The sequence below is a fragment of the Filicampus tigris genome, chromosome 6 (genome assembly GCF_054856515.1).
Source record: "Filicampus tigris isolate MCC_2025a chromosome 6, RoL_Ftig_1.0, whole genome shotgun sequence".
Classification (NCBI taxonomy): domain Eukaryota; kingdom Metazoa; phylum Chordata; class Actinopteri; order Syngnathiformes; family Syngnathidae; genus Filicampus; species Filicampus tigris.
In genome coordinates, this window is record NC_141222.1 from 12677798 (window position 1) to 12749548 (window position 71751).

General features: G+C 40.1%; 4 protein-coding genes across 6 annotated transcripts in view; 3 read left to right on the forward strand and 1 right to left on the reverse strand.

Moving 5' to 3' along the window:
• The first annotated feature begins 10112 nt into the window (after positions 1 to 10112).
• On the forward strand, positions 10113 to 30341 carry rbm20 (RNA binding motif protein 20). Its single transcript, XM_086032796.1, has 14 exons — positions 10113 to 10156; positions 10634 to 11645; positions 12835 to 12899; positions 13237 to 13337; positions 14325 to 14425; positions 20797 to 20943; positions 21609 to 21740; positions 21830 to 21909; positions 22039 to 22714; positions 23716 to 23799; positions 23885 to 24461; positions 25118 to 25183; positions 26621 to 26742; positions 29472 to 30341. The coding sequence occupies exons 1-14, from the start codon at positions 10113 to 10115 to the stop codon at positions 29532 to 29534; spliced, it is 3270 nt and encodes a 1089-aa protein (XP_085888922.1). The 3' UTR covers positions 29535 to 30341.
• A 2000-nt stretch (positions 30342 to 32341) lies between these two features.
• Positions 32342 to 46014, forward strand: pdcd4b (programmed cell death 4b). Of its 2 annotated transcripts, none has more exons than XM_086034005.1 (12): positions 32342 to 32453; positions 32861 to 32956; positions 33935 to 34252; positions 39095 to 39189; positions 40024 to 40137; positions 40219 to 40440; positions 42996 to 43093; positions 44638 to 44752; positions 44860 to 44967; positions 45037 to 45147; positions 45225 to 45364; positions 45449 to 46014. In XM_086034005.1, the coding sequence occupies exons 2-12, from the start codon at positions 32914 to 32916 to the stop codon at positions 45504 to 45506; spliced, it is 1422 nt and encodes a 473-aa protein (XP_085890131.1). In that variant the 5' UTR covers positions 32342 to 32453; positions 32861 to 32913; the 3' UTR covers positions 45507 to 46014. The 2 variants fall into 2 exon arrangements, with proteins under 2 accessions (XP_085890131.1, XP_085890130.1); XM_086034004.1 differs by having other exon boundaries at positions 45225 to 45360.
• On the reverse strand, positions 45915 to 47571 carry bbip1 (BBSome interacting protein 1). Its single transcript, XM_086034007.1, has 3 exons — positions 47432 to 47571; positions 46642 to 46705; positions 45915 to 46408 (listed from the first exon to the last, which is right to left on the reverse strand). The coding sequence occupies exons 2-3, from the start codon at positions 46685 to 46687 to the stop codon at positions 46251 to 46253; spliced, it is 204 nt and encodes a 67-aa protein (XP_085890133.1). The 5' UTR covers positions 46688 to 46705; positions 47432 to 47571; the 3' UTR covers positions 45915 to 46250.
• Positions 47572 to 50166: 2595 nt separating this feature from the next.
• The window catches only part of shoc2 (SHOC2 leucine rich repeat scaffold protein), a 24671-nt gene continuing 3086 nt past the window's right edge, over positions 50167 to 71751 (forward strand). Inside the window, exons 1-9 of one of the 2 annotated variants that reach the window (XM_086034243.1) lie at positions 50222 to 50262; positions 50502 to 50597; positions 64175 to 65223; positions 65327 to 65464; positions 65559 to 65689; positions 66457 to 66645; positions 67945 to 68067; positions 69068 to 69205; positions 69340 to 69457. In XM_086034243.1, coding sequence (XP_085890369.1) covers positions 64521 to 65223; positions 65327 to 65464; positions 65559 to 65689; positions 66457 to 66645; positions 67945 to 68067; positions 69068 to 69205; positions 69340 to 69457 — 1540 coding nt within the window. In that variant the 5' untranslated portion in view covers positions 50222 to 50262; positions 50502 to 50597; positions 64175 to 64520. Of the gene's footprint in view, positions 50263 to 50501; positions 50598 to 64174; positions 65224 to 65326; positions 65465 to 65558; positions 65690 to 66456; positions 66646 to 67944; positions 68068 to 69067; positions 69206 to 69339; positions 69458 to 71751 lie in introns of both variants that reach the window. The other variant, XM_086034242.1, reaches the window with a different exon arrangement.

Below are 71751 nucleotides of genomic sequence, written 5' to 3' on the forward strand. Positions count from 1 at the left end.
GTAATTTTATCTATTAATCCAACGCCACAGTTGACATTTTTACAGATTTAGTATTTGAGTGAAGTGTTCAGTCATTAGAGAGAGAAGTTGGGAAGGTTTTCTTTTTGTCAATGTGAGGACAATAGCAGACCATTGAATTTCTTGTTAATTGACCCTATTTGCCAATGACACACACCTCAAGTAAGAGTTGTCCTGCTACACACATGCGAAGGCTTTGGTTCTTTAGTTTGAGATTGCCTGGACAATGTAACCGTTTGTGAGTACTTGCTGGATCTCTTACTATTTCAGTCTTCAACACGTAGCGAGGGATTGAATGGCATGAATTAAAGTAGGATCATGTTTGTTTGTGTCTGGATCTGCTCAGACACACGCTTGTCATTAAGTCATCAGTTTGAAGATAGAGGGGCAACGGCAATCCCTCCCGCCTGCCTGCAGCGGTCGGCTCTAATGGCTCCTAACTGCACAGTGCAAGATATCTCGGCCTGTTCTTCCAATGGCTTGAATTTCCTAATGAAAATACAACTACTGCAAATTGCCATTTATTACACGCGATGCACATCGGACCCACCTGGGATGGGTGAACATCTGCGGTATAGACAGATGATCTAAGAAACTTTTTAAAGAATATATGTACCCTTCCCACACCCTTCAAATATGTTTGAACTTATTAACACTTCAACTTATCAAAGGGCACCTTCTCAAATAATCCCCAGCGCCCGCTCTCACTTTCTCACTCATGCAGTTCTCCAAATACGATGCGAAGTGCGATTGCTTCGAGCTGTTTGTCACGCCCAGTTGAGGTTTTCTGTAAAACTGACACATCAAATAAAAGAGGATGATTTTTGTCAATTAGCAAAATATTCAACTAGACCATACACTGTAATTTTGTCAAATGAAGGTCCAATATTTTATTTTATTTTATATTAAAAAAAATACATACTATACTGTACCTAATCAAAACAAAATTGAAGATATAGACCATGGTAACTAACAGCTTCTTAGCCTTAATTGGTTGCTATCTTGGGAGCACTGACTTATACCCGTCCCAGAGGACCTGAATGGTCTGGATGCTTAAAGAACGTCTGCAAGGTATAGCGCTCTCATTAGTGCTTAATTTAACTGATGACGTGAGTAATGACCTTGACTGATGTTTGAAAAGACTCCACGGCAGAATTGTAAACGAGCTCCAATTCCACAGGTTGAGACATTTTAAAGCACGTACGGTCTATAGTTGCGCCTCTAAACTGCAGAGCCTTCAATACTGGAGCATTTAGTTGCGTGGCTGAAAAATAAATGCTCTTTAAATTCCTATTCTCTCAGTGATACAAGTTAAAAACTGTGAATTGTTTCATGTCACACATAATCAAGATATTCTTTTTAAAATGGTTTTCGAATGTGCAAATGTACACTCAACCAGTGCCAATATCAACTATCTTACTGTACAGCACCTCGAATGAAATCTGTCATAAAGAGTGGCCGCTCTGCATCAGGGGCAGGATGAGTAAGGTCCCACCAGACTGTGCTATCTTTCTTCTAATATATATTTTATACAGTATGTTACACAAAGTTGGAGATTTAAGTAGAAAAAATAGGGCAAATTTGACATAATTCTGACCAAGAATCTTACCAAATCAGTTGCTCTGCGCGTGCTAGCTTGCTGAGTTCATTCATATACATTTGTGCCATGTTGTAAAAACGCACGCACACAAAAAGGTTCTTTCTTTGCAAAATGTTTCAGTGGTCAAAATTTCCCCTGTCCACCAGGGTACTAAAATAACTTTTTATTTTTTATTTTTTAGAATTTAGCTCCGCCGTTTGTATCGACCTCCCTCACACTATCTCTGTTCGTTTCTGTTCATTACGGCATAGTCACTGCCAGCGGTACAAATCCGATAGTTCCGAGGCGTTAACTAGTCAAATATTCACATTGCTAAGACGAGTTTGCCGGCCAGATGCAAGTATTTCCATACAAACACAACTACTACTAAGTGCGTACATAGCTTCCGCTTGTGCACTTGTGAATGATTGAAAAAATAGAAAAGTTCTTTGACAATCAATTCTTGCCCCCAAATTATCGAAAAGCGGGAATAAAAATATTTCCAAGCGGTTTGAGCCTCGTAGGCCATCCTTAAACGGTTGCATTTGATTTTGAAGGCACTGGAATAGAATGGGAGTAATGTAAGAATGAAAATGAGATGGTGCAGATTTAGAAGGAGGGGGTAAGAGAGGGTGTATGGGATTCATGACTACATCACCTTGCCGACCAGTTTAGCTCTGATGTTGCTGACCGCGGTCAGGGAAGACTCCAACTGGGTGTGTCCTGCACCTGTTGTTATAACCTGCTACACAAGTGTTGTAACTACTCAAATGATGTCTCAATCAAGAAAATGACAAGTTTCACTGGAGAGCACAGCCAGTAAAATGCACTGCGTACAGTCAGGCAGCAGGCTATAAATAACTGTTTCATAGCAGCCAAAAAAAAAAAAAAAAAAATCGTTGGTCAGCCTCACTTGTCACAGCCAACCGTGTTCTCCCCCTCTCCTCACATTACTTCACCTCTCAGTCTCAGCTTGATTGCACACCTCTTAGCTATTTCTATACTCCAACTTGGCAATCATTAACTGCCATGTAATCAAATACCTGATCAGACCTGACTCACATAAAAAATTAAATAAATACATAAAAAACACACACACTGATGAATCACTTTTGATTGAAGTGATGTCATTTTGTCCCAAGACCAATCAGCATGTTTGGAGACTCCCTCACTTTGCTCTCAGCACCCTGTTTGACGCTCAGCAGATTGGTGGCAATTTGGGCTGTTTTTCTTAGCCCTTGTCATCACTTTTGACACACAACTAACAACAGAAAACCTGATAACTCTGAAAAGAGGGTAAGTGTTGATACACTGTCACAATAACCCCAGCATGCTTTACATCTAAAACACACAGCAAGGGTGCCTTAACAGAATTCCATTTATCAGTTACAGGTTTGGCATGTGGCCCCTGCTCTTTAATTTCTTCAGCAAATCCATCAGACAGGTGCCACTGTGATGTGCTCGAGTGAGAACAGTGTCAGCAGACGTCTAAAAGTAATTGCGCTTGTACAGCGAGGGGACATATTTTGTTGGAATGTTCTTTAGGTTTCATAGTTGGACGGCAGCTGTCAAGGCGGAAAGTTTCCTTCGTCCCGCATGTTTCTCAGAAACCTAGCATGCTCCCATATGGGCATTCCGGCGGACCGAGAGCATTTTCGTTTGCGTGCCAGCACACCTGACGATTCGGTGGCTGAAAGTGGACAAAACGTTACGCCTGCTGAAATCAGGTCTGAGTTTTGGCGCAGTATAGCGGTGTATACATGCAAATAAATATACCTAATCAAATAATCTGGGTGTTATTTTAGGGAGATTAGATTTGTGTCAGCATGTTTTGTTTATTTTATCCAGATATCTTGCCTCTGGGGCCTCACTCATAGCAAGGGTACAATAAATCAGGACCACCCGTCCCTCCTTCCAGTGTGACTATGCCAAATGTGGCGTGAGGGGAAACTGACTCTGCTCTCCATCATTCATACCACACCCCGTGCAACTATCTCTGCAGTGGGGTACACACATAGTGACAAACTCTCCTACCTCACTGACAGTTAGCTTCGCTTATTCTTTGTATTTTCTGGCAGGTTGGATGCCTTTGTGGCAACATGCTGCCTCTCACAGGTCAGTGTTGGTACTACGACAAAGGTGCTGTCTGGAGTGCATTATGCACACTCTCAGAGTAGCAGGGCACACCTGCCATTTTTTTTCATTTGTGAGGTCGCTCACATTTTAATATCCACAAAAGATACTCTACCTTGCTGTAGCTGGATAATATGAACAGCTTGAAGTTGTATTCTGCCTGTGATAGATGGCTTCATGCCCATTTTCTCATTGCTGTCTGTCACAAGCTTTCCTTCTATCCGGCCCAAAAACTTTTTACGGCCAAATGAGACTCTGTCCCAGTCCTCTTAAAACTGCTCACCACAAAGTTAAAAATGATCTTGCGGTGGGCCACAAGAGAGATGTTCAGCAGGGAGGAGAGGGAGTTGTACATATTTCTTGGTTCAAAGGGAGTGTGATATACACGAACGAGTTGAAAGGGAGTGGTTGACTGTCTGAAGTGTAAAGTGTCGTGGAGAATAAAAGAGACACAATTCACTTTTGTCTCGTCGTCTCATTTACCGCATCTCCACAGTCTGATGAATGTAAACTTAACTTTTGTATGGTGTTCGGGTCTGTGGGATCCATGTTCAGTTTTTATCAAAAGTAAAGTGACCCATCTGAAACTTTCTCCTCATAGTGATAACACACTGTTAGGGGATTTTTTTTTTTTTCCTATATTCCATTTTTTGATCCTCTCCAGGCAGGTATTGTAGATTCGCAACAACTAATTGCTCATCCCTTAATTAATACACATTCATATTAAATGAGCCTTTTTTACTCAGAATTACTGCTAAACTATTACTAAAATGTAATTTGAGTCTGAGAGGGTTAAAAATGGAGTAGCAAAGTAATTCATAAATGTAATCTAACAAAGGTAAAGGGCAAATATTAACTATGTTGGATGTTCCTATGACATGCAATTGGGATGTAGTAAACGTCGGTTGAGTATTTGAACAGAAAAGTATTTGATTGTGTTGTTTTTGAAAACCCAAAACTCGTGCGGGTCCACCAAACCAATCAACACTGGCTGAGTAACAAAAATAAGAACACCATACAAGGGTTAGGCAAACTTTCCAACAATCAAATTCAATCATTTATATAATTTGATTCTATAATAATTACTTCAGTGCACATGGTAATAATGGGAAATGAGGAAAGTGACCTCATTTAGTAGCACATTCTTTTGTCATCTGTCACTTATGGCAAAACCTGGCACCATCTAGTGGCTTAGTGAAGAAGAAAAAGAAATATCATAGGACTGGACCATAAGTTTAGCTAAAGCTTCATCTCTTCTCCTGAGCTGCCAACACTATTTGTTTTTATATTCACAGCCACATTGTTATCATATTTACACTATCAAAATTCATTTTTCAATTTATTTGTTATGATACCAAAGCATACTAGTCAGTGTTTTTGGTTCTCAGTGACTTTGTTGACAGTTTAATGAGCTTAATCAAAATGAGAATTCACCTGTTTTGATAAGAGTGCCTAGTAATTCCGTGCACATCAAACTGTACAGTCTGCTTAAAGTTTTCATTCACTGCTATTACTATTGACACTGCTTAATATTGTAGTGTTGTGCCTTTATTGAATCACAGCCTGGATATAAACCTTACTTTTTTATTGTTTTTGCTATAAATAAAAACAAATATATTTGTCCATACAATGAATGACACATTTCAACTTATTTTTAAATTACCAATCATATGCATTTTGAAATATTGATCTATAAACAGTGCCTACTTGTAGAGAGTTTTTATCCTATTGAACATTATCAATGACTTAGTCCTACGCAGTGTCCACCAAAACACTCCCCATTTTTAAACAGATATAAGATGTAATAGTCTTTCTTTGTAGCTCCAGATGCATGATTTCCTACAGATTCATGTAGTATGTTAGCATTACTAACACTCAATGTGCACCACTGTGATTACAGTGTAAACATAGATACAATAGTTCAGCTCTGTTAACTGTGGCAGCATATTGGAGTGATCATAATTTTTCAGCTCATCCAAGGTTGCAGGAAGTCAGTTGACATAAACCTTGCGCTACAAAGAATCAAGTCTCAAGCAGTTTTGGTCCAATGATGTTACAGTGCACTTACATTTTCCAGCACGGTCCGCCAATCTGTTTGGCAGGTGCTCATTGAGAAAGCTCCTGACAGTGAGATGCCAGCGAGGCAGTGCGCCATCTTAATGAAAAATGTACTCACCACCAGCGACGTTGCCAGGCATAAAGCTCTACTCGGGCACAGGTCTTCTACTATATCCTCTTCTTCCTACACCTACACACACACCTACGCACCCACGCACACACACACACACCTACATGCGCATAGGGCCCCAACCCCACTGCTGCTCTCTTACTATACGTTTTGAAAAATATGAACTCTTTGAACATGACAGTGAAAGCATAGCAATGATGTAATGACCCCCAAGGCTCACTTGTTTTCTGGGTTTAATCATGTGACGTTCGCAAGCCAACGTCAGAGGAACTGTGATGTCATTTTCAGTCGGCAGCAAGTGGCAGCACAAGACAAAATGGCCACCCACTGTAACTGATTAAAATGGGTGGATTTTCTGCTTAGTTCATATTCCACAAACCCAATATTAATCAGAATACCGTCTTCAGACAAGTAGGGCCGCATAAAACATATAATTGTAAAGACAATTTTGGACATGACTTCCGCTTGAAGGACCATAAGGGTCAAAACAAAAATACAGTATGTCGTTAATTGGGACTCTATGGACTCAATTTTTATCAATATACTGTATTTGAATTGGCTTAAATATCATAATGTCATGAGATGAGGGAGTGGTTTTGTGGAGGCCCTGTATATTGTTGATGATGTGACAATCCACCCTCGCCGCACGTCCGCATCAATCGGATGCACATTTTATTTTTCCTTGCGATGTTGCATCTTATTGTTGTTACCTTTGAATTTTATACTGTGTGCCTTTTTTTTTTTTAATTCATTTATTTCTTTTATACAAATTGTTGAATTTGTCTGTCTGTGCCTACACACATCTTAAGTTACTATTAAAAATCTCCTGGGTTATACTGGGAGGTGCCAGTAATCCTGTACATGTAAGTGAGACAAGGCAAGACATTCAATACAATCGTTTGAAATGAACGCTGTTGTTTTACTCTGCAATTGAATTCATCCTCATACACTGGAGCATAACTATTTAATACAGCACAATACTTTCTTTAGCTTTCACCAAAGTTGGCTGCGGTACGCCTCGATCTCCACGTGGCCCAACAGCCCCTCACACTGTAGCTGGCACAGAATGACCCCCGGGCCTCCTCTGAAAATACTTTCATCACAATGTGCGTCGGTCAAGCCCCCCGTCCCCGCACACAAGCTGACCACTTGTGCCTTTTCATCACATGGGCCCCCTTTGCCTGTCTGCTGGTTAATAACGGAGGCCGGCCGCGTCACTCGCATAGGCTGCACAGCACTTGCGGCGATGTTAAGCTGGTGTACACTCAGGGCCGAGCGAGTCATGTGTCAGTCTCAGTTTGTGAGCAGCGGTGGACCCTGGGCGGAAAGGCAGTGTGCCGCCTTATGTCACAGATTGAATTCGGAGCCTTCCTGCACCTCCTAAAGGTTTGACTGCTCGTTCCATAGACTTGTAGTTACAAGTGCGGTGGATTTAATTGTTGCCTGCCGGACTATGCCGGAGAACCGAAGCCAGGCGGGACATGCAGCTGTCTGTGAAGCTACACCGCGTGCGGATGTTGTGGTGTGTGTGGAGCATGTTTCCTTGGACTCACTGGAGGGCTTTTCTGGGTTTGGACGGGAATTCAAACTCTAATTTGTTACTTCCTCCAGTGGGGCCGTGTGGACTGATTAGGTCCTTGTGGTATTTTGTTGCGATTGTGCAGCTGTCTGTTATGGTCTGGAACGTTGTGCAAGGAAGGAAGTGTTCTCACATATGTCCTGATACTTTAATATTCTGAAATAGGATTTAGGTGTACATGAAATAGATGTTTTAAATGGTGGCGATATGTCTAAATATTTCAGTAGACATTTTAGATTGTAGTGTATAGTTATAAGATGTCGCTATTTTTTCATAAATTGTGTTATTTGTACAAATTATTGACCGAACTAAAGTATTGAAGATGGTGTGCTCTCATTGACGATGCAAATGGTTGATCAAACTTGCCGTATTTTTGGTTTCTGGTAAAATTATGATTTTGGAGGCTTCTGCCCAACACCAGCAAATAATGCCAAACAACATTGTTTTTTGTGATGGATAAGTTTTGGACATGGCTGGGCATCACAATGGGTGTAAGATACTTTAAGATGCAGATGCTTTAAACAAGCAGTAATCCTCGTGGATAATGTCAAATACGAGTCTGTGTGGAGCTGAAAATGAAACTTAATAAACACATGACGTACAGTGTATATGAAAAGCATGCGCTGGCATTGCTTTTAATCAGTTTTTAATGAGTTGTTTTTGATTACTTGTTTCTATCAGGGGACCATTAACTGACAACAACCTGTATGCTTTTAACTAAATCTGATGAAAGACAGGTCATGTCTAACTATATAGAAAAATGTGATGTGAAATTTAGTTTTATTACGTATTGATGTTGAACATTCAGTTGTCCAAGTGTTTGGTTAATTAGTATTATTAGAGCCCCTATAATGTAATTGTGAATCATAACAGCTACCTCACTGGGAGTTTAGTAGGCTTTGTAAAATTCATTTTGAAAACTCAAAGTGATCTTGTCACCTAGACTATTTTGGTTGCTGGGAAAAAGCTGAGTTAAAATTGCCATGTCTTGAAATTATGGCATCATACAAAGTTTGGCTATAGCCTTTAAAATGTCTGCTTTGTTTGTGATGTGTGTTTTTATTTTGCAGTGTATCTACAGTAAAGGGCATGTCTTGACAAAAAGTTGAGCTTGTAATAAAACGATGCTTAATTTATCCAATTCATATGTAATCCTGTTGCTCAACAAAATGGTGTGTTGGTGTACAGACTCTTCTGACATGACTGCCAGTCATATTTTGTTGCTGTGACCATTTTGAGTTGCAGGGAAGGTAATGCTTCAACATAATAATGACATTGTTTTTGTCACTTGGTAATAGATTAGTAAAAAACTCAAATGGAAAAAAACTCTTATTTGGAAATTCTTTGCTGTCTAATGGATTGATGGATAAAGTAAAATGACTCATCCTTTGACGATGTCTTACATAGACTTAAATAAATAGGGAACTGAAGAGAGGGAACTATTAAGTCGAGTTAACATCATGCGCTTTTTAACATTCCTAACTTTCATACACGTGGAGAAAGAAGTTAAGGGTAGTAAGGGTTAATGGTACTTGACAAACGCACAGAGGGAGGACTGGGTGAGTCTCTTCAAATTAACACTTAAAGCAACTGGCTTCTCTGTATTCCATTCTTATTTCAATGCAAATGTTGACTTATTGTTCCTTCAGCCATATTGTACTGAACAGCCAAGACAGAGACTCGTGCGGAGCCTTCCCAACATCGTATTCAATTATATTTTCGGTTCTGTGGTCATTACACTTTTCTTTTTTTTTTTTTTGCCAGCGCTGGTAACTACACTTATGTAGTGACATCCTGGAAAAGCCGAAAAAAGCTAAAAACACTTGTGTATTCTTTAAATCCGGTCCCTGAGAGCCCAGCTCATCAGCAAGCTCTGAGAAGCTTGATAACAATCCTGGTGATTTTTTGATCAGGTGTGTTGAAAGAGGGAGACATGTAAAACAGGCTGGATAAGGCTCTCAAGGAAGTAAATTTAACAAAACATTTTTTTTAAGTGGCTGGATGGATTTTTTTCAGTGTATAGTGCGTATTCTTTCATAATGTGTATCCTTGCATGCTTGCATGAGATTTCTAACCTTCATCATCAATAAATTGTTGGACCTTTTTCAGTGTGCCAGCTCACCAAAGGTTTCATACTGGTCTATTAAGGACACTGTTGTGGTGGAAGAGGGCAACTCTTGTATTTATAGCTTCAGAGTCACAGGCTGGCGCGGCGTAAGGGTAACTCTCTCCATCAGCAATGTACGTTCGCTTACGAGTGTTTACAGTCCACTCTGTGACTGGTAATTGCCTATTGTACAAAGTGAAATCAGTTGTCCTAATTCTAAGTATATATGGGATATTTCACATCTCAAAAACATCTTCACAATGCGCTAGACTGGAATATGTCACTTGGTGTTTACAGTACAATACAGTACAACCATAGTTCCAGAGAGTGGCCAATACAACAGTACAATACAACTTCATTGATGACAGTGATGATGGTGTATTTTTTTCACCCCTAAGGCTATTAGTCAAAACCCTTTAGTAGGATGGGTAACAGTGGGCTCAAGATAGGGTTGTCCACAACTTCACAAATGATGTGATGAATAGTGAGACGACTAAGTTTAGACAGTATGCGAGAGTATTTGTCCGAAAACAAAATGACAAACCAGTCAAAGTGGGTCATGGCAATCGGAGAGGACTTGTTTCTAAGCGCTTCTTTCACAGCGCCACGTGTTGTTTGGTGCTGGTGTTCCATAAAGTTATTCTATAGGGCATAAAGGAAGCATGGACTAGCATCACATTGAGTGAATTATGAAAAAAAATGCAAAAATGGGAGTCCGTCAGTGATGGACCCACACATCTCCCGTCTGCACTGACAGACAGGTGACAGGTGTCTGTTCATTATCAATACCTCATTGACAGAGTCAGACAAATCTGAGGATTATTATCTTTGCAAAGGCAGATATTTTGGAGTATTTAAATTGTGGAGGTGTACCTAATGTTGATCAAAACAGATTACTAGTAAATTTCCTTGAATGTTTGATGTGTCCATCCTGCTTATTATTCAGATATTAAAAACATTTTTTAGGTGAATTTCAATTAGATGAGTGTAGAAAAAAAACATAATTGTGTTCCCTCTCTCTGCCATCAGTTCGGTGCCAGTGGCCAGTGCAGACACGAAGGGCCCCAAGGCGGGGGGCCAGCCGGCTGGCAATTTGCCATTGGGGGCCCAGCAGCAGAACCAGCAGGTCCTCCTGACTCCAGCCAGCCTCCAGCTTGCTCAGCTCCAGGCCCAGCTTACCCTCCATCGCCTTAAACTGGCTCACGGAGGCAATACAGCCACTGCGGCCACTGTTCTCAATCAGGTTCTTTCCAATGTTGCCATGGCCCAGCCCCTCTTCAATCAACTGCGGAACCCCCAAGTTGGCTTTCCCACGGGGGCGCTCGGCTTTCCTACTTCAAATTCTGCCTTGGGGGCTGGAGGATTCAACCAGAACCCGGGGAATGTGAGACTGAACCATCATGGTGGAGGCCCCGCAGTGGGCCAACAAGCTGTGGAGTTTGGTAAGAAGTCCGGGCCTACATACCCCTCTGATATCGACAGGCGTTTTCAGTACAACTTGGGAGGAACGTCTGCAGCATCAGCCTCCGCTGCTGATGGGCATTTTGCCATGGTCAGCGCTCAAGCAAAACAAGTCAACAATGTTGGGTTCAAACAAGACTTCTACGGACAAGATATCTCCGGCCAACAAACTGGATTCAATGTTGGCGATCAGAGCATGAATCTGTATAACTGTACTGGACAGACAAAGCAATGGAACGGTCCAACGAATGTGAGTCACACTGTGAATGCACCCTTGGCCTCGGATGTCACCACTGTTTGGACAGCAGCTGGGCAGGCAGTGCGGTCCAGAAAAGAACTGTATAACCCAGAGGAGCCCACTTCTGACCACAAATTCAAGGCCAAGAGTGGGGGGTCGTCTTTTGTCACTGACGGCGTGCAGGGCTTTGGGAGTTACCAACCCCTACATGGAAGCGAGGAAACTTTGTGTTCAGGTACCAGGACCCTTCAGCCTTACCAAGTTAATGACTACCACGCTGTCACACCTACTCAACTGCCACACCAGTGCAGCATCTGTGACAAGAAAGTCTACAACCTCAAGGTGAGTCAGTTGCTCGGTCAAAAGTAATGGAAACACAATTTGATTAAAAAAAAAAAAAAGTGAATTGATCACCGGCAATTAATATTGACACACTATTAGGTACAGCATGTCATACGTCGTTTCAAGTCATAACCAAATTTCAAGCAAGTCCCAAGTGACTGTGGCAAAAATCAAGCAATTTGAGTCAAGTCAAGGCGTTATTTGGGTTAACCCTCGTACGTCAATTCAAACAATCTTGCTCAGTCACATCATATTCGCCCATCAGCCAATCTGCGCACAGCATCTGTACTTGCGTTTGCCATATTTTGTAATGGTGCCAAACAAGTCTCTAGATTGTCAATTACTTCATTTTCTTCTCAATCCAACACATAACATACATGAATCTTAGCTCATGTATGATCAGCTATCTGTTAGCTAAACTAAACGGAGCCTACCTGGTTTTGTGGGTTTTATAGTGACAAATAAAGCTAAATGTAGTTGCCTCGCATCTTTAAATTGCAACCTTGCATGTTGTGTTCCCTTTTTCCTATTTTATCGAAAACATAATCCTTTAATCCCAATGCATTATCTTTGGAGCCCGCAATGTAGTAGAAATGTATGTAAATATAAATCGTCGCTGTCATGTGAAAAACATTTTATTTCCATTTTTTTCAATTTTCTCATTTTTCCGTGAATGGTGTTTCCACGTTACAGACATCGCATTAACACAAAAAATTAAACTTTGGACATAAGTGTTTTTCACTGGACAGCAACAATATGTAATGTAGGGTGTATAAATATATATACTTCGATTATTTAAAGAGGAAGTCAACCCAAATATATTTTTAGAATATGTTCCCAGCAGACCCACTAGTTGAAACATGGCATTCTGGTTAATTTTGCGTTTGTGGAATATGAAATAAGCTTAAGTAGCAAAATGCACTGGTTTTTAGCCATCTCCGGGGGCTGTCGACTGAAAATGACATCACAACTGCACACAACGACCAATCACGGCCGACCTGCTTTCTGAATCTGAGCCGTGATTGGTTGTTGTGAAATAAATGTTTATATTAACTTCCTCTTTAAAGTCCACACCATACTCTAAACTTTTTTAATTGCCTGTAGCTTTGAGTTTGTACACAAGGGGCAAAGCTTCTGGTGTGTTAGATGTCAAGATTTCATGCATGTGGACTTGGGTGTGTATTTCCAGGACTGGGACCAGCACGTAAAGGGAAAACTACACCTGCAGAACCGAATGTTGTACAACAGCGAAACGTGAGTGTTCAAATCTGTGTGGATTTTAAAACAGCCCTATATTAACATGCAGCATACTGTTGCCAACAAGCAAAGCCGGTGACTTTAACTCTGGACTACCTTCTCAGTGATTATCCTTAAAAAATGACACATGTTACTTTAGTGAATTTTAATTTATTCTAGCACAATATTGGTCTGCGCAAAACAGATACATCTTTGTCTTGGTAAGTATTTCATTTTATTCACTGCTACATACGACTGTCTTGGTGTTTACATGCATATGAGCACTGTCATAAGCTATGAGAGCGCTGGACAGGGCAAACACAGCTAAAATGAGCCGTGTGCTTGATTTTTCCAGCGCGGCAGTGGTATCAGCCGGAGCTGCTCACTACATGCTCGGTAGGCCCTCCGATGGCGCTCCCAATGGAGGGGATTCAGTGAGCTACACTGCTGCTCAAGGTAAGTCACTCAGTAACTTGTGCTTCACAAGTTCAGTGCGCATCATGCATTTTCAAATGATAGCAGCACGTAAATGAGTGTAATTGATGGAGCTGACGGAATGAGATAACACACTATTATAAATAGACACAGGGCATTGCCGTGTCGAGATTTAAAAATATGGTCCAAGCTCCTCCCGTTACATTCCTTATATATGACGGGGTCTAATTACTAAGCGTGGCAAGATCAACATAAAGGCAGCATTGAGTAAAAAGGAATTGATATCAATAATATTGGGGGTGGCAATACTGTATGTTGTATTGAAAATGTTATAAAGCTTGGGAAAAATAAAAATGGTCATTTTCAACACCATTGTATACATTTTCTAAAGTCTTAACCACGCTGATGTTAACAGCATGTCATACTTAAAGCGGAAATCAGCAAAGCAGCAAAATCCACCCCTTTTCAGCCATCTACGGGGGCGGCCATTTTGTGACTTCTGTGGACTGAAAATGACATCACAACTGCTCGGGGGCTCAGGTAACGACCAATCCCGGCTCAGCTTCAGAACACAGGTCAGCCGTGATTGGTCGTTACCTGAGCCCTGAGCAGTTGTGATGCCATTTTCAGTCCACAGAAGTGACGGAATGGCCGCCCCCAGAGATGACTAAAAACAGTTAGATTAACTCTTATTCCGCAAACTCAATATTTATTGGAATGCTTTGTTTCAACTAGTAAGCTTGAATAGATTTTCTTGAAAAAAATATGTTTGGGTTGACTTCCACTTTAAGGCAGACATATAAAGCTGGACTTCAACTTGATAATTATTTTATTGTTCAGGTACATATAAGCATGGAAACTACTACATCCTAAAATATTTCAAAATACTGTACATACAACCATGTAACAGTATTGCAACCCTCTTACACTTTGTGGCATATTCAGTATTATCATATCAGTATTTGTTACAATTGCCCACTTTACATGTCGGAAATTGTTTCCATACAGATGTTTCCTCAGGAGTCAACACCTCATACTTGCCAGCTGCAACCATGACGAATTATCCTTTGCCCAGCACGGGATTTACGTCACAACAGCCAGAGTCAAAGGTCTGACAAACATGTCACATTTTTTCCACATCAAAGTACTCTACCCCTATAAATAAAAGTATGCTTCTGCTGCTTACAACAAAGCAGCAGCTAACCATGTTTATAGGCAGTCATAACCAGTAGCCAGGTTTCAATTATAACACACATGTATATTTATTTTGTGTTTCTTGTAAGATATATTTTTCTTCATACGTTTTTAGAGTTTAAAACTTACCCCTTGAAAAAAGTTAAATCATGCCACCAAAATATTTTGAGTAATGAAGAGGACTGGAACCATTTGATGGCATCTGTTAGGGCCTTTCTCCCTGTATTGGATACATTTTTCATTTATTAATTTGTGCATTTTATATACAGTATTATGAATTACAGCTGCATAATAAAAACAAAACGAGTTTACAAATCTTGACAATTACCAAACCATTAAGCAAGCCACAGTTAAACAGTGTAGCAGGTAGCAGTGGCTCAGTGTGTACGGTCCTGGGCTTTGGAGCCAGAGGGTCATGGTTCGAGTTCCAGCTACTGTCGAGGTGCGCTTGAGCAAGGCGTCATTCTCACCACCTCAGCCTAAGTGGTGCAGCACTCTGTGTGAAGCTCCTTCACTCTGAATCTCTCATTGCATGCCTACATATGTGTATACTGGTTCTATGCGTGGTGTGAAAAACCTAGAATACATCGTAATTTGAGTTGACTTCACCCGTGGCAGACTATAGTCAGTATGATTTAAAAACAATTTTAAAAAGAAATATAAAAACTTAGTGGAACACACAAAATAGTTGGATGTCTTGAAAACTGTATCACAAGTACTGTAGACTTTGATTCGCTTCAGTGGAAAGTCATTAAAAATGCTACCGCAAATAAATAATAAAGCGATAACATTGATTTTTAGCTTTTATTGTTCACTAAAAGGATTGTAGAGTTATTGGGTTTTTTATTTATGTTTGCAGTAAATCTTTCCCCACTCATCCATTTTCCTGTCAGAGAAATTGAACCGGCAACCTCTGGGTCAATGGACTTTGCATTTACAATTATGCTTAGAGTGCATTATTAGTGTGTTCCTCTCGAAATGTATATGTTTATTTGCTCTAACTAAATTGATGAATAGTTGACAGAGCGTTTTTCTCTTACTTAAACTCTTGAATACTCATACTGGTATCGGTCTGGGAAAAAAAGTGGTATCGAACATCCTTATAAAAAGAACCCCAGTATTGTTGTCCTTTGATTATTAAAGTCAAAGAAATATTAACATCTAAAAAAATTAAAAAAATGTGTACATTTGAATGCAAATTTTGAACTGGCACACATACATCAGACCTCAGTGATGGGAAATCCACATGATTCATTGGTTGCTCATTGGAAGCGGCTTTTATTGTATGAGTGTGAAAATATTTATAGGCTATTCTACATGAGCTAAAGTTAGTTTCTATAAACACACACCTGTCTGAGTAGAACAGGTGGAGTTTTATGATGTTTAAAGCCAAGTGCGTTCAGTGTTTATATACTGTATGTGTCCACAGTATTTTTTTTTAAAAAAAGGGAAAAAAGCCTTTAACACAACATTTCTACCAACAATTGATTCAAAAGAAATAATGAAAAAAAATCGAGTTGACAATCAGAATGAAGGGCTTGAAAAATCTGCGTAAAACACAGGGGGCTGTCCACATAGTCCATTTTCCTACTGGCATTGTTTCTTTGAAGTAAAGTTTCATGCTGTCCCACTTCAAGTAAGACGGTAGCTTCAAGGAATGAGAAACCAAACATAAAAACAATAAACACAGGATTACACTTAAATACTGTTAGCAGAACAAGCAGCTGCGTCAAGCTGCACATCGAGTAGAGCCCAGTAAAATGATCCCAGGGATCAGCATGCAAGGGTTGTGGAACGTTGGGACTGGGAGGAACCGTGAAAGTAAGCGGAGCAACTCCTTGGACCGCCAAACATGAATAGTGCTTTGTACAAACGAACAAACAGCATGTCGTCTGGATGGATTCCTGTCACTCAGTGCCATGTTAAATAGTTGTATAGGTTACATGTATTTGACCGGAGTACATTTAAATATTCAGCAGCAGTGCACATGGCGGAGCACATTCAGAATGCCAACTCGAGTGCTCGGAATAAACACTAAGTTGAAAATTGCTTTCTTTCTGTTGCTTGTATCATATTGTTCTGAAATAAACCAAACAGGTTCTTGCATACAGTGGAATCTCTGTATGCATACAGTACAATGTCCCAGCTTGTTGATCTCATTCAATGATTTATTACTCTTACTTTTAATTGTTGTTAATAGATGTAGCCTCTTTAGATATACAGTATTCATATTGTATAACTTAATATAGCCGCTACATAATGAAATAGAGATAACAAAACAAACATGATCTGAAAAAAGGTTTCTGGTCGGAGACTTGGACAACATACTTGAACAAAATCGAATGTACAATAATCGCCGCTTTAAAAAGCTACTCATCCCACTCAAATCGATTCACAATAAAGGGCTTATTTGGCGACTTTGAAATGTGAACAGTTGATAGTGAAACACAATTTAAGAATACAAAGTTATGTGTCACCAATTGCACAAAAGAAAGATAGAAAGAGTTTGTATTTGTTCTCGTCTGACCAAAGAATCTGGAGTGGCATTGGGCCTCAACTACAAAGGGCAGCCACTGATGTACCAAAGGCAGTGTTTTATGTACAGAAATAGAATACAAGTAATATTTAAGTCATGGTTACCTTTACAAGGAACGAGGTTGTCTTAAAGTGACCAAGTTCTGAACATTATTCTTTACCTTTTTTAGTACTTACAGAGCTTTACAATTTGCTTGATTTTCATTAGCTTATATCAACCCATATTAGCATCATAACTCAATATTTTGTGTTCCTAAGCTGCTCAGACGGCTGTCTGTCATTGATTTCTTTTGTTTTGCTCAGTTTCAGTGTAGATACATTTCTTTCAAAGGAGGCACCACTAAGTGGAGTAACGCAATTTTGCTGATCCTGAATAGTTCATGAAAACTCTGCCATATTGTAACTGATTTTAGTATTGCATAAAATTAATGCTGGAACCCCTTCACGTTTTTTTTTTACTATCATCTAGCTGGTGCATTTCATTAGCTTCACAACCTAATATTTGTTATAATGTCATTTTTTTGGTCAGAAAATGCTAAATGCTGAACTAAAAGATACTGGATAACACTAGCAATTAAAATGAAACAGTAACAGAATCAGTATAATAGTAGTGTTTGTAGTGCAAATTAACCCATTAAGGAACAAAGCGCCTGGCAAAACATCTCTCTAAAACTTAAGGGTGACTTAAGAATCATCCTTTAAAACCTGAAATTTTCTCGGAAATTGAACACCTACAAAATAATTGATATCACAACCCCTATTCCACTTGGAACCTTCAACCCTGTCCACCGCTCCACTCCTTGGTATGCAAATATGTTTGCTTATGTGCACACCCCTATATATTACATCATGTTAAAACATAAAAACACTCAGTTTTATCTTTGACAGTTGACAAAGTCCTCATGGTGGTAATTTTTGTTGCCAATGTGCTGGTCTGTCTACTTTATGTAAATTCCTGCATACTATTTTTATTTAATTCGGTAGTGAAATATTTTGGGCTGTCCTCATTTTTGTAACTTTTATTCAAAGTGTTTTTGTTCACAGTTTTAAGTCACTGACATGTACTGCTGGTTTGTGGTCTCAGCTACTGTTCATCGCCTGAGTCACCCTCAGTGGGGATCTCAGTTCTGCGGTCAAATCGCCTAGGCTTTCACAAGCACACGACATTTGCAGGTCAAACATTAGTAAAGTGCAGAGAGCAACGGCCAAGACTGTTCTTCATTTGAACATTCAGCGAATATTAACAGCCTATAATGGGATCTGTTTATTGAGCCCAGTGTATATTGACCTTTATGTGCTCTGATGGTGGCAGTGGTACTGGCATAGAGCTGTTAATAGAATTATCGCTCTTGTACCTTTCAAACTGCCAAAGTCATCTTGCTGGCCAGAAACCATTAAGTTGTCACCATAATGCATACTTTCCACTGTTTCAAACTAGAAGTAACCAAAAATGCAGATGTTGCACTTATTTTTAAACAGGGTTTTGTAAGTTTATGTGAGCTGCATTTTAAAAACGTTTAGGGACAACAAGTAGAAGCATACATTCATGTTAGAGTAACTTTCATCTTTTGTTTAATATCATCAGTAAACAAACAGCATGTTAAAATTGATGTTTGTGTGATGTGTGTAGGTATAAAATAAAGATGTTTCCCTTTGTGCGTTCTTATCATGGCTTTTAGTTAGCGTGTAATGTAACTGTTAGTGTTTGTCAGGCTAAGCGGTTTAGATAGTGGATGGATGGATGGATGGATTGGAGGATGGATGGATGGATTTGCACTGATCAAATGACCTTGTTTACTGCTGGTCGTAGGGGGAATCAGAGTGAGGTGGAGGGGCCCCCAGAAATTGCAGTTGCGTCACAATGGTTGCAGAAATTAGACTCTGTGATGAATTCACAACTGCTTTCTGCAACTGTGGAAAGGAGAATGTTTGTGTGGTTTGTTACTGGGCTTTTAAAGATTCCCCTCCATAGTTCAGTTGAAGAAGAACAAAGGGTAAAATAACCACTGTATTGCCATCATAACAATGACGCTGTTGTGACTGTGACTGGGTTTTGGTCTTTGATGTTATTGTTACTTTGGTCTTTCATTTGGCCACACGGGATTAGGTGCGGCCTCATGTTTTTATGTATTTAAAGAGGAAATATATTTTTTTAAGAATATGTTCTCAGCAGGCCCACTAGTTGAAACACTCCCTCCTTAGATTTTGGTCTATGAGACGAATTGACGTCAGAACCGCATTTTTTTCCCGGCTAAAACAACACATATGACTAAGCATGATCAGTAGCAACGGCAACTGTGTCAGGTTGTCAGCATCAAAGTGTGCTTAGAGAGTCATTTAGATCTAATAACTTGGGCGCTGCCAGAGGCTAGAGGTGCTCGCACTGCTAGCATTTAGCACTAAATGCTGGCAACTAGCGCCCTTAATTAGCGATTGAACATTATTTTAGGACAATGTTGTTTGTGATAGCAATAAACGGTCCAAACACAGTCTGGAAGACAAGTAAATCCAGAAGCTACGCCGAGAAACACTACCGGGAAGCGTACCAAGGCATTCATGTCTATAGTGTTTGGTAAGGTAAGGTTTATTTTGAAGTTGGCCTTCTCACCGCGTCTTCCTGACAGTGTACAAGTAAATACGTAAATAAGAGGGTACTCAAGCACCTGCAGTTTCATCCTGTTAATGGCAATTGTGTTGTATAGTATTGTAATTCCGGTTAGACCGCCCCTAGCGGTGGAAGAAAAATCCACAGAATAGCCACACATTTATGTAAAAGGCATGGTTCAAAGCCTAGGAAAAAAGTAGTGGCTTATAATCCGGAAAACGGAATACGGTGTGTGTGTGTGTATATGTATGTATGTATATATATATATATATATATATATATATATATATATATATATATATATATATATATATATATATATATATGTTTATTTGTGCGTGGTTTTTTATGTGCGTATACTATCTACATAAGGAATTTAGGAATACATATTTTTGTAGCCTAAGTACCAATTCAGTAAATGTGACCATGATAAGCACTGCAATAAAAATGGTGCCAAATATACGACACCCCAAAGTAGGTAGATATTACATCTGCTGCTATGTTTATTGAAGTATGACCTGTGTCTCATTATGAAAAGGGATGTTGAAAATGCAATTAAATGTAGGTCAGTGTACTTGGCAGTATCAAATGTTTGAAACTCCTCTTGGCAGTAAGCTGACAAGTGTGTAAATCGAATTGTGAAAAACGTATACTGCCACAGTTCTACAGCTGCTATTAATGGTACCAGCTGGATCAAAGACATGCTGTGTGATGGTGTTGCATTGTGGATGGGCAGAATAGTTTTCTGCTGCGACCTCCACCACGATGCTACGTAGATTATTCTGACATATCATTGTATGATACATTTAATCATAGAACTGTGATTTTTATGATTCCTTTTTTCTTTTTTGGGTGATTGACACGGACTAATCACATGGTTGTGTGTGTTAGGTCAGTTTCGAACACCTGCTTAAGTTACCAATTATGGTAACTTCACACTCTCTGGAGGCCCTTGGGGAAATTCTCATTTCAGTCTGAAGAGAAATGTCAGAGTCAGGCTGCGGCGCAACTATGTCACACCCCCAAGCAGTTGGAGTTTCTTGACCTTTTCTCAAGGGCATCATGTCAATTGCCAAGTCAAAGACTAAGCCACTGCAGTTAATTCTTTGTTTTCTTAGATGTTTCTGTTTCTTGTTATATTTTCAGCCGTTTCCACCAAGAAAAGCCACCACAGGACGTGTTGTTCACATCTGCAACCTCCCTGAAGGCAGTTGTACCGAGAATGATGTCATCAATCTGGGACTGCCCTTTGGCAAAGTTACCAATTACATCCTGATGCGCTCAACCCATCAGGTATAACGAGAGATTTTTTTTTTTGTCACTGATACTTCTTTATTGGTTTATCCTTAGTGATGTTATTGTGCATGCTATTCTAGACTTATTTTCTACTAGATGTTGGAATGTTGCATCCAGAAGATCATTTGTTTTTTCATTTCATTTTTCATGATTAGAACTCAAAGATACTGTAAAAGACTTTTTGTGTGTGTACAAAATAGGCCTATTTCGAGAGATGGGCACTTGACCCTGTTTTGCCGGTCCGTCCGCAACCCGGGCACGCTTCCGTCATCATCCCTCCATCCTTATTCATAAAAATAACCATCCTCTGACCCCGTCCGTCCTCGTCCTTTTAAAGCGCTTCCATCTTTACATTGCATCAATCTGTCCCCCCCCCCCCCCCGCCAAAAAAAAAGAAAAAAAAAAAAGAAAAGAGAGAGTGAGAGGCAGGGTACACCATGAACTGGTCGCCAGCCAATCGCAGGGCACAAATAGACAAACAACCATTCACATTCACAATCACATTCACGCCCACAGACAACTTAGTCTTCAATGAACCTAGTAACCTACAGTATTATGCATGTTTTTGGAATGTGGGAGGAAACCAGAGTGCATTTTGATATAACATGCAAAATCATACAACTGCTGAATTTGAGATTTGTTTTTATGCTCTCTCCAAACAGGCCTTTCTGGAAATGGCCTATATCGAGGCAGCTCAAGCCATGGTTCAGTACTATCAACTGACGCCAGCTACGATAAACAATCATAAACTTCTGATTCGAATGTCTAAAAGATACCAAGAGCTACAACTAAAGGTAAGACTTGAGTAAAATGTGTATGCATTGTGTTCAAAGTTACAAAAAAATAATAGCTATTACTAAATTCAATTGTCTTATTTTTATAGAAACCGGGTAAAGATGTTCAGGCAATCATCCAAGATATTGCGTCTCATTGGGAAAGAGATGAAATGCAAGAACCTGAGCAGTAAGGAAATGTTTCATCTTTCTGCAAAATGCAAAACATCACAGATTATTGAAATGTTTGGCTAAAAGTTCACTTGTACATGACAGTGGCATGCCAGGTCCAATTTATTTACCTATCACCTCCCTCCAGCTACATGGCAGACAGAGCCCGCTCCCGCAGCCCCGTCAGAAGCTCCCTCAGCCCTCACTCACACAGTCCCAGTTTCACATCCTGTGGCTCAGCCCACAGCCCCCAGGCGGCACCCTGCAGGGCTCAGGAGAGAGGCGCCAATGGCCTGGGCCCACGCCGAGGTTCTTGGGACTGGTCTTCGCACTATAGACGAGGTGAGGATGACAAGGAGAGGGATGAACCCTCCAGGCGGAATGGCTGCAGCACTGATGGCGACCGCACCAACGAACGACCTTCAGACCGGCGGAAAGCCTATGGGAAACCCTCGGATTATGTCATCTCCAGGTCTGCAGACGAGAGAGGTTTTGAGAAAGGGATGACTGGAAACAGAGACTTCCCTCGAGGCAGTCCTCAAGGCAAATCCTTCAATTCCTACCGAAGCGTGGAGGAAAGCTTGTACATGAAGTCGGACAAGGTGAGCAGATCTCCATACCAAAGACACGATAGCAAGTCAAGAAGGAGGAATGGCAGCGACCACAGCAGGCATTCGAGGCATCTGGAGAGCGAGATGATTGATGACCCACACCGCAGAACTCCAGAAGATAAGAAGCTGCATTCACCCAGCAGGGGGAGAAGTCGAAAGCCAAACAAGAGGTGCACCCCTACAGAGAAACATGACAGCCCAACAAGAAATACTGTGAGTAACAAATACATATTGGCTACAGTTTATCTTGAGGGTTAAATTCCAGACCAGCGATATGTGAAAATCCGAGGTATAGAGAGACTATTAAAAAAAAAAAAAAAAAAAAATTTGATAGTTTTACCATACCCCCACCCGCACACTTAAAACACATATGAACTTATGAAAACACAATTTTTAAAGTATGCATTCGCCTTTGTTCTCACTCTCAGCTCCAGTTCTCCAAAATAGGAGGTAAAGTGGACTTGCTTCAAGCTGTTTGTCACTCCTAAAACAAAGGACAATTAAATATTGTTTCTTGAAATACCAACATTTTCAACCACGCCATACTATGAGAATAATACTAACATACAATATAATGCAAAATGCCATTAGTGGGCTAACGGAAATGATCATCGATTTTACAGTAAGTATAAAACTTCAAACGTGCTATTTTAACATACATGGAGAAGCAACACATACCAACATATTATGACATACAATAGCATTCACAAGCATACACACATACATTTTTTTTTTTAACCTAATCCCTTCGCTGGGTAGCTGTGGATTTTGCACAGATTAAGCTACTTTTACCCAGTATTTGGTTCATTATTTTCACCCAACATATTGAAGGTTGAAGATTAGATTTAGGTGGGCTAAAGATCTGAAGCTGAAGAGGTGTACTGGAGTTGAAGTCAATTTAATGTAACACTCTAACAGAATGTTGATGGAGGCCGCGTGGCGAAGTGGGTAACACTGTTGATTTCAGACAGAGGGATCAGGGTGTAAATTCGGGGCAGACGTGTCAGGAAGGGCATCCGGTGTGAAAGTTGAACCAGACATCATGCAAGTGACTTGCTGTGGCAACCTGGCCACTGACAGGGGAAAGTTGCCACTTCTTAAAAAATGTTGGTAATACAATTAGTATTATTTTGAGCCATAGCTATACTGCTAACCTGGTCAGTTGAATTCCATTCACCATATTCTTGTAGATACTAATTCAGTTTCCTTTGTAGGATGGCCAATCTAAAGAACATGTCTCACCTCAGGGCAGTAACAAGTCAGAAGATGCTGCTGAACGTTTTAAGCTTAAGGACACCGTAAGTAACAAGATGAATAAGAAGTCGACATCTGTAAACATGCTTAGCTGTGTATTCAAAGACTTTTTCTTGATTACTTTGCAAGGCGAAGCGGTTGGAAAGTGAAGAAAACACTGATGACGAGTCTTGTTATCCCAAGAACATGGAGGAATTTCTTACAGTTGATGAAGTGGGAGAAGATGACGATTTCATTATCGAGCCGGACCTTCCTGAGCTGGAAGAGGACGTGACTCGTCCTGAAGAGTCTGCAGAGGAACAAACGCAAACAAAGGAGGAAACTTTACGGTCACCTTCACTTGTGTTGGAAGAGCAGGGGACGTCTATTAACAAATCCGTCCAGGAACAGACATGTGAGGGCACTGAAGTCACAGAAACCTGTGGAACTGAGAAAGCAGTTTTAACTGAGACAAATGTGGAGGAACAAATAAAGAGCCCTGTGACTTCTGAGCCACCAGTTATGAACCTAAGTGAATTTCCCAATGAGGAGTTTAAGCCGGCGCCGGAGGAGACGAGTGCAGAAGTTCCTGACAGTAGGCCCTTAGAAGAAGAGCCAGTAAAGAATCGCATTGAAATATTCGAGGACAGCAAGGTCCAGGATGTAGTACAGGTCACCGAGGCCAGCTCTAATGTCACTCAACAGAAGGACAGTATTCTTAAAAAAGGTACTTTACACCACAGATATTTTCAAGTCTCAACATTCTTTCTTTTTTTTCATTGCCACTTGATACTGAATACTTGATCCTGATCATACCCGTAACCAATTATAAATGACATCCAGTCAACAAATTTTTACATTTAGTAAACGTTTCTTTTTTTGTTCTCTAGCGCATCAGGTTTTCTTCACGATGCTAATAAAAATATAATACCAAATGTAATGTATTTGATAATATTTGTGAATTACGGGTTAGTTTCAGCAACAGGTAGAATCTTATTTTTCTGAAATGTCATAGCTTTAATTTAATTTCAACACATGGCAACATGTGTATTGCCCAACCTTTTATAGGTCAAGCTTAAAACCCCCAAAATTCAAATATCTCCAAAATCTGCTGTCCTAGAAAAAAAAGAAAGATATTTTTAAAATCAGTATCACAAATACATTTAGCGACACCTAAGCCTGCTCTGATTAAAATTTGCTGTTGATCAGTGATAGCAACCCATCATAAAAATATGAAAGACTTTAGACACAAAGTTGCACATAAATTAACATACACTAAGGAAAACAAAGTTATCACCACAAGTAAATACAGATTAAGCGTTATTTTAAAAAAAATGTTTTGCAGCTACCCTTTTTTCCTTTTCTCTAATTTGTTTTTTGCAGATGTTGAAGTGCCCTCATCATCTATTGAACAGGAGAAGGTTGTCATTGAACACATCATCCCTTTAGGTAAGCCGGATTCATGTTATGACACCTCAGTCGCAGTGAGATGGAAATGGAAACAAATCATTAAGGTTCTCCAGTTATACTCAAAATAGAATATGGTCATATGTCCCTTTTATAGTTAATCATTCTAGCAGCCTTGAGATCTCAGACATTAGCGTCTGCTGTCTTAGTGTGAACGTTGAAGCGTTATCGTGTACACGGCTAATAACGGCCCTGACAACCTGTTGCATTAGCACTCTAATTGACGGGAATTGGCTGGCCACTTGCTGACCTATTTCCGTGATCCGCTTGTGAACTGCACCCTTGAGAGATGAGTATTTATTTTATTATTAGCACTGGAATGGCATGGCCCAGCACATGCTGCATAGGGACTTACATAAGCCGCTGCTGCGTGGCAACAATAGATCACAGATACGAGAGCTGTCTGCCATGAGTAATAGGGTTATTTTGGTTGTCTGATGCTTCGACAATCTGTGTTTCTATCCAGAACAAACTCTGCACAACTGAAATTGGGGATTTTTCAAACCTAAGGCAAAGGCTGAACTGTTTTCTGAAGCTGAGCCATGATTGGTCGTTACCTGAGCCCTGAACAGTTGTGATGTCATTTTCAGTCGACAGAAGTGACAAAATGGCCGCCCCCTGAGATAGCTAAAAAGGGGTGGATTTTGCCTCGAAACTCATATTTCACAAACGGAATATTAATCAGAATGCTGTGTTTCAACTAGTGGGTCTGCTGGGAACATATTCTTGAAAAAAATGTGTTTTTAAAAGAAGGTTAGCCTTGTCAATATATAAATCGTCTATAGGTGTTAATGTGAGTTGGAATGGTTGCTTGTCTGTGCCCTGCGACTGACTGACAACTAGTCCAGGGTGCACCTCGCCTCTCGGCCAATGCCGCGTTTACACTTGTGAAGGCACAGAGAACATATTATTGCAAAGAAGTTTGGGGGGTTGACTTCCACTTTAATTCTTCGCAAATCAAATTTTTTTTACTAAGGTTTGTTCCTGCTTGTATTATGAGAGTGTTGGGGAAGATTGGTATACCAATTGTATGTGCATTTTATTCATGCAACTATTGCTGTGGATGCTAAGGTAAACAATGACTCTCGGCCATGTTCTTTGTATTACGTTGGTGTGAAAGTAAGATTTTGGTTGATATTGACTGCCAGAATCAAATATTCTTTACTGAAGGCATATTCTTTTAACAGTTGTAAGTTTACTCTTTAAATACACTTGCAACTTAATTGTGACAGAGTATCAAGGGGTCTAAGAATACCGCTTCCATATGAAAATGGCAGAAAAGTTACCGGTATCAAAATCTTCCCCTAGATGTGGGCGTGGCCAGAGAGTGACAAGAGGTGGCAATAGCCATCATGTAGCTTCGCCCCTCAAATAGTTCCCTAGAAGACGGTAACTTACATATTGCTTATTGCTTTGCAGGGGTGGAGTTCATTGAGCCAAGGACTGGTTTCTACTGTAAACTTTGTGAGCTGTTCTACACCAGTGAGGAAACTGCAAAGATGAGTCACTGTCGCAGCACTGTGCACTACAGGAACCTACAGGTGTGTGCTGTCAATGTCCTCCAGCCAGTTGACTGATGCCACTCGACTAGATATTGTTACAGTCATATTTGTGCGAGAGTGTATCCACACAAACATTTTACTCCTGTTTGTGTGTGCTTGTCTTAGCATCATCAGGGTCACAGTTAAAATTCTGTCTGTTTTGTGCTCCTCATTTGGAAAATGATCCCACGCAAGGGTGACATAAATGTTCAAGATGAAAACCATACACTTCATCATGAAGGATGCAAATGCAATTATTTGTCCCAGCCACAAGCATAAAGCATAAAAACGTATCATGCATAATAAACAGTCACAAATATAAAATATAGTCTTGCACTCCAATAATTTAAGCATTTTCAATGTACGTTTTGGTTCAAAATGCTCTCATATTGGTTCAAAACACAAAACAACAGTCCAATATCAAATGTAGAAATTGTCCATTTTTATATTCATTCATTATACAGAAATGGGCATTTTACTAAAAATTGAGCGTCCGTTATTCGTCATCCATCTGCAATGTGGGTACCCTTATGTCATCCGTCATTCGCCATTTTATCCGTGGGGGATGGGGGGGGAAACATATATATATTAGGGCTGGGCGATTTGGCAAAAATATCATACCACGATTTTTTACAAATAAAATCACAATCACAATTTTATCATGATTCTTTTTTTACATCTTTTTTAAGACTTATTTGCACATTTCTGACCATTTTCCTCATGTTAAACATATAAAACATATTTAAAATGTATATAAAACTCTAAAAGAAAAAAATGACGTTTTAAGCCAGCTAAGCTTTCTGAACAGGTTTTAATTTGAATAGTGATATTTTTTATCAAAATGTGCAGTGAATGTAAACGTAACGTAAACATAAAAACACAGCTCGTAACGCGGGTCTTGCACTTTGAAGAGTCCTTTAAAGCCCTCGTTTTCCACTGTTTTAATGGGAATCATGTCTTCAGCAAGGTAATAAGTCACTGCCTCAGTTCCTTCTTTACACTGCTTGCCTGTTTTTTCATATGGAGTACCCTTGTTAAATGACTGTGTTACCGTGGGTTGCGTTAGTTTGGAGCTAGCGGCTCCGTAAATCTCCGTTTGCTGTGGCTGAACCGAGTCCCTGCAAACTTTGCAAATAACTGGTTTGCGCTTTCTCCTCCGAGGAAAAGCCAAACCAAATCGACACTGTGAATGTCTTTTCTTTCTTTTCGGTACCAACTCTGCTTCGTGGTGACTTTCCGCTATAGCTTCCCGCTATAGAAACAAACAGGGAGGCGAGGAGTGTCACGTACGGTTCACTGTGCGTTCTGTGATTGGTTGGTCGGGTATACATGTCAGCGGCTTTGCGTGCCATAGAGCTAAACTGTATCGAATGTGCCATGTAGACAATCAAACAATCTTCCGGCTTTATGAGATTGTGAACACGTCGCTTAACAATCTAATATCGTCATATCGCCCACCCCTAATATATATATATATATAGTTGTAATATCATTCAAGCATGAATGTCATTCAATCAGATTTGCCAACTCGGTGAGATACAGTATGTGTATAAACACACCCAATGAACGCAGAAACACAAATATTTCATGTTCTCTTGATCCATAACCCTTGTCTGTTACAATATTTTCCATATTGTCCAGCAGCAAGCCGTGTCACATTTCTCTGTTGGCTGGCATCACAGCTGACCTAAGTCAGACGAGAAATGATTCCCGAGCATTCAATGTGTGACATTCCGAGAAGAAAAATGTTCTTAACACTTGTGCTGTCTGTCAAAGCTGCATGTGGTCCCCATGTTATGTATGTAGATATTTAATGGTTTACATTTCTTCCAGTATTATAACTCAAGAGTTGAAATGAGCTTTCATAGCACGGTTGTTATCTTATTTCTGTTCCGTATGAGAAGTCCTGTATATCAGAAATAGTATTTCAAACATTCTACATCTGTATGAATTTGACAGAAACATAATAATGCTCAAACAGTGCACAATAACTTTTAATTCAGTATTACTGCAGAATAAAAACATTGATAGACCATTACATTCAAAAAGATGAGCTTGCACACTGTGTTAGTTGGGAGGCTCTACTAGGTAAACTACAGTACTTTCTCTTTTTATTTCCTATGGTAATGCATTAAACCACACAGACAACAAATAATAGTATGATTTACAGTGGTGGGCATTTTACTAAATTTTACTGGTCTGTCATTCGTCCGTCAGCAGCCTGGGTACCCGTCCGTCATTCATCAGTCCGTCATTTTTCGTGATGCACCGAATTGTAATTGTCAGTTCGTCAGTCAGTTCGTCAGTCAGTCCGTCAGAAGTCTGTCGGTCTATCAGTTGGTCCGTCAGCTTTTTTTTTTTAAGGCAGATATTGCGCCTTAAATCCTCATAGTAAAACATTATGCTGACTATTGTTTATTTGGCATTTTTGGACAGAAGGGTTTGTTGCCTCAAGAAGCAGAAAAATTAGGGAGAGCGGCAGTAAGTGAGCCGAACACAAAAATGGTATTTACATTACTGCAAAAACTGCACTACATGGGTTATGTGACAGTGTTCAATTTGCAATTGAATTGCTGCACTGTAACAAAATGTATTTGTTCACTCATGTGCCCCAAAAAAGTCTCTTCGCATAGTTAATCAACTGTAGCAGAAATGTTTGTAGAAATCTGAATTTTGGATTGTTCTTTGCAACACTTTTTTGAAAAAATCTTTTTCTTCCGCAAATGCAGAAATACCTGTCCCAGCTGGCACACGAGAGCCTAAACCTTGCTGAATTTTCAACCACACAGTAACCTCCTGTCCTCTTACCTCTTGACAGCAAGTGGCACAAGTGGACTGCATGGAGGCATAAAAACTATGGATATTTGCACTTGTTTTACACTACTGCAATAATGGTTGGATATCTGCAATGTTAATGAGAATTGCATTCATTTTTTTACATACTGTAATGTATAGCAAGGGTATTAATGAGTTTTATTATTGTACTTACAAAGACATGTGTTAATTAATTTAGATTTGACACACTACAAGAAGTTCATTTGCTTTCAGGACAAAATCTGACTTCCAGTTTGGTCTTTGACTTGTCCAAATAACAATAATAGATTCTATTATTACAAATATCGAGTGACTTAAATTATGCCAATGAATGTTTTTACTCAGTTGGAACTGAGGCAGATTCTCAGGTTCATTGTATTTGTTGGTTTCCAACTCAGTGTGTATTATTTGTAAATCATTGATAACTGGAGTCTTTGTAAAGCTTTTCATTGACTCTGGTCTCGAGTGCACTACAGTTGTCTTTCAGGTACAAAAAAAATGTGTAAGAATAATGATGCAATGGCTTTGCAAACCATTTCTGCTATGTATAAATGTCCCTTAAAATGTCAACCCCTCACAGTACCAGCTTTATGAGCTTAATTTAATGCCTTGACATTTTAAATATGGTACGTTCAACTGGACCATGTACAGTAGTTAAACTTCCAACATGCATAACTGTTGCTTGTTTCAAAGCCACATTTATTTTCTACACTATGAAACCTTATCCTTGATGTTAATGTTGTTTTCGCAAATATAATTGTCATGTGAATAAAAACTTGAGGCTGTTGGTGTTGTTTTGTCTTTCTTAATTTATAAACCGGTTATTTTGTGATTAATTAAGGTCAGCTAATTTACCTGCTACATTGGGGTAGTGACTGTACATTAGACGCCATTCATCAGTGTCAACTGTTTTAAATCCTACTCATGCCTTTGAACAGTATTATTGTAGATGAGCGCCCCCATGTGTTGAGGCAGAATAGTTCAAAGTTGCGTAACAAATTTTAATTGACCATTAGTGCCATTTATTACAATATACGACTGCTTTGTATGACGAAATAAACAGTTTTCATCAACAAAACAGTGACTGCTGGAGCAGACGATCAAAATATCTATTTGTAATGAAAAAGATGACATCTTATTAAGCCAGACAACCGTTTTTGTTGTTGTTTTTTAATTCTATAAAGTTGTCTTCGGTTACGAAAGGCGGTTATGACTGCGTATTTTTGTGTATTGACTTTAATACTGCTTAGGGGAAAACCAGTCTGGCGTGTTCCGACATACGTACACGTTGGGGGTTCGTCACCACCGTAGGAACGGAACTGCATCCTAAATCGAGAACCTCCTTTATTCAGTATTAATAAATATACAATCATGTATACATCAGGAAATCATCTAACGGTATACTGTATGACAGGGGTCACACATTTTTGAAAGTGAGAGCTTCTTGGTGCTGATTAATGCGACAGGCCACCAGTTTGATACAGTCATGTTAATGATTTCTCACAATAAGGACCATGGACTAACAAAGATAAGGTAGGAAACATAGATATTGATTTGCAAAACGTTATCCCTTCAGGTCTCTGCAAGTATTACCAAGGAATTCGCAGGCAGGGCTTTGGGTGCTCCGGCACCTAGCCCCTTTTCTCCTTCATTCTTTTGGCAAGTGATTGTGTGTGAAAGCCTGTCTGTGGCCTTTCAACGATGAAATGTATCATAAGTCAGGCCAAGAAAAAAAAAGGGTTAGGCTAATTTAGTCATCAATGCAGTTAAAGCGTTTGTCTTTGCAAGTGTGTGAATGAGAGAGGGAAGGCCAGTGTAAGCTGGGAAACGGGCCAGAGGCCCCATAACAGGGCATGCATTTCTAAGATACTCCTGAACACATCACAACTTATGGCTTGCACACAAACTATAACACACACAAGCAGGTGTTTCAACGAACACATTGACAGTGATCGTGGTAGCAGAACTGAGCTAATGTTCAACTAAAAGGCCATATACTGTAAGTTGAGTCAAACTGTTACATACTGTCAACATGTGTGGCAAATAATTGGCAAAGAGTGTAAACGTTAAGGGATAATGCGGAGTCGGTCGTTATCATGAAATGCCCACCGACGGGGAGATATCTATGTGGCTGAAGTCATTGAGGTGGTTAAAAAGCTCATCTTGTTAGCAGGGCCCTGGAGGTGGAAGGCATCTGCCCAAAGTTCCTGAAGGCTCTGGATGTTGTGGGGCTGTCCTGGTTGTCACGTCTGTGCAACATTGAGTAGACATGGGGGACCGTGCTCTAGCTTGCCAGAGTGTGGTGATGGTGCCCCACTGAAAAAAAGAGGGACTGGAGACGATGGGGTAGGGGCAACTACAGCAGGATCAAAGTCCTCAACCTCCTTGGAAACCTCTACTCAGAGGTGCTGGAGAGGAGGGTCAGTCAGGAAGTCCAATCTCAGATTCAGGAGGAGCAGTGTGGTTTTTGTTGTGGCTGTGGAAATGCGGACCATCTTTGTACCTCCCAGGGAATCTTGTGCAGGGTGCTTTTGGAGTAAGGGGTGCCGGAACCGCTAACCCTGTACGAACGGTGTCAAAGTTTGGTCCACATTGCTGGCAATAAGCCGGATTCATTTCCAGTGAAGATTGGAGTCCGCTAAAGCTGCCCTTTGTCACAGACATAGATAGGGAGATGGGAGACTCACTTGGATTAACGAATTCCAGCAGCTAGATTTAGAAAATGGGATAAATCGTATTTCTATTGGCTGAGTTGCTTTTAAAACCCCGCCTCCATCAGCCAATCAGAGAACAAAACAAAGAGCTTACGTGTTGGAGTTGCTGGGTAGACAATTCAAAAACGACGTAGTTCAAGTCAGCACAGAGCCTGAGGACTGCAGACGATCACTGATTAATTTGTGAGTTATCAACAAAATTCATATGCCATAACGTGTTGGCAAACATAGTATACTTTGATGCAGTGTTAGGAGTTAAAACAAAACGATACATTATATGCACATATTGACGCGTTATTTGGTAATTTTATTGCCTATAGTGTCTCTTGCCTATAGTGGCCGCTAAACAGACGGCGAACTGCACTTATTACTTATGTAGCATTTGTCTTATCGCTTTTTCGTTGCTGACTACAGTTTATATTTTCTTCCTCTGTCAGTGAGTCAGTCATGCTATATGCTACTGCTAGCCATTGTTTATCAACAGTGGGACTTTGAATGAAGGAAACCGTGGGGGTGGGCCTCTGTTGCGTTGGTTCGTGTCTGAGCATGTTTTTTCGTCCGACGTCTGCATTCTGCTCTGGACATTACAGGTTCCCACTAAATCTTCTTTTGCCGTTGCAACATCTCTTTCCTGTTGTCGGACATGGCAGCTGACTGCGAGGCCTGGCTCAACTCGAACCCCGTCGGTGAGTGTGAGCCATTCCGAGCCATTTTAAGAGTATCATCAGCTGTGTTCGAATGGGGACAAGGGGCTGTGTACATGGAAGTGGACTTCGTTTTCATTTCTTAAGAATTAATCAATCAATCGTGCAAGCAGATATAATGGTAATAATGTTGGGTTTGGCATTTATTTATATATTTGTTAAAAGTCTATTTTTAAGTATCTTTTTAGTGGACCCTAGTGCAGACATGTCACTGTAACATAGGTTATTGAAAACATTCTTAACTCGTTTTTTAAAATATGTGCAAACGTCACTCCTCATACAGTCAATATATGTCGTGTGATGTAATCTAAATAATTACGTACTAAATCATGACATGCAATGTAAACAATTGATGTCATGTTTGACATCTTGGTCTTTAACTCATTCAGTACTAGACTTTTCCAGACCCATTGTGAAATTACATAAATATGTCATTGGGATAGAATGAGTTAGGTTTGGGATGAAATTCCTACCTTTCTGTGTACGCTTTGCATGTTCTCCTCGTGCTTGCTGAAGTGTTCTCTGAGTACTCTTTCTTCTTCCCACGTTCCCAAAACATTAATGTTTGGTATGATTTTGTTGTTGTTGTTGTTGTTGTTGTTACTACCAGTGCAAACATTGGGTTAACTCTAGACTCTAAATTGTACTTTGTTGTGAGTGTGAGTGTGAGCGTGAATGGTTGGTTGACTTCATGTGCCTTACAATCGACTGGCAACCAGTCCAGGCTGTACCTCGCCTCTAGCCCAAAGTCAGCTGGGATAGGCTCCATCTTACCTATGATTCTAATGAGGACAAGCAATATATAATTTATATAATATAGAAAATGGATGGATGGAATGATGTCATATTATGCTATAGAACTGAATCAACAGTGCCTCCACTGGTTGACACAATTTAGAGCACTCTTTATTTTTGCCTTGATTGTTTTGCATCACAATTAACACTTTTTTAACCCAACAGAAGTCGACAATGGGAGTGATTCCTTTGTGTCTGAAGACGAAGGCAACAGCGGCACACTTATCGCCAACAAGAACGTTAGCAACGAGATCAATGGCAACTGGCTGCTGTCGTCGAGCAACAGCATCCACGAGGCGCGTCTCAAGGCCAAGGCGAAACGGAGGCTCAGGAAGAACTCATCCAGGGATTCTGGCAGGGGGGACTCCCTTAGTGATAACGGCGATCTGGTCAGGGGGACAGCGGTGGCTCCAAGCAGCCCCAAGAGTAAGCTGCTGGACAGGAAGTCCAGACTGGGCAAAGGCAGAGGTCTACCAAAGAAAGGTAAGACAATGTGTCAAATAATAAGTGATGACAGTAACTGTTGGATATGCTAGGAAACATTTGTGATTAATGGTTCTTATTGCCTGGTTGCTCTACTTTGGACAGACATAACCTGGTTAGTTTGCAAACAATTTGTGAGTGGATGGACAAACATGTTGCTTTGAAGATCTAATGTGACATACTGAATAGGTACAGTAATTGTCTCATGTTTTAAACAAGGTTTTGCGATGCCCTTCTTATCCCATTTAAAATGGAACCTCTAAGATCACACACAATCTGATCCAATTTAAGACACAACTCAATAAAACACAGGTTAGTATAAATTCATTTTGCAGATGCCCATCAAGCATCTTACTTTTTAACTATGTACAAAGAAGTGTAAAGAAAAAAAGTTGAGTACAAACCAAATTAAACAGCAATAATGCTAAAATCTCTGCATCAACTTTGGTAAGTAATGACAAATGGTCATGACGACGAAAGACATACGGGACACCGCTGGAGTCAAGTGATCTTCAGTTTTTTCACTTTACATACACAAATTTAGGGGAATTTACCACAAAATAGTCTAACTGCAGGTAGCACGGTGGTCGACTAGTTAGCACATCTTCCTCAGAGTGCATAGATCGTGGGTTCGAATCCAGCCCTGCCCTTCCTGTGTGGAGTTTGCATGTTCTCTCTGTCCCTGCGTGGGTTTTCTGCGGGTACTCCGGCTTCCTCCCACATTCCAAAAACATGCAAGGTAGGTTAGTTGGACACTCTAAATTGCCCCTAGGTGTGATTGTGAGTGCGGATGTTTGTTTGTCTCTGTGTGCCCTGCGATTGGCTGGCAACCAATTCGGGATGTCCCCCGCCTACTGCCCAAAGACAGCTGCGATAGGCTCCAGCATAAATTCAAGATTGATTTCCTTGTGTGTAAACAAACAGTAAACAAACAGTTTGTAATCGTGGAGTGTAATAATCCTAATTGTGATTGAATTTCGATTAATTGCACAACCCTAGTCTCGGGTCCTATATGCAGCTTTTTTTATAGTGGTATTAATGTTGATGTACCTTTTGTAATATAACAGTACTGCTGCGGAGGGCTTGGTCACTATTAATTATATAACTACCGTCAAGTTGTGGCTTGTGTATTACCATGGTGACAAGTGCTAACCATTACGCCTGTAACAATTATTGCTCCATATGTTAAAATAAAATAAAAAATCACAGGTGAAATTGCTCGAACAGGTTGAAAACGAACAAAAATGGTTGTGACTTGTTTGACAACATGTAAACTGGAGGAGTGGCATCGTCCAGCATTTGTGCTGTCCACTGGTCACCTCAGCAATCCCCTCATAACTGACCGGGAAAAGTGCCCCGATATTATCAACAGAAGCATATTACAGTGACGTATGTATGAAGTGTTGATGGCCACGCCATACAATTCACGAGTTCTTGCTTTTCCGAGCTTCCGTCGTCATCAATGTACAGCGCCAATAAGCACGTTTTGGCTGGCTCAGTCCAGGGCCGTAGCTAGTCATCTGGATGGCCAAAGCAAACATAGTTCATTAAACATAGTTCACTGAACTTTGTGCTAATGTGCTTGTATTGCGGAAAAGAGTTGCTGGATGCCAAGTGCCACAAGAACATCAGGTATTGGTTTTATGTGTGTGGGAGACACCGCACTTTAGTATTCATCAACCTCTGAAATTATTAGAAGGATCGCTGTGATAGTATTTAGCATTTTATGGACAGTTAGCTTTTATGTCAGTAAGATGTAGTTAGTGCCTTTGGCGAAAAAGGCATTCTGGTCATAAAATTCTAAATATTGGGGCCGATCGCTCTAATATTTGCAATGGGCGGTTGAAGTTGACATAAATAGAGATGTTCACATAAACATTGAAGATTGATTGCAGTTTTATGACATGAGTGACGTGAAGCTTGTTTACATTAAAGGGACACTTGGGTGATCTTAATATTGGCACAAAAATGACATTAGTACTAAAGTGCCCCCCCCCCCCCCCCCGAAAAGACACTGTCGTGATTTAAGGTATTTTTTGTGATTAGATTTATGACAAATTGCCCCGCCCCATTTTGAGGCGTGGCTTATGTTATGTTTTCGGGCTCAGCGGTCTACGTCACGGGAGGGAGGCAAGCGTGGTAATATTGCTCGCTTTGTCAGTTCTGTTGTCTAAAACGGCGACCGATCGTCACCAAAATGCAAATGCAATTACTACTCTTGTCCACTTCAAACTGTGAAAATATGAAAGTGTTCTGCTCAATAGTTTGGATTTATTGACATAAAACGTGATCTCATCATGATCACCTCCACAAAATCAAAAATACCGTGGCGATTGCACCTCCACTTTCACAAGCTGAAGCGGACAAGAGCATGAATGCACACACAAACCCCGACTGGTTATGTTCCGGACATTTAGCTACGCTAAACTCGTGTCAACTCCCAAGAGGCAGACAGCGGTTTGCAGCGAGCAGCAGGGCAGGCAGATTGGATCTTTATACAACCGCCCCCTCCCCTCCCCGGCTAAAGGTAGGATAACGGGACAGCTAATAGCAACAACTAGCTTCAGGCCGTCAAAACAAAAGGTGTTAGCACAACAACATTAGCTCATTACTGTCCGCCCAGCGTGTGGAGGTGAACGTGAGCATGCATCTTCATTTCGCGGGGTTGCCTCCCAAGCAGTCGCGTGCAGTGTCTGACACTGCTTGCAGCCGCCACCTTTTGCCTGAGTGAAGCGGCGTGAGAGTGAGGTAAGCCCTTATCAAACAAGCGCCAATGTTCAGCAAACAAAAAGTTCTAGCGAGTGTGGCCGCATTGGAACGTGCCATTTCGGCCGTTACGTTCCAAATTGGACGGTGTGTTTTAGGTCGAAAAACTGTGGCCTTTCCTCATCCAAATGTGCATGTCTACTCATTCCCACTTCAGTCTCTGTAAATATTCTGACTGGTGTTTAATGCCTCGCCCGTCCTAACTGTGATCAACAAAGAAGCAATGTTTTTTTTTTCTTTCAAGCAAAGAAGCAGTGTGCGCTGGTCCCAGCCTAAATCTATGTAGCTCTGCTCACTTCCACATTTCTTCATCGTCATATAAATCAGCCACGTGGAGGTTAATCCTTTTGATGTGTTGAAGTGGTCATTAGTAAGGATGTCCACATACATTTTGGTGCCAATTGATCACCGTTTTAGGACGTTATAAGCAATGAAAGTACAATGATTTCCAATGGAAAGTTTGGAATCGGTTCCTCCCGTGACTCCGGCCGAACAAGGATAGAACGGTAGGGGGCTCGGCCATTGGCCTAATTAACGAGACTCGTTATTCATGGAGTTACTTATTTCATAATTTCTCCAAAATGAATGGATAAAAGAGAAAATGGCAACGCTTTTCATTTTCTTGATCAAAAAATATATAAAATGAACTTGTTAGTGAAAACATGGCCATCCGGCCCCACCATCCATTTAAGCATCCCGGTCATGTGGTGACCATGCAGTGGCAAGTAGTAAGTTTGGCTGGCTCCTACGTTTGCTTGAAGCTAAATAAGACTGTGTGCAACCTCTTTTGACAAAGTGCGACCAACTTTCTTACTGTGTAGGTACTGGTACGCTTTCCAGATTGCTCATTGCCTCACATCCGAAGCAACAGAGTTACTAAAAGTAGGTCAACATGTGACAATCCTTGTCACTGGCCTCTTTTTTTTTACCACCCTCCTATTTCGCTACATTAGCATTAAAGCGGGATTGACATTTTTTCCTCTTATAAACCGCAACAACTGGTGTTCCCACATTGTTAGTCTGTAACTGTCATAGAAAGTGGACTCAGTGGACAGTTTCCATGTAAACAAAACGCTGGTTTCACCTTACCAGAAGTTGTGTCCATATTTCACGCAAAGGCGCATGGGGGCATAGGAATAAGGTTGATAGAAAATGTATGGCTATGTAGTCTGCTCATTTCAACAATATGAAATCAATGGGAACCACAAATATGAGCACTGAATCAGTGAAGTTGATGAAAGAAAATCCAAGTCACACACCATTACTTTACATCCTTATTCTCCTCTTCTCATAATGTTCTTGCTGAGGCTGCTCCTCCTTCTGGAAATAAGAATAAGTTTTGCAAAAAGAGCTCAAAAATCCATAGAAAGACAATGGCAGTAAATGCACATACTCAGGGCTGATCGCTGCTGCTTTAAAAGTTTAAAAGCAATAAAGTGTGTGACGCACACACACACACACACACAGGCTGCGCCAAATGTGTTGACATAACCAGCTGGGCTAAATATAGCGAAATGTCAAGTAAAGCTTGGCACACAAGCTGCTTTGCTACACATCTTTGCAAATTGTCTGCAATGTGTTGCTGCATGTACAAGTTTTTTGCATCAGAACTCAATATTGACCAAAGAATCAGCTTAGAGCAGACGCCATCGCAGTAACGGGGTGGTCTTGCTACCAGGATTTGTCTAGAACCGGTCTTGTGCTTGAGCCTGGGTGGCCCACAAGAAGCAAATCTTTTTCATCTTATAAAGCTTCTTGATCTTAAAGGTTGTACGGATTTAAATCAGCATTCTCTCCTATTGTTGCAGTATTTGTTACATGACATCATCCCTATAACAGTTTTTATGTTGGTAGCAAAATATTGCTTTGGGTGTTTTTTCAGGCGTCATATTGCAGACACTTCATGTACTGTCAGCCAAAACCAGTCACACTCTCCTGCTTGGCTTTTTCACCCTTTTTTACAATCACACATCTTGTGTCTACAAACCACTATACGTGAGCATATAAATCATTTTATTGTACTAGTTTACATCATTGGCTTTGATTTCAAACATTGTACTTCAACTTTGTCCGCAGGTGGAGCTGGAGGCAAAGGTGTTTGGGGCAGATCCGGTGAGGTGTATGAACCAGAGCAAGTAGATGAGAAAGACCCAAACTATGACGAAGCTCAGGTACTGACTGCAGAGTTGATCTACACAGCGGATGAAGAACATGCACGCACCTGTGTACTTTTTTTCCCCAAATTACAAAAGAATATACATAATTTCCCAATTAATTATGTGAATTATCACTGTGAAAGAAACCCAACTGAAAAAATGCACAATATACTAGCTGCATGAGTGTGTGCAGCCAAAAACAAATATTACTTCTCATTTTTTATTGTATTTTAACACAGGTGTTTTGCTCTATTATCATATTTGTCATGTTGGCCTTAATTAGCCTCAAATTTGCTGCTCATATAAACACATTTTGTAATGTAATTTTTTTCTCTGCCTGAAATAAAATGATGCTCACCTCCTACCTTTACTGCAATGTAAATAAATCCAATAACATACATAAATACAATGTGGATTTACAGAGCTGGGCATTTTACTACAAATTGAGCGTCTGTCATCCGTCAGCAACGTGGGTCGTCCGTCATTCGCCTTTTTTTCCGGGGTGAAAAAATTTGTAACTGTCTATAGGCCGGTCCGCCTCTAATTCTAAACTGCTTTCGTCTGCAATTCCGGCTACCTTATTTTCCGGACTATAAGCTGCACCTTTATATAAGCCGCATGATTCAAAACCTAGGAAAAAAGTAGCGGCTTATAGTCCGGAAAATACAGTAAACTTTCACTAGCATCGTAATTTATTTAACCCTTACCCAGTTAAGGCAATTGAGAACAGTCTCATTTGTAATGCCGACCTGGCTGCAGACAGCAGAGTAAAACAAAGCAGAATAAAATCAAATGTCATAAAATGGTCCACTTATATTATTGTTGTGAATATATGGGATGTTTTGCCAGGAAAACTGCGTGTACGAGACTGTGGTCCCTCCGCTGGATGAGAGGGACTTTGAGAAGACGGTGACGCCCATCGTACAGGAGTACTTTGAACACGGAGACACAAATGAAGTTGCGGTAAGCCTGAGGAGTTCAATCTGTGAATGAGCATCAAGACTTGAGCTTACAAATAGTCTTAACGTCTCCCTCCTCGTGCAGGAACTGCTAGCAGATCTAAACCTGGGGCCCATGAGAAGCGAAGTGCCCTCGCTGGCTGTGTCGTTGGCCCTGGAGGCCAAGGCCAGCCAGCGGGAGCTGACCTCCAGGCTGCTGGCTGATCTCTGTGGGCCTGTCTTATTCCGCAGTGACATGGAGAAGTCCTTTGACAAACTCCTACAAGAGCTCCCAGATCTGGTGTTGGACACACCTGGAGCCCCGCAGGTGAGTGTTTCGGTCACTAAAGCCACCCACCCATCCATCTTCCGCTTATCTGGGGTGGGGTTGCGGGGGCAGCAGCCTAAGCAGGGAACCCAGACTTCCCTCTCCCCAGCCACTTCGTCCAGGGGAATCCTGAGGCATTCCAGGCCACCTGGGAGACATACTCTATGCAATGTGTCTCGGGTCCCTCCCCGGGGCCTCCTACTGGTGGGATGTGCTCAGAACACCTCACCAGGGAGGCGTCCAGGAGGCCTCCTGATCGTATGCCTGAGCCACCTCATCCGGCTCCTCTCAATGCGGAGGAGCAGTGGCTCTACTCCGTGCCGCTCCTAGATGACCGAACTTCTCAACTTATTTCCTATCATCAAACCCCTTTTACACTAGTCTGGTCTGGTGTCAAAACTGGTTCAATACTAGTGCCAGTGCTTAGTTTGTTTCAACTTGTGTGTCTCAAAACGCTACTTGAGCTTCACACTGGCAGAAACGCAAACCAGAGCCAGGTCACCAACATAACTTCCACGGGTCACCGTAATAAGAAGCTTTTCTTTGAACCAGTAAATGGTTAGTGCGATGTGCTTGTGGTTTTATGAACGTCAAGTGGGTGTTTTGGTGGTCAAATAAACAACTAAGAACTGGTGATAATTTTAGTTCTGGCTCTGGAATTGAATTGCAGTGGCACCTGCTCATGGGAAAAGCCCTCATTCAATGACCTCTTATTGATGGAATTAGTTTTCAATTCAAAAACGCAAACCTATAGTGTAAACATGCCATTTACAATACCACTGACAATAGCCCCAAAAATATGGTAATTGTAATGCTAATCTTGTAGTGAGAGGCACTTTCTTAGGTTGCAGCAAGTCACATTTTCAGTTCTATGGTTAGCATCACACGTTATTTCTTCGCAATCACTGTCATTATTTTGTGGTAACATCACAAAGAAGCCAAAGAAAAAGTGGAGATAATCCTTCAGGTGCTTTATTTGACTTTTGAGGCATCCAAATTGTAACACTTTTGTGGCATTCGACTTTTTAGGTTCCACACATTTTATTCAAGCATATTGCTGAGGAGTACACTGAAAGAAATGGTGTGTTGAATTGACTCACTTTTATTTCGTCGAGTGGTTGCGCAAAATAAAATCATGTGGATCCAGATACATTTATTTAGTAGATGTACTGTAGTCTACTCCAAAAAATGTATCTGGATCCAGATGATTATATTTCATGCAACCACCTGAAGAAATAAAAAGGAGTAAATTGAACAGAAACTTTTTTCGGTGTACGTGTTCATGCATGTGCGTGCCCTTTTTCTGTAGCAGACATGCGATCTGCGGTCATTGTCTGGCTGTGCACTCAAAATGCAAGCTCAGCAGAGTGCTCTGAAAGGCCTATTAGTGGCCCTCTCCCCATGGCCCCTCCCGCTCTGTCTCAGTTGATCTTGCTGGTTCTTTCTCACAGATCTTTGTGTGTTCATAAGGCCAGTATAAACATCCCTCAGTATCCCTCACTCCTCTAGTTTTCTCAGATTCTCATACACATACAACACACACACACACATTGCCTTTGTTCTTCTTGCGGCAGCCAGTCAAGCCAGCACCAAATTGAGAGTGAACTGACTCGTCTGTACAGAAACAATAGTCAAGAGTGCTGAGTGCATGCTTTGTGGACGCCAGGGCAACCAAGCCAGCTCTTTCGATTACCGAAAATCACGCCTGCACAACTGTCAACAAGCATACGCACACATGACACCACTCTATGTTGTGTGTTACGGTGGGGTTTAGTCATCAGTTCAAACTGAATGACATTCCACTTCTCTCTTATGACATTGTCCATTTTCTATATACTTGTCCACTTTAGTGTTGCGGATGAGCAAGAGCCTATCTCAGCAGACTTTGAGCGAGAGGCAGAGTACACCCGTGGACTGATCGCCAACTAATCGCATAGACAAACAATCTTTCACACTCACGTTCACTATTGACAACTTAGTCTCGTAGGCATTTTGGATTACATGCATGTTTTTGGAATGTTTGAGGAAGCCGGAGTACCCAGAGAATAACCACACAAGCACGGTGGACAACTCTTCTCACATGAAGCCTTGAGCCGAGATTCAAACCCTGACCCTCAGAACTGTGAGTCAGACATGCTGACCCCTTTATGACATGAAATGCCAAATAAAAAGTGAGGAGCAATGCTGGTTAATGTCACATCAAATCATGGCAATGGCTAGATTAGATAGATAGAGCGAGAGATTGCTCATTTAAAATATTACATTGATCATCTAAAAAAAACGGCACAATAACTTAAGCATTTCGGTGTCATCCGCAAAACAGGAACATGACATTGAAAGGAACATTTCATCATCGGAGCTTTCACAACATGAAAGAAATGCTCATAAAAGCCTCCAACCTCAGGTGGTCTGACTACCATCTCATTCCAACACTCCCCTTTAAGTTTCATCATTTCTCTCATTATCATATATTAAGGACATCTTGTCAGTGGGGATAATTAATACCTCTGAAAATCATGTGATATTAAAGACACTTGTTTTTTCTTGTTTCCTAGCTAATGGGCCAGTTCATTGCACGCGCTGTTCGTGACCAAATATTGTCGAAGAGCTACATTGAGGGCTACAAAGGCAGAGTTGGTTGTGAATACACAAGGTATGTGATTAAATCGAGGCTATATGTTCACTCACAGGCGGGTAAAGTTGCCAAAAAATTGGACTCGAGTAAGAGTAATGTTATTTACAATAATATGTCTCAGGTAAAAGTAAAAAACAGTCCTCCAAATAACAGCTTGAGTAAGACTAAGTACTCGGTAGAAAAAACTACTCAAGTACTTAGTTGCCGGTGGGTAAACCTCTGATTTCTTGTGTTTTTTTTAAATCAGGATGAATGTCGAATATACAAAAATCTAAAAGTGGAATGTGCAACTTCAGATATTGCTCAAGAGTGAATGAAATTTCTATGTAAAAAAAAAATAAATACAAATATAAGTAATGAGTCCAATGTAGCTCAGTGGAACTGTTTCTTCCCAACAAAAAAACACTCAAGTAAAAGATAGGTTACACTAAAACTACTCTTGACATGGACAATATATCCAAAAAGTTACTTAATAAAGACGAAGTCAACCCAAACATATTTTTTTTTCAACAACAAGTTCTATGCAGGCTCACTAGTTGAAACACGGCATTCTGATTAATATTGCGTTTGTGGAATATGAGTTATAGCAGCACTGGGCATGAAATCTACCTTAAGAAAAGTTTTTCACAACTCTTTTGATGAAACATTGACTTACAAGTACAGTAGTTGAATGAGACTTCATGCCCTAAGGGGGTCTGTATCGTTTTTAATGGCACAAAGCAATTTTGAGGAGGGTGGGCTATACCCTGGCACACAAAAAAAAAAAAAATGTCCTGAATTGCTTTACGGCATACTCACTCCCTCCTTTCGCTATAAGGACGGCTCAGGATTTCACGGCACTACGCGTTGGCACGCATGGGAAATGTGGTTGATTTTTGTCAAAACACTACCGCCTTTGTCCACATGGCACCGCCATAATCAACAAAAACTGACATATGACTCAGTGTTGCTTTAAGCAGCAAAATGCAGCCATTTTTAGCCATCTGGGGGGGGGCGGCTATTTTGAACTTCTGTCGACTGAAAATGATAACAACCAATCACGGCTCAGCTTCAGAAAACAGGTCAGCCGTTATTGGTCGTTTCCTGAGCCCTGAGCAGTTGTGATGTCATTTTCGGTCAACAGAAGTGACAAAATGGCCGCCTCCGGAGATGGCTAAAAACGGGTGGATTAACTTTTGTTCCACAAACCAATATTTATCAGAATGCCTTGTTTCAACTAGTGGGCCTGCATAGAACATATTCTTGAAAAAAATATGTTTGGGTTGACTTCGTCTTTAAGCAAATGTAACAGAGTAAATGTGGTGTTACTACCCATCCCTGTGCGGAGTTTTAACACAATATTTTTATGTTTGCAGTTTTCAGTGGTGTTGAATTACACTGCATCATACCAAGATGTATTGTGTTTTGTTTTGTATCTCACTGACGCGTCAATCAAAACTGGACTTTATTATTCTTGTAAAGGCAGATTTATTTTTGACCAGGCTCTTGTGTCAGATTGTGGAAGTCTACCTAGTCAAGTCTAATGTTGTGACTTGAGTACACATGAGTAATTCATCTTGCAGGGCGGCCCTAGACCGCGCGGCTGTGCTTTTGAAGATGAGTAAGGGTGGGGTTCGTATTGACAACCAGTGGGGCACAGGCGGGGGCCAGAGACCTGTCACACAGCTTGTCAAAGAGGTAAAGATCATTGCGTGATCACTTCTTTCCATTTGATGTTGACATTTAATGGCTGGAAGTCCACTGTTGCAGGGTAAAACAAAAACATGTTTTTGTTTTTTTGTCAGATGAACCTGCTGCTAAAGGAATACATCCTATCCGGAGACAGCAAGGAGGCTGAGAGGTGCCTGAAAGATTTGGAGGTTCCTCATTTTCACCATGAGTTTGTCTATGAGGTAAGTCAGTCTACATGCACAGTCAGCTACCAACAGACCTGGCTCAGTATTGTGATTAATTTCTTTAAGGCTATCGTAATGGTATTGGAGTCCAAGGGAGAAAAGACATTCAAAATGATTCTGCAGCTTCTTAAGTCACTCTCTATGTCCTCTATTATCACTGTGGACCAAATGAGAAGGGTGAGATGCCACCTGCTGTTTCAGTTATGTACTGCACATTATTTCACTCATAGTATTGCTTTTTTCTTCTTCCCTAGGGCTATGAAAGAGTTTATATGGATATAGCTGAAATTAACATAGATGTTCCTCGTGCGTACTTCATCCTTGAGCAGTTTGTTGAAAAGAGCTTTAATATGGGAATCATTGATGTCAAGTTACGAGATCTTTGTCCCTGTAGGTAAGTGCACACTCCTTTGCAAAATTATTAAAACATATACGTGTCATAAACTTCTGAACAATGTCAGTTTCTTTCTCCTGTCAGGGGTCGCAAGAGATTTGTCAGCGAGGGAGATGGTGGTGTCATCAAAACTGAAAGCTAAGGAGAAGTGCTTTTAAAGCTCCAGTACTTTTTTTACTTGCATATTTTTCCAAACTATGGGCGAAAAAATGCACTTTTGAAACTGAAGCTCATTAGATGGTTTCCTTCTGTGTTTCAACATAAACAATAACATAAGCTAACCCTGAAAGTGCCACACTTCTGTGTCAGTCATTCCATGTTTGATGTACAGTATTCGACTGAGTTCACTGCCACACCTTTTGTGTGTTCTAGGAGGCAACTGTTTGTACACACGACTGCTTTGTGTCAAGAGCTTTATAAAACAATGGAAAATAAAGGGGAGAATGTTGTATGCAATACTGCCCCCCCCCACCCCCTTTACTAGCTGCTTTTTCTATGCTGTGTGACTCATTTTCTTTAATTATTGAAGGTCTGTTCAGGTTTCAAGAAGTGGTGTTAAGAGTGTTTATTTTTATATCAATCTCATACTGGTACATGTGATTTACCATGCATTTCTCCCTCTTTGTTCATTAAAACAACTATAAAGAATACGACTTTTTTTTTAATTATTGTCAACATACCAAAAATTCACAGCTGAAGATGCACTCAGGTTATAAATACCACTAAAAAGACAATACATAATTGTAAATAATGAACACGTCATTTGCCATCCTCCCTCCACTCCATCCACTGCTCAATAAAGCATTCATTGCTGGCTGGTTTGTATCCAACAAGTGAGATTCCTCTTTCATTCAAAGCTCTGATGGAGAGATTTCACTGCAGGTCTTTACTGCGACTGCTCCTTATTTGCAAGTTCTTGTTGTTTGACAGCCTCTTGAGCCTCCATCTGCATTTTCTCCAGCTTATCAAGTGTGACCGACTTGAGTGGGAGCAGTTTGGGCTTACAAAGAACCATCGTAGGGACATCTTCCATAGCAAGCTGCCCTGTGACAACAATAAATCCGCCAACAACAGAACAAGGAATTCATTTTTAGTGAAAATTATACTTGCCGATTAAATCAGTAGTGTCTTTGTGTCATAGTTTATCTTTAGTTTGGCACTATACTGTATTTGCAGTATATATTTTTATAAATGCACATGAAATTTCATCAGAGTATTGTTAATGTGAACTGTGTTTCTGTGTATCGTAATGGCAGATTAAATTTACAATTACAAACCTTGCTTCGGCAGAACTTCTCTAAGCACGGACTTCACCTCTGGCATGGTATCCTCTTCTGTGACCTGTCGATGAGCGGTAAACACTTTTATTACACGTATTTTACTGCAGTATCATTTTTTTCAATTGAGTAAAGGCAGTGAACGACAAAATGACTAATTACAACGGTCAACAGCTCTGGCTCTCTGTATGATACAATCGGCACACTAAAACTAAACAACGATATTGTTAACATAATAAATCGCGATTCAATGAACTGAATATTTGTCTTTTTGTACTACTGCCCTATCCTGACTAAAAATACACATGTTCTAAAATTGTTAAATTAATTTTAATTCAACTGTTAAATTAATTTTAATTAATTCAATGACAAATGGACAGTTTCAAAAACGGATTTTGATGCTAAAATTACAACTATTTAACTAAAATCGTATCCTTAAAACAACATAAGGGCAGAGTGCATGCAATGAACGTTGTCCTGCGAAGTGCTTTTGTTACATATTTCGCGTGGTTACTTTGGCGTGACGTACACGACAATTCTGAACTGAATTAAGTCTTAAAGTGCAATGCTTTTAATACAATTGCTTTGTAAATATTTGAAAATCTAACATTAAGCTAGCCGTCCTGACGCTACGATTAGCATGTAGCAAGACTATGCATAAACACCGCTTCATTGTGTTAGACGAATGATTTTGAGAACCGTGCTCACAACTCAAGATTTGGTTGGTAGTTAACATACGAAGTGTTAGCTCGTTACATCAATTAGTGCCAAAGGATCTTTGACTACTCACCTTTCACTCGGAATATTACAGTTGTCAAGACAACGTTTTTACTAGATGACGTCACTTTCTTCTTCGGCTTTTCCACCTGAAAGTGGACTGTTTTACTGACATCTACAGGCAACACAAATAAGCTTTCGCCGACCTTTCCCCTGATTTTCTTTTAATGAGAGAAGTGGAGTTGCATAAAATGCACGTTTGTTGTTGCTTGCTTTACAACAAACTGTAATATTAAGGATAACTTTAGTGTTTTATTTCGTCATTTTGATTACACTGGTCAACAGCAAATTTTAATCACTTACGTGTCCCTCAACGTATTTTTGACGGTGATTTCAAATCTGTCTATCCTTTTTTTTCTAACACATCGGGTTTTTGAGATAATTTCTTTTTGTTTTGTTTTTAGGTTTGCCCCATGAAAGCTTGCGCAATACGGATTTCACCATATGTTTTAATTGATGGCTATGATGTATCATGTAACTGGTATTAATTCGTAATTCGTAAATATAAGTATTATAACTATAATACAAATATTAATATTAATATTATGAACACCTGCTAAAGAAAAAACGAGGGCCGATTAGGAATTGGTGCAATAAATGTATCTAGAAAATTTTATTTGGAATTTAAAATATAATAAAAAATGTTGACCAGTGATATTTGTGTTTTAATGATCATGTCCAGACAATTACAAAACAACTCATAAAACTATGACTTCAAAACATAATGTTTTTAATGTGTATTATTGTTTGTCTTTGTTAATTTTCCTCTGCAAATCAGAGAATCAGGAGTATGTGTCTCAAAACGTTGACATGATATGTTTTCCCCCCAATGAAGTGTGCTGATCATATTTAGCTGTGTTTCAAAGACCAGCGATAACATTCAGGTCATTTGAGATAGGTGTCATGGTCAAAGGTTGCATGTGCGATGAGCCAACAACATGAGACTCCATAAAAAAATAACTACAATGTGGCCACGTTTGAACTTTTGTAATAGTTCTTTATCTGTAGCGTTGCAAAATGTTATTTTCCCTACTTTTCTTCACCTCCATAATGTCTGATACAAAATATTCAAGCATGAAGATTGTGGTCAAATGATTTATCTGTTGAAAATGTGTGGTAATCAATAGAGAAAGGTATAGGGTGTCCATAATATCTTTTCCAACTGACAAATCTGTAGATATTTTCATAATGTTGGTCAACAATAGGGGACAAAAATCGAGTGATTACCACTGTCTACAACTGAAAATGATGACAAAAACTAGCTGTGATTGTGCCACTACATCTACCCCAAAAGGTTCCGGAGGAATAGAAATGTGTAAATTACTCCATAATAAAGTTATTAATTTGTTTCAGTGACATGCAGTGAGATTCATGGCTGGTGAGGCAATGGCAGAGTCAGATTTACAAATTTACAGTATAAGACCACCCAACAGAGTGGCATACGTGCCATTAAATTAGCAGCCTGATATTAAAAACTATTTTCTGACCTGAACTTTGAAACAGATTTTTACTCTCTAGTGTTGGTCTTCCTTTATTCACAGGCCATTCATATTGTTTCGATTGTTAATGCAGTGAGAAATTTTGAAAAGTTTGATAGAATATCTGCAATGTTTGGCTTGCATTTGAAGCAAAATTTGAGATGGCAGGGGCTGCAGATCTGCAATAAGTTTATAAGTCTTCCTAAATCATTTCTGCACGTGTGTAGTAAAATAGTCGATTGATGAGAATGCAAGGGGGAACAGTAGAATCAATCATGAGAGATTAAGCACTTTGGTGTGTTTTTGTTAGCATGTGAATTAAGACTAAAGCAATAACAATTGCTTTAAGTGGAAGAACACTTTATGAATTGGTTTTTAATGAGATGGTTGGGGCCCCTGCAAATCTTGGGGCCTCAGGCAATTTCCTGTGTTTGCCTGATGGTAGTCTGCCTTTCTGTGAGGCAGAATACTGTCTGCCTCACATTGCGCTTTATCTGCAGTTTTATGCAATCGGCTAAAGTAAATAAGTAACAAAAATATTAAATAATTAGCCTGACTATGGAGAATTGGAGTGCATATTAAAAATGTCTGAAAACATTGGAGACGTGACGTGAGATACAAACAGGAACTTCCCAACAGCCTCCTCATTTGTATTAGCAGAATTTTGCCAATTGATAGAGATGTTGCTTTTGAGCTAGTTATGCTTTTATTGAGGGATTATGCAATCTAAAGTGAGGCTATCTGCCCGCTGCTGCACTTTACATCGCACCCATGTATTTGAACAAGAAACATGTAAAGTCAGCAATTTTGCCTATGAGGTCATTATTGAATCCAAACAGAAAAATATAAGTTTTATTTATGCCTTTTTTCTCAGCCTCCCCTGACCACATTTCTTTGTTTTCTCGGTTTTTACATTTGGTCATGCATATCCGATTTGTTCCAATGGTGAGGAGAAGCCATTTTTAGGAGTTTATATACCAGAACCTCATCAAAACTTGAAATACTGTACCAAATGCAATGTGCATAAAGAGTTGGATCACCACCGAGCACCTAAATAAATCTGATGAACATATATTTTGTTTTAAAATAGACTTCGTGGACAGTGGCCATGCACTCTAAATTTCCTGTTCTTGGAAAGCTCCAGAGACGTTGGTTGCAGCCTGTTGTCGCGTCGTCGGCCGCCGCAGCCATCTGCGCATGTCCGCCTTGCAGGTAGGCGAGGCGCAGCTGGTGTCGAGTAACGCGATTAGTCCAGGAGGGAATGACGCAGTTTGGTGGCAGCGAGGGCGGGGCGGGGGAGCCGAGCACCAGTGTTGGTTGGAAAAGAGGAGGAAGCAGCGAGGATGGCGGAGTCACACCTCTGAAGGTAAAAACACTTACGCTATATTATCAGATTCACACTTGACATTTCGCACACATTTCGCCTTGTCACGCAAGTCCAGAGACTGTACAACTGATCAGGCTTTTGCTACAACCTACGTAACGCCCGAGTGTCATTTTACTGTAACGAGTACAAACGCACTCTTTTGTTCAGTTTCGGAATGGCCGCTGTTTTAGGAGTGTTTTCTTTTTCTTTTTTCTTTCTTCGGCGAATATTCAATACAGGAACCGCTCGGATGCTGTGGTAAAGATGAGTCCGCGCCCTCTTTGGCGTCATTGACTCTTGCGCCAAGATGTCGCTTGCTTCCGTGGCTCTTGGTGGTGGGTGTCTATCGACCGACCGACCGACCGACCGATGGCCCTCAGCTGGCCTCAGTGGAGGCTTCGCTTCTCGGTCCAAATTGTGGCTGGCGAGCGGCTTCGCGTCAGCCAGCCGCTCTGCTTGGGCCTACGTTACCGCTAGCTCCATTTCAGACACAGATCATCGTTCACAGACATTGGCAAACACAATACGTTTCGCCACCTCACCAAATAAGTGGAAATGACAGGATCTTGTTTGGAAGCATCTAACTGCAGCGGTGTGTTTCGGACTTGTTACATGTCTTGGAATTCAGTTAGCTCGAGTGGCTAACCTGCTGGCTTGCTGACGTTAGCAAGTTAGCAGTCTGCAACACTGACGTTTGCTCTTGACGTTTAGCTTACTTGCTCTTATTTCCTGTCCCCTTGTCAGTCACACATTCCAATAGTTTTTCTCTTTTTGGGTGCACAAAAATGTTTGTGTATGTCCTTCCTCACCCCAGCTGTCAAAAGTGTTTAGTCCTACGCGGGATGTTTCACAAAAGTCAGTTACCTCAAGTCCACGTAACCCAAACAATGACGTCAAGTTGTGTGTGCCAGGCATGAGACAAGTTATTGCATTGCATGCACAAAAACTAATCTAGAAAAGGTGTCATGACTCATGACATGCACGTCCTGCTAGTGATGTGTCGTTAATCTGATTCCCAGGATTTGTCATTAGCACACTAGCCGTCCAGAGTTTGAACTGTAGCCTAACCAACTATCAAATGGTTTGTTTTTATCAGCAACGCATGAAATGAATTTAATTTTCTCATCCAGTACAGTTATGCTTTCTTCCACTTAAACCCCAAACATCCAGTTAGGCATATATGATCGACACACATGAATACATTTATTAGTGGCCATGTTAGATTACACTGGTCAACAGCAAATTTTAATCACAGATGTCTTGGTGTAGCCATAAATGTATTTTTGATGCTGATTGACAAAAGTCTTTACTTTTTTTTCTTGCACATTGGGTTTTTGAGAGATTTTCCTTTGTTTTGTTTTTGTTGCACTTATAAAAGCTTGCATTATACGGATTTTACTCCATTTCAGAAAGAAATTCTCCCTTTTGCTGAACCTAACCCTTAATTCATAAATATTACCAAATGTATTACTATATTACATACTATATTATTATTATTTTATCATTATAAAAACTTGATGTGCTCGAGAAAAATGAGGGCAGATTGCGATTCAGTGTAAAAATAATTAAAAGGTTACTTGCATCTCTACGGAGCCCCTAAGGTGACATGGAAGTAGAAGTTAAAAGAAAACAACAACAACTTTGTGTTCCCTTGCAAAGTTTGTGTTCCCTTGCAAAGATTGCATGGTACGTTTTTTCTCTAAGTGAACATTTTTTTTTGCCATGCGTCTTTACGTATTTCCGGATAGACAAAAGCAACAAAGGGAGCGTTTTCACCTGTGGGCAAGTTTAATTGAAATTTGCTTGAAATACAAAAGACATAAAATCAGTTGTTGATATTAAGCACGGTTTCCAAATAAGCCAAATACATCTGAAGCGACTGCTAAACAATAGAGGACATCTCTTCACCGCAAGGAACCGTTCCAGGTCCTCCTCCATGATTTTTGCTGTCTCTGACGTGCTGTCGCCTCTCAGTCGCGCAGTAGAGGCTAGGCTAGCTGCCAAACTGACCTGGAAGTACATAAACACGCATTTAAAACAAAATGCATTCCCTCTTGCAATTTTGATTTTGCCTTGTGAGGTCCGCATTTGGCATACTGCAATCAACTGATGGAAGATTGAATGTTGTTCACTTGAACTTGAAACAAACCTCATTGTCATTTATTCTACTCTATTTTTTTTCCCTCCCCAATGTATAAAGAACAAAGGGGGGAAATGCAACAGGTTCTGTGCTCACAGACAAGAAGATAGTCTAGTAAAACACAGAAAATATGGCATTAATTAGAAGACTTACGTTTTGGATGAGAGCAACAGTTTAAGTTACCCAAATGAAATGAAATGTCTAAACGTAATGTATAAATGTTTGTATGAGAAGTATCATGCTAGCAATAGACTGGTTCTTTCTATTGCAATTGAATGTTAAGCCTTGGACGCCTTCTAAGCTTCTAAAATTTGGAGTTCAACCAAATAGTTCAGGAAAATGTGCTTTACATGCTGTGCATACTTTGGACTGTCAAATTGTGAAGTCAGCATATTATGCGAGCTGTTTGTGCACCTCATTGTAGAACTCCTTTCAGCCGGCATCTCAAAGGATTAAAAACTTGTTTGTTTTTCTTTTTCTTTATTTTTGCAATATCTTTTTTCAGAAGTGAGGAATAATGTGAAAAATAAGACTATGCTGCACCAGAAATTAGTGCAAAGTTGTAACACTCTGGCTCTGTCCAAGTACTTTTAACCAGCGTTATTTCAGTCTCCTGCCAGTTGGAGATGATTGCCCTGAGCCCTCTGAATTTAGAAGTGTTGGGTCTGTTGATTTCTGCCATTGGCTTTATTTGGGCATATTTCTACTCCCCGTTTTTGTTCCCATTCCCATCGGCTTGATGGGATGCTCAGATGGAGCCGGTATTGACCAGATTTTTTGTGCACAGTATACTTGTGATCGGAATATTCTCTGACTGGTATTGTGCATTTGTGTGTGTTCTTTGGCAAGGAGTGAGCACAGACTGACAATAATGTTGATTGCTAAATTAACTTCATATGCTAGCTGCTTAATGCTCACTGTGATTATGCTTATTTCTAATCAAAAGTTACAGTACTGTGTGTGTTCCATTTTAACAAAATTGCCATTAATTTCATGAAAATCTAAGGAAAAATATGGTGTCTGGAAGGATATCGGTATTGGGATATGAAATTACTTATGTTGGGATATAAGATTTAAAAAAAATTTTTAGCACACAGCACTGATATAGTATTTTTCATGAAATGAGATTAGAATTTTTTTTCTAAAATATATAGCCCTCAAAATATCTTTTAGTACAACCAATTTCAATAAAGTACAAAGAATTAAAATAATTACATAAAAAAACTGCTTCAAGAAACATTCAATTATGCCTAATGTTTAGACAATAAAAATGTTGATAAATGAACATGGTTGTCCTGATCCAATTATGTGATCGTAATCGTGGCTGATCACATGATTTTTGGCAGAACTGTAGTTTTCTTTCCGTATTTTCCGGACTATAAGCCGCTACTTTTTTCCTAGGTTTTGAACCATGTGGCTTATTTAAAGGTGTGGCTATTCTGTGGATTTTTCTGCCACTGCTAGGGGTGCTCTAACCGGAATTACAATACAATACAATAGCCATTAAACGATGTGACACAGGCGAGGGCGCTATGCACTAGATTATGAATTAGGTAGTATGGGGAAGTTAATTGACAAACTGGAGTGGCAGCGGGCAGTGAAATGAAGATAATTACTTTATTTTGTCTTGGTCCTGTTCCGATTCTATCAGCAAAGTTGCTACTTGCTGTCGTGTTAAAAGGCACTGTTAGGAAAGAATCTGTTCAGGTACATACATGTACATTTACAATTCCAAATCGTTCTGTAAATGCAGTAAATATCAACTTTTTCAACATAGATAGGTGTGGCTTATATAAAGATGTGGCTTATATGTGTTTTTTTCATCATTTCCCCCCCAAATAGTGGGTGCGTCTTTATGTAAAGGTGCGGCTTATAGTCCGGAGAATACGGTAATTTTATAAAGGTCACAAAGCGACAAAATAATCCGAAGGTACAAAGGTAATGCCAAATGAAACAGCACTATATCAGTTAGATTTTACACAATGTATAACATTTTGGGCTCCTGTGGTGGTGCAAAAAAGCTGGGGTAGAAAAAGAATCCACATGCACACAATTAGTGGGATTCCCCGAAAATGTTTAGCTTTTATTTAGGCTACAACTGTTTAAACCCAGTTATACAGCACCTATTTGTTCAAATGTGAGCCCAAAAAGAAGAGCATTCGTTATCTTGTGTAAAGAAGGGTGACAAAATAAAACAGGCACTACGGCTGTGACTGGAAGGTGCTGCCCGATGACATCGCTTTAAGATGACACACCGTAAGGCCATGTCTACATGGAAACGGAGTGGATGTCTTTTTTCATCTTTGAAAAGAGAGGAAGAGATATGATTCAAACACACTAAACAAAAAAAGAGCAATTTTAAATCATGAAGGATTAATATTGAAGTGGGCAGAACTGTGGGTGACTGGTTAGCACATCCGCCTTACAGTTCAGAGGTCGTGGATTCGAATCCGAGCTCAAGCCTTCCTGTGGAGTTTGCATGTTCTCCCCATGCCTGCATGGGCTTCACTTCGGTTTCCTCCCACATTCCAAAAACACGCTTGGAGGTGACTGAGTGGCTTGCACATACGTCCGCCTCACAGTTGTGAGGTTGAGTGTTCGAATCTTGGCACTGACCTTACGATGTCGAGTTGGCATGTTCTCCTTTTGCACCTGCCAAAAACATGTATGTTATGCTCACTGAAGACTCTAAAGTGTCTTTAGGTGTGAGTGTGAATGACTGTTTGATTATATGTGCTCTGTGATGGGCTGGAGACCAGTTCAGGGTGTACCCGCCTCTTGACAAAAGTCAGCTGGGATAGGCTCCAGCACACTCGTGGGTCCGCGAACCTGTTGAGTAAAAGCGGTACAGAAAATGGATCAATGAAATACTGAAGGAACGTGGGTACTTGGCAATGTACAATTTAAAAACAATGAAATAAATATTGACAGTGTTTTTAAATTTGTCGGTAGCAATGGCCTAATTCAGGGGTATCAAACTCATTTTTGTCACGGGCCACACTGTAATTACGGTTTCCCTAGGTGGGCCCTTTTGTCTATGAAGCCATATAAATGTACCTCCTCATATTATTACATAAACAAATTGATGGATAGCTAATTTTGAAATCAGAAGTCAAGAATAATAGTTTGTTCAACCTAAAAATGCTTTTAACTCATTCACTGCCATTGACAAATTTATTTGTCTTTTCACAGTCCAGCCATTCGATCCCAGGAACTTATTTATATTTTTTTCGTTAGCGTTAGGGTAAAAAAAGACAGTCAGAAAATGTCTGGCAGTGAATGAGTTAATATCAAAACATTATTTATTACATGATAAGTTGAAATGTTGGTATAGATTTTAGCAAGTGTCATGGAATTAGACATGCTTGATTAGCTTTCACCGGCCACATAAGGTCCCCGGGCCTCGAGTTTGAACACATGTGGTCTAGTTAGTGCAAAAAGAAAAATACAGTATTTGACTAAGTATTGCAGGTTGCAGTAGTATTGCGCAGTTTAAACATTCAAGTGAGCAGGATTACAAAAGAAAAATATTGCACAGTTTGTTTGGCAAATTGTGATGTCATTACTTCAGGAGTCTGGTGGCGTGTGGGTAGAAGCTGTTTTTCTTTGAGTTTTCTTGTTCTAGCTATGACGCTTCTGTCGCGTCTGCCAGATGTTAGAAGTTAGAAAAATGTGTGTTGTGGATGTGTGCCGTCTCTGATCATTTTTTGTGCCCTCTTTGTGGCATGGCTGTTATATAAAAGAGGTCTAAGAGAACTCAATTTCCCAAACGATTGTTACATCAACAGCAGTTTTTGTGCGCAATACACATGCAGGAAGCAGCCGAGGTATACTTAACACATGTTACAGGAGAACATTGAGGGAGCATTAGATGTAGTGGGCCTTCTGTATCTAGTGGATAGCAAAAACTTGAAGCTGGCGAATCAGCTTACTCAGGGATAATGCATGCGGTTAGGAAATAGTTTAATTTGGAATGTAACGACAGTGTGACATTGACTAGACCGATATGCTTTTTTCAGGGCAGATGCCGATTATTAGTGATCAAGTAGGCCGATAACCGATATTTGAAGCCGGTATTCATTTGTAGAAAAAAGGGTTAAAATGGTGTCAAATTTTTGAAAAATAAAAACTGCGGCACTTGACTTAGTTTAAAGGCCTTTAAGCACCTGTATATTAAAAACATTGTAAAGCTTTTTTAGATCTTAGAAAATAGACAACTTTGTTTTACAAGTCTAACAAAAAGTGTCGGGAGCTCCCAGGCCCATATGCATGTCTTATACTTCAATGAAAACAAACATCTCCTTAAAGTTTACCACAGTAAATTGTTTTCTAAAAATCCACTATAACTCAAATGTTTATCTTTCACATATCTTTGTTTTAAAGTTCAAAAACAGAAAAGCGCATCCTCAACGCAGCTACTAGCCAGAAAAATAATCTCATCAACACGGCTGTGTCTTCTCTCCATTGCTTTTTGTGGGTGTTCTGACTTTCTGTGGAAGCAGAAAAAGTGACACTTTTTGCTCTAAATTAGGGATGGGAATTTCGACTAATTTGCCCCCCGACTAGTCTCAAATTTTATTTGCTAGTCGACTAGTCTATAAGCAAGAAAACTTGAAATTTAATACATATTGAATTCACAGTTTACAATGCAAATGCTTTGTGTATTTAGGGGCTATTTTAGCCCAAACATTCGGGACAGTTTGTTAATTTAAATTCTATTGATGTAACAACAACTGACTGAATAAAGGTGAACAATTGAAAGAGAAATACATTTCTGATACATTTGCCAATGCAATGCATGGCATCTATTATGAATTTTGTAATGAGTAATGGTACTGACTCCCAGTCCAGCAGGGTCTCATTCGCCAGCACCATGTTAGCGGCATTATCATGCACACAGGCGACGACTTTATTTTCTAGTGCCCACGTACAATCACACTCCGCAGGTGAGCAGCTAGGTTTTCAGGTGTCATTTCACAAATTAGTTGGATAATCTTTGCTGTGCGGTGAGCATCACAGCGCCTGGAACAAACGCTCTCTTGCTCGTCTGCCTGGCCCCGCCGCCATACCCACTGGGCCCGGCTCCGCCATCTTCAAACTGTAGGTTCAGCATAAACTCGCTTACAACTATTCTACCGGAGCGATGAGAAACCACATCCAAAGGAAACACCTCGATGTGCCAAACGGTGCTGTTTTTTTTCGTGGTAGCTTCGACATCTTCAGAATGTACTTTTCTAAATATTATTGCCCCAAACTTAGTATCCCCGCCCCCCTACTATGTGTGTGTGTGTGTGTGTGTGGGGGGGGGGGGGGGTGTACGTGTACGTGTACGTGTACGTCTTGCAATTCTCTCTCTTGGTGCTCAAATCGTAGACGGTTAAACGACTAGTCACGCACATCCCTACTTTAAATGCATGCGACCGGACTTTCACTTACAGTACTTTGCCGTCGATGTACAGCACTACTTTGTATGGAGCGGTGGTTGTTTTAAAGTGCTCTATCAATAAAGTTGAGTCGAGTTTAGTTTTTCATGACGTGGGTTACACACAGACACGCACTTAGCTTCAAGGCAATTAGACATCTTACCGTGGCAAGCCGAACTGCCCCTTGTGTTTTATAAGACATAGAAGGGCTCATAGTAATGTTACAAGTGGTTGTTAGTTATCGTAGACTGACATTTATTAACATTTCCTCAAAGTCTGTTTAATAGCTTGAATTTCCCCTGTGCCGTCCTGCTCAAGCAGCGAGTGCTGTGCTCAGTGTGCTGTGCTGCTCTAGCGAGAGAGACACAGGCAGCTTTACGCTGATTGGCTGTTACCACACTTCACAAGAAACCAATCAGATGGTGCTGTGGGCGGGCCAATCTGCTTTGGAGGTAGGGCCAGTTGAGCAGCACAGAGAGAGCGAGAGAGAGAGAGAACCATGCCGCAGCAAGCTGCAATAAACCAGCTTTTAATTAATCTGCCTTAAAATGAAAAAAAAAAAAAAGCAATGCCGATAATCGTCAAAATGCTAAATATCGGCCCCGATAATCGGCCCGGACGATAATCGGTCTATCTCTACTTGTAATGTCTGTAAATGGAGCGTTTTGTGTGGAACTGAGCTTTATTCATTTCTATACTAGTAGTTGGTCTATATTTTGCTCAACACTGAAATGGGATTCCAAATATAACCGTCCAGCTAACTCTTAAAAGTGGAGTTAAGTGCTCCACTTTTACTTCTACAGCGTTGCACTGTGTGGAATTGATTTGCTGACCACTTAAGGTCTTTAGTTTGTTGCTGCACTGAGTGAGATTTTTTTTACATTTTATTTTTAGATTTTAGTTTCTTCATTTAGGACAGGATATTTAAATATAATTTGTTTGCATCATTATTTTGTACAGGACCACTGATGTGTTATTTGTTTTCTTGTTTTCTAGTGCTGCTTCACTAGACATGGAGCCATACAAGAAGGTATCTTGTTGGGATACCTTTATTCGAGGGGGAAAAAAAATGTCATTTGAGACAATTTGGAAGCGCTCTTTTATTTCTTAATGCATTCCAAAGGTATATCAGATTATGACTGTATTGGCAAAAACTCAAAATCAAATGATTTGGATTTGGACTTTTGTGCAACAAAATGTGATTAGCACAGCCCTAAAATGAATTGGAACTTGAATACAAGTTTCCTGCAGCTTTTTCTAAGGGTCTTATTTATCCGTAAGACTGTGGTGTCTCAGTCTGAACACGAGGGGCACTATGTAAAAGTGCCCCACTAGATCTCATGACTCTAGTAGACATAGAGATAGGATCGTTAAGATTTTAATGATACTACTACTCTTAACGATACTGCTTATCAATTTGGTGTGTTAACGGTTTTCATATTTGTGCTTTTTTAAAAATTTTTTTTTTAGGAAAGCACCATAACAAATTAACACTTTTTTTTTTCTTTCATAAATTAACTGGTCTTGCAACTACAACAATGTAAAATACTGTAAATACATAATTTACAGAAAAATTGTTTAAATAAATTGCTGTTGTACGGTTAAACATTATATAAACAATTATTTAGAATAACATTATTCTTTGGGTTTGGGTTAACTTCCACTTTATATAATTCAATAGTGATGCTAAATATAAAAGTCATCATTGAAACTTATCGTATTCTGTCATGAATATACAGGGCCAGTGTCCATTCTGTCAGGACCACCAGAACAGAGCCACCACCCCAAAAGTCATAATATAGGACCCTGCTTAGTCTGCTGTAATGGTGACTGATTTATTGCATTTGCAATATAATCACGCTTTGGGGGAGTGCGATTTTGTGGTCGCGAAGGCTGCCATTTAAATGGTCATTACTTTATTGACAGCAGAGGTGAGAGGAGGATTCACAGAACACTAAACTAACGCTGCCGCAGCTACGGCATGCTTGATCCTTTTCGCCTCGCATGGTTAAAAATTCCCGCGTGTGGGTAAAAAAACCCTCACTGTGTTTGTGTGTTATCTATATTGTGATATTTTGGCTGCCGTCGTATGTCGGAGCGCGTGTGAGGAAGTGTCTGTCATGGCGTGCCGCCGTTGACTTCGATTTATGTGTGTTTGAAGTTTGAGCACACGCACAGACGATAGTGTGCTGCTCGTTGAGCCATGACAAATAAAAACGCATCCGTGCAAAGTTGTCAAGCAGTTAAATATTAAGGGGATGAATTTAGCCGTATGTTTCGAACAGAAAAACAGACGGAGATGTTTAATGACGAGACGTCATAGAGTGTTGTCATGCCTGCTGGCGGTTGAGATGATGTCATAAGTGGGCGTTATTTTACTTTTCTAGGAGATGGTGTAAGATTTAAATGTATACATGTGTGTTTTATTGATTTATCCGTCTATATGTTAAGTTGAGTGAGTGAAGTGCAGTCCATTTTTGCATAAGACATTTCATGAAATGAAGTGACGTGTACGGAGTGGTACAGCTACTGGATTATTGTTTTTCGGTCTATATAAGAAGTCGGGTTATTAAGAAGTGCAGCCCACCTTTGTATGTTTCATGAAACAAAGTGATTTGTAGTAAGTGGCAAATCTACTGATTTGTTTACATTATTGTTGTAATCTGCATTCGAGTTTGTGTCTTACAGTCTAGTATCAGTGTAGTGTACCCTTATCTTAACCAAAATGCATATCAAAATATTTAGTAAGTTTATACCTCTAATTGTAGTAGATAAACTGTCTTTCTTATGAATTAATGCTTCATTTGCCTTTACCTCAGTATTATATAATGCATAACCGATATTACATTATTTGTTGTAATAAAGATTAATTGTTTAAAAACACATGAGAAAAGACCTTGAAAAAACATTGCAATATCACAATCACAATTTTTTTGGGAAAAAAAATTGCAATTACATTATTTTTCATAATCGTTCAGCCCTAGTTCGCTGCACACCCTCGTTCATTGCGTACCATTTGTAACGGTACACAATGAATAAAAAATGGTGGGTTTTTTTTATAGATATTTTTTACAATTTGTTTTGAAATCTACACTAATCGACAAATGAATTGCATTGACCGTTGTCTGATTCACCTGTAATAACTGTAATTTAAAATGTTAAATTGTATGTTTTGCATTGTGTAGCCATGACATTTAATACTCACATTTCTAATTTGCTTTGCTCTCTTATTTTTCAAACATTGCTGCCATTCATTTCAACATCCTTCCTCTGAAATCTGATTTCATTTACCCACCTGAACTTCCTTTTTACAATGTATTTCCCCAAAAGCTGCTCTTGAACAATTAATGAGGATACAGTACAGCCCACGATTGCTTGATGCCTTTTCCCCATATGCAAAAAGGGCATTGGTTACAAAGAAAATGAACATAGTAAATTGCTTATTTCATCTTTTCTCAAAGAAAGTAAGCATGAATCTACCGGTAATAGTACTTGTATGCTGTGTGTAATGTCAAAAAGCGTGTTCTCATGCAGGGACACAGAACGTCCAACCATAAAAGGAAGTTTCTTGTTCAGTTTGGATTAGATGACAATGGGGGGGAGGATCTGGCATTTCTCATTTTATGGTCAGAATTCTTTTACACTCAGACACGCCTGTCACAGACCACAGTATATGTTAGCCCTTTGATTTATGATTTAATGTTTGATTTCGGGAAGGGTCTGTCAAAATTTGGGCCATGTAAGGGGTGCTGTGATTTTTCCCGAAAGGTCATATGACCTCTTGTTGTGGGGGCTCAACGCTTTGAAGGCCTCTTCTAAAGATTAGTCTCAGCAGTGCTAACCTTTTCACTTAGTTCTGATCCTCATCCAAACTGTCTCTCTTTGCTGGGGCTTAACATGTATGAAGCAGCTTTATACACTCATTGAGACTAACGGACACAGTCCACCACAAACACCACCCTTTGTTAAAGATTTTAAGATGCAAGACATAAATAGCCCATGATTCTCTGTGATACTGACAGCTAGGAATAGCTAAATAGCAGAATGCGAGTTGAGGTGGGGCTGGAGGCATCTGTAATGTCAACACCCGCTGGGCTATGTTTATTTAGTTGCAAAAAGTCGGTGTGAGGTTAGGTGCATCACATTCAACAGATGACTGGTGTAACCATTTGTGTACTCACTGGTACTTAAAGTCACCTCACCAAACCTGTTTTGAAGTTTTTTTTTGTTTCATCCTTTCATGCGATAGAAAATTATTGTCCAACTATAGAGGTGGGAGACTCGAGTCACATGACTTGGACTCAGGCGGATAGACGGACGGCAAAAGGGTACCCCGGCTGCAGATGGAAGGCGATAAACAGACCAGGAAATTTAGCTCTGCTAATTAGTTGGAAAAAAATGACTTGATTTGAACCCTGTGACTTGACAAGTTGTTTTTAATATGTCGTGCCTTTTGTTTATGAAACAACATTTTTTTTGTGTTGTGCGTGTGATGGCCACCAGTATGCCCTGGCCACAGAAGAGGGTTGAGGCTGACTCGTTGAGCATCACCAAAGATGAATACATTTGGCTTCAAATATTATCGTTTTGATGAAACCGAGAAAAGACAATAGCAACATTCAAGGTTTGAAACTTGAAGATAATAGACAAAACATCTATGTTTACTGTCATCTGTAAGCTAGCTACAGCAGGTTAGCTTGACAGTTTAGTTGACCTGATCAAAGCTGGTTAAATATTAACTAAACTTGATGTCCGTTATGCATTGAGAAGACAAAGCGATAAATTAGACACTGTGTAATCGAAACCTGTACTGTTGAAAAGTTATTTAAGTATAGACATCTATTTAGGGATGGGTACCGAAGTTGGCACTTTTTTTGGGTATGGACTGATTTGGGTCTGTACTAACGAAGAACCAAGATTTCACTAATTATTTATCTTCATTCCTTGTATTACTGTTTAACTCTTGTATGGTGTTCAGGTCTTTGGGACCTGCGTTCAGTTTTTATCAAAAGAAAATTGACACAAGGTATATCTGAAACCTTCTCCTCATAGTGATAACACACTGCTATGGATTTTTTTTTTTTTAAACGAGTAGCACATTAATTCATAAATGTGATCTAACAAAGGTAAAGGGCAAATATTAACAATGTTTGCTGTTCATATTACCTGCAATTTGAATGTGGTAAACATCTGAGTATTTTAACAGCAAATTATTTATGTTGTTTTGAAAACCCAAAACTCTAGCGGGTCAGACCAGACGCATCAACACTGGCTGAGTAACAAAAATACGAACACCACGCTAGGGTTAACTTCATTCCTTGTGTTGTTCATTGCAAAGAACTTTGCTTCACACTTTGTATTTTGTATTATTTATACTATATTCATTGTAAAATGTTGTACCATGATTTTTACTCCATCCTTCTGATTCATTTGTTTTAACTTCATGATGTTTTATTTAATCAAATGTGATAATTTGAACTATAATTGTTCAACTGATAAAAAAAAAAAAAGTTAAATAAGTTAGCATCTATTACCACCAAAAATTGGTACCATTGAGTGAGTACCAGTATCGATTCCTAAGTTCGGGGAATCAGAACCGAACCAATTCAAAAGTGAAAGGTACATCTATACATAAATGCATTTTGAGTACTTTTCTGGTCATTTGATAAGGCAGGGGCCCTGTAAACTAATACATGTCAACTTCTCTGAATTTATAAACTGACAACCTAAAGAGTGCACAAAGTGAATGCCTCTCATTCACCCATTTACACACACTAATAGATTGGGGAAACAGATTTGCACAAAAAGCAATGTATGTAGATTTTAAATCTGATTATTCACATTCGCGCTCACATTCAGCATATTTCAATATTTATTGTCACAGTACCATTGACAGTAAAAAAAAAAAAAAAGCATGAATGCTTCATTAAATGTATGCATTCATTTCTTAATCAAAAATTGTTTGCTCGTTTAATTTGTAGAGATGTAAATGTTCATTTAATTTTTTGAGCTAATATACTTTTTGGTGTTAGGTTAACCCTCCAGTATACGTTGTCTGATCAAAATTTTATGAGTTGACTTACGACTTGCTTGAACCAAGTAATCACTTGACTCGACTTGCTTGAAAGTTTGTGGTGACTCGACTTGTGATTAAATTTTTTTCCACACAGTAACTTGGGATTTGCTTGATACTTGAAGGTTATGATTTTAGACGTACTTGTGACGCAAAAATGCTTTCATATCACCGTAATTGTGACATGCCTATATTGAACAGCGAAAGCTCGAAATCACTGTAAATTGTTTCATTTAAAACAGGTAACATATAAAAATGTTTTTTTTTCTTCAACAGGGGGATTACAAAGACCTTGATGACCCCTTGAGCCTGAAAGAATTCCACAAGTTTTACCTAAAAGTCCCGCGATTGTATGCAGCTTCAACACTTAAGAATGTGGCCCACGGCTGCCGCAATCCAGATTCTTCAACGGATTTTTTACTCGCTGGCATTTTAACAAAAGACCAACATTTTCAAAGTGTTGCGAAATCTTCCTTTCCCCAGGAGAATCACAAGTGTGTGGTCCTGCACAGTGATGCTTGCTTTAAAAGCCTGCTCAACTGTCCGCATCCTTTTTTCCCCTAAATAAGTAACCTGACAAGAAACTCATGAGCAACTCTGGAGGACACCCGATAACGTCGACATGAGTAGTACTTTAGGCAAAGAAAAAGATTCAAAAGAAAAGGACCCTAAGAGTGGTTCGGGAGGCAAAGAAAGGGAAAAGGAGGCCAAGGCTCTGGCAGGTCTTGTTAAAGATGGGGGCAAAGAAACCAAGACCAAAGGGAAAGAAACCAAAGAAGGTAAGAAGGACACCAGCAGCTCAACACCGGGTGTTGCCTTCTCAGTTGACAATACGATAAAGCGGCCAAACCCAGCACCAGGTACACGCAAGAAGTCCAGCAATGCCGAGGTGATTAAGGAGCTTAACAAGTGCCGGGAGGAAAATTCCATGAGGCTGGATCTCTCGAAGCGGTCCATTCACATGTTGCCCACCTCCATCAAGGAGCTGACACAGCTGGCTGAACTCTACCTATACAGCAACAAACTGCAGAGCCTACCACCAGAAGTGGGTTGCCTCTCAGGCCTGCTCACTTTGGCCTTGAGCGAGAACTCCTTGACCAGCTTGCCCGACTCACTGGACTCCCTTAAGAAGCTTCGCATGCTTGATCTCCGGCACAACAAGCTGAGGGAGATCCCGCCAGTAGTCTACCGACTGACGTCGCTGGCCACGCTCTACCTACGCTTCAACCGTATCACCACGGTGGAGAAAGACATCCGGAACCTTTCCAAGCTCACCATGCTCAGCATCCGGGAGAACAAGATCAAGCAGCTTCCCGCAGAAATAGGTGGGTCAAACGTGGATGTCCTATATTTCTAGATCAAATCTCCTTCTTATGGGCTGCTGCTGTGCTTATTCATGGCCGGTGTTGTTTTTGTCATGGTTTTCAGGGGAACTTCGCATCCTCATTACTTTGGATGTTGCCCATAATCAGTTGGAGCACTTGCCAAAGGAGATTGGGAATTGCACACAAATAACCAACTTAGATTTGCAGCACAATGAGCTCTTGGACCTCCCAGAGACTATAGGTATGCCATTGACTGTGTACTTTTTAATCTCTAAATCAGCATCGAATTGTGTGTAATGTTGATAGGAAATAATTGTGCAAATCTTATGTTTCAGGAAACCTTGCCAGCATAAACCGCTTGGGTCTGAGATACAATAGATTGTCAGCTATCCCCAGATCATTAGCCAAATGTCGAGAACTGGAAGAGCTGAATCTTGAAAACAATAACATTTCAGTGTTACCAGAGGTAAGTCAAAACAGTAACTCGGTCAACAAAATGCATTTTGCTCCAAATATTGTGAGGTTATTTTTTCATTTTTATCCAAAACATTTTCAGAGAATAATAGGGATACATGCATGTGTATATATGTGTTATATATACTTGGAGTATATGATGTTAAATCATGTTAGTTTATGCAATATACCAGGACTGTCTTTTCTTTCTGCAAGAGTTGCACGGAGGCGACTGGTCATTTATTTGAACAAAGTTAAAGCCACACTTTCGTTCACCGTGCGTGTGCGCACTTGTTCGTTGCTTGGCCAGCTTCTTGGGGTCTGCTGGCAAACAGTCAATGGAATAGACAAGGATGGTTCTTATGTGCTCAAAACATGCTTTTGTGCTAATCTAATGGCATACTGTAGCCTCTGCCTACAGCACGCAGAATGGCGTGGTTGAGGTTTGCGTCCTGATTTATTTTTTATTTTTTGTCTTAACATACTTTCTATTGATATCGATCACGTCTCTATTGCGATGCATACTGATATTGAATTATCACCCTGCTTTAAATAGAAATAACCAAAGGCATACCATTTGGACATGCATGTTTTCTGTTGGACAGCGAAGACATCAAGTATTGCTGCTCAAAAGGCAATAATTCTGTTTTGCTGAAGCACTCAAGGCTCAAGAAGTGTGTTTCAATGGACGTCTAGTTCAAATAAAAGCAGCCTTTGTTTCCTACAGTTTCCTCCTGATCATATTTGGCTTCTGTTGTGCCTCTGTTTGTTATTAATCAGGGTCTACTGTCAAGTTTGGTCAACCTGACCAGCCTGACACTAGCAAGGAACTGCTTCCAGTCATACCCTGTGGGTGGGCCATCCCAGTTCTCGACCATCTACTCGCTCAACATGGAGCACAACCGCATAAACAAGATCCCTTTTGGAATCTTCATCAAGGCCAAAGTTTTAAGCAAGCTTAACATGAAGGTACATGTTTTGCCTTTCACTTCAATTACCTTCAGTATGACCAATTTACTGCGCCCATCATGCCTGACGTCGTGATCTGTTTTATAAATTTAATAGGCAATACCTACCCAAGATCATTTGCTCGTTTAGTTTTTTTCGCTTCACAAACGCAAACATAGTAGATTCAGTTAGACCTTCTCAAATTCAGAGACAAAGTTATAAAGATCGTTTTGATATATTCATTTGATAAGTTGTATGAAATGTAAATGTAGTGGAAAGTCCCCAGTCTTCTTTTTTCAGAATTTTGTGAGGCTTGGCTACATATTAAAACAGAGTTACTGTCTACTCTCACCCATCATAAAAGTTAATGTAATAACAGTAAATCACGACCAGAACTAAAGATGTCTTGTAACTAAATGTATTCTTAACTCTTCAGTTTCTTCTAAGAGTGAGAAGTTCATAACTTGAAAGGGAAGTCAACCCAAACATTTTTTTTTTCAAGAGTATGTTCTATGCAGGCCAACTAGTTGAAACAAAGCATTCTGATTAAAATTGCGTTTATGGAATAAGAGTTAATCTACCTATTTTTAGCATTTTGTCACTTCTGTCGACTAAAAATGACATCACAGCTGCTCAGGGCTCAGGTAACAACCAATCACGGCTCACCTGTTTTCTGAAGCTGAGCCGTGATTGGTTGTTACCTGAGCCCTGAGCATTTGTGATGTCATTTTAAGTGACAAAATGGCCGCCCCCTGATCTGACTAAAAAGGGGTGGATTTTGCTGCTTAACTCATATTCCACAATATTAATCAGAATGCCGTGTTTCAACTACTGGGCCTGCATAAGATAAGATAAGATAAGATAAGAATGCCTTTATTGATCCCACAGTGGGGAAATTTTCATTGTTACAGTAGCAAAGAAAAATAGAACATATTCATGAAAAAAAATATGTTTGGGTTGATTTCCACTTTAAGTAATCCTGATGTAAAATGTTGTAGCACCGTAATATAAAACATGTACATGCATGGTTTTAATTGTTGTTTGTTTTTTTTGTTATAAATGTCTAATTGACTCACATTGTTTCCAACTTGTGTGAACTGTAATTCTGTTAAAGTCTGAATTGGCAGTTAGGGAGACATTGTTTACAGACCCATCGGCACTGGGTGCCATTTAAATTTAAGTCAATAGAATTGATTCTGGCGCCACCTAACACATTTCACCAAGTGCGCTGGTGTGCTCAGCTGCTTGAACCGATTGTTTTATTGACCCTCTGTGTTGTCTCGCATTTAGCTTACAAATGCATTCCATTGTCTTCCTCAGGACAACCAGTTAACTTCTCTGCCGTTGGACTTTGGCACATGGGCCAGCATGGTGGAGCTCAACCTCGCCACCAATCAGCTGACGAAGATATCAGAGGATGTCTGTGGTCTGGTGTCTCTGGAGGTGAGCCTTAGATGCTCGCAATGCTACAGCTAGCGATTTCAGTTAGGTAGTGAGGGAGAAGTCTACATTTTGTGGCCTATTGTCAACTGAATGATTTGAATGAGATATGTTAAACATATCAGTTGAGTATAAAGGTGAACGCAAGATTGGACCAATAGTTATGTAATAAATTGATGAATGATGGGGAAAATTTTAAAATAGACGGACTAAGCATAGTCGGAAGCCCCTTTATTTAATCAGTCAGTCATCTTTAGTCCGTCATTAGTCTATTTTTCGCGGCGGGGCTTCGATGGCCGCAGTGAGGAAAAATAGTGAGTAGTAGTTGCCTGGGGGACGGATTTGAGTGCTGTGAACAGTTTCCATAGCGCAGTGAGTCACTCTTTCTATTCAAATAATCGTCTATATTCTATTTTTGCCATGAGTCTTCAATAGCCGCGGCAAGGCTGTTTGTGTAGACACACACGAGACTGTAGTGTGAGTTCAAGCATACCTGTATTTCCTCATTCTCACTTCACGTCCACCACCCCTCCCTCCTGCTGCTGGGGCATACCATTACAAGAGGGGGAGGCCAATACCACAATCCCTATAACAGAGGCTTCCGTTCCCATTAGCCTTGCAGGCTTGCAGCTTCAGGGTCCTAAAAGTAGACGCATTCCCATGCCGCACTGAGTGAAACTTCCATGTCGTTGCTTTTCGGGGTGGGGGGGGGAGTGCGGGTGGTAGTGAAAGTTTGAATCGCAGACGGAAGCCTGTTTAAAATTGGAGGCGGACCGGCCTATGGACGGGTACTATTTTTTTCCCCCGCATAAAAAAAGGCGAATGGCAGATGACGGACGCTCAATTTGTAGTAAAATGCCCAGCTCTGCAATCTACATTTTGATTTCATTTGCAGTGTGACCATTGCGCACGTGGAGTACATCACACTGCTCAAACTTGCAGCTCCAAGTTCCAAGTATGAATGGCGTTTGATTGACACTTCATTTTTTTGTCTTGTTCACAGGTGTTAATTTTGTCCAATAATCTTCTGAAGAAGCTACCGCATGGTATCGGCAATTTGAGAAAGCTTCGGGAGCTTGACTTGGAGGAAAACAAGTTGGAATGTCTCCCCAATGAAATAGCATATCTCAAGGATTTACAGGCAAGTTTTGCACACGAACTGTTGTTGGTTCTGTTTGAGGAGCTTTCAGACACAACCTTAAAGCTCGAATAATTGGGATTCTTAACGATGATTCTTTTCTGCTTTGTGACTGTCTTGCACTCTAAATTCATTAGAAATTGGTGTTGACAAATAACCAGCTGACAACATTACCCAGAGGAATTGGCCACCTCACCAACTTGACTCATCTGGGTTTGGGGGAGAACCTGCTGCAACATCTCCCCGAGGAGATTGGTAAGTACTCTAATTTTCTTAGTTGTGTTTACTGGTTGCCAACTTTTTTTCCCCATCTTGTGGATTTCAGTGTGACATTCGTTTCTGATTAACAATATTGTTAACCATTAGGGTTTAAGAGCCCAACAGTCCGCAATTTGTCCCACGTTTGACCCCTCTACTGGTTGATTGGACGTGGAGAGGCAGGTTATTGCCGAGTATGAGCTAAACCAAGATTAGCAAGGGGGATGAGGGAGACATAGGTGGTAGTAGTAGGCTCATGCCGGGCCTAAGAGTGGCTTAAGGTAAAGTATGTGGACTTTCCTAAAAGACATCTTTGTGTCTATTTTCGCTTAATGGTTTTACCCAGGCCAGGTTTGTTTTGTTGTTGTTGGGGATTTTTAAAAATTTTTTTATGTAATTTGCACCACCACTCACAGAAAAGATGGATATTAGAGGATCGATACACTTTTCATCAGCAATCTCTTTTAAGGGTAATGAACCGTGTAGTTCTTTAGGAAATTAAAAAGCAGACAAAATCTGATACATTTTTCAAACCATTATTTTAATATGCACTGAACATATGCTTGTACATATTCCGAGTGTAGTTGGAATGGCCACTTCATCCTGAATACGACACACCAAGAATTTTGAAAATCATATTCATCAGATCATAAATCATTTAGCTTGTTGTGTGGCCAAAAAATGCATTTTTGAGGAATGCTTTTTTTATTTTGACAATATCTTGGGAAGTAGTCATTAGAAATTGTCAAACATTTAGATTTGAAAGTATTTTGCAAATACTGTGATTATTATACCCGAGTGGAGGCAGTAGAATAGAAATCATGTACTTTAGTCAGCAGTATTTTTTTTCTAGTGAATTCCTGTTATGGAAATTTTTACAGGTGTGCTCATTGCATGTTTTTTTTTTAATCCCCCAAGATGGTGGCCCCTTGCCATGTTGCACCTGTAAGACATATCTGTATATAATTAACATGAGTGCTTAAATTTTTGAAAACAGAAGATATTTTAATGTACTCAAGGCTTGAAAAATGCTCCAAATTGTAACAGTTTCTTTCACATCTGACTAGATATTTCTCTTACAAATGTGTTTACTTTATTTCTATTTGATTTATTCTCCCTGTGTCATCACAAAGCTGAATTGATACTTTAATAACAACTCCTTCCAGGTCATGTAACTGTAACTACTGTTACAATGTCCTGGAAAAGCTTGAAATAATCATACTTTAAATGTAATGATTACTCTGCATATGAATTGCATTTGCGACAGTAACGCGATATGATCGAAATGTGGTTTTCAACTGCTTTGGCCGCGAATTGACTGGTCTTTGGGAGCAGAGCAAGCTAGGAGAGAAGTCAGTGCTGCGCTTGATTTTCAGTTAGTTTTCTGTCTCACAAAGCCTTGGGGCAAATATCTAAAATGGTTGATATTTTTCGCCTTGTGAGGCAAATAACTCAGTGTGCGCGCTGCGTGAACCGTGGCCAATCAAAATGCATCCTCCGGTGGTCATATGGTTTCAAGATGGCGGCCCCCTAGCGACGTTGGCAACGGCTACATATTTGAAGATGAATTGGTGATGTGGCAATACGTGCCTCGTCTGATTTGAATGAATGAAATGAAGAAGACGAAATGACCTCCTCATTTTATTGATCAGGCTTTGCTGGCGCTTGTCCCTGTCTTTAGTATGCGTGATGTGTGAGGCATATGATGTCAGGTTCAGTGACATCATCATCATCATTAGGTTTAAAGTGAAGGACATTTGACAGATTGTGGCAGTCCAAGGTTAAAAGTAGGTGGCATCTTGGCTGCAAGAACGGAGACGTTGCTAGCTCCAACATGCTTTTCGTTTATATGGCAACAAACAAATGCTTAAAACAAGCAGGGGCGCGTCTGCAAAACGCATCTGACTTTATTACATAATGTCCTGTGAAGTTAGGCAGAGAAAACCTTCAGTTTTCCTGTAGGTCAGCATGGCGCATGCCTTGTATCATTCGTCATTGTAAAGCCGTTCAAAATGTGCAGCGTGTCTCCACAGATGAGCTGACATGTTAGTCGTGTTGCACTTAGACACAACATGAGTTGCTTGCACACTTTCACTTTTTCTTCAGGGACTTTCTACCGCTGTCATTGTGTTGCAAAGTGGTCCCGTACAGCAGACGTGGATGTACAACGCTGCTGGCGTATCTTCTCACACCGACACTTTTCGTCGTGCCACTCGTCATGCCTGCAATTTTCGTACCCTCAAAAAGGGGAATATTAATAGTACAAGAATGGACACACGTAAAGTAGCTCT

What these genes read in the sequence shown, in the direction of transcription:
- rbm20 (XM_086032796.1), top strand. Translation starts at nt 10,113, where the DNA reads ATGCGAGAGTATTTGTCCGAAAACAAAATGACAAACCAGTCAAA. An exon ending in TGATGCGCTCAACCCATCAG is followed by an intron (nt 20,944 to 21,608) that starts GTATAACGAGAG and finishes CTCTCCAAACAG; the next exon opens with GCCTTTCTGGAAATGGCCTA. An exon ending in GGACAGTATTCTTAAAAAAG is followed by an intron (nt 24,462 to 25,117) that starts GTACTTTACACC and finishes TGTTTTTTGCAG; the next exon opens with ATGTTGAAGTGCCCTCATCA.
- bbip1 (XM_086034007.1), bottom strand. Translation starts at nt 46,687, where the DNA reads ATGCCAGAGGTGAAGTCCGTGCTTAGAGAAGTTCTGCCGAAGCAAG. An exon ending in AGAAGTTCTGCCGAAGCAAG is followed by an intron (nt 46,409 to 46,641) that starts GTTTGTAATTGT and finishes TTGTTGTCACAG; the next exon opens with GGCAGCTTGCTATGGAAGAT.
- pdcd4b (XM_086034004.1), top strand. Translation starts at nt 32,914, where the DNA reads ATGGCAGCTGACTGCGAGGCCTGGCTCAACTCGAACCCCGTCG. An exon ending in ACCATGAGTTTGTCTATGAG is followed by an intron (nt 44,968 to 45,036) that starts GTAAGTCAGTCT and finishes AATTTCTTTAAG; the next exon opens with GCTATCGTAATGGTATTGGA. An exon ending in CTGTGGACCAAATGAGAAGG is followed by an intron (nt 45,148 to 45,224) that starts GTGAGATGCCAC and finishes CTTCTTCCCTAG; the next exon opens with GGCTATGAAAGAGTTTATAT.